General features: G+C 43.7%; 1 protein-coding gene and 1 long non-coding RNA gene across 3 annotated transcripts in view; both read right to left on the minus strand.

The window, feature by feature from the left end:
• Positions 1 to 31,485: 31,485 nt before the first annotated feature.
• Positions 31,486 to 39,679, minus strand: LOC112264623 (stathmin). Its single transcript, XM_024441357.2, has 5 exons — positions 39,578 to 39,679; positions 37,396 to 37,440; positions 36,023 to 36,195; positions 34,861 to 35,052; positions 31,486 to 32,549 (listed from the first exon to the last, which is right to left on the minus strand). The coding sequence occupies exons 2-5, from the start codon at positions 37,412 to 37,414 to the stop codon at positions 32,478 to 32,480; spliced, it is 456 nt and encodes a 151-aa protein (XP_024297125.1). The 5' UTR covers positions 37,415 to 37,440; positions 39,578 to 39,679; the 3' UTR covers positions 31,486 to 32,477.
• Positions 39,680 to 65,183: 25,504 nt separating this feature from the next.
• The window catches only part of LOC112264624, a 94,202-nt gene continuing 87,296 nt past the window's right edge, over positions 65,184 to 72,089 (minus strand). For both annotated transcript variants that reach the window (XR_002955661.2, XR_006078593.1), the window contains exons 2-3: positions 67,994 to 68,170; positions 65,184 to 67,797 (exon numbers count right to left, since the gene is read on the minus strand). This is a non-coding gene — a long non-coding RNA (uncharacterized LOC112264624). The remainder of the gene's footprint in view (positions 67,798 to 67,993; positions 68,171 to 72,089) is intronic.

Here is a 72,089-nt window from a genome sequence, read left to right on the forward strand (position 1 = left end):
AATGGATTCTATGATTATCTGATAGCTGTTGGACCTCATCTTCCCTTGAGAGCAGACACCGTCTTGAACTGGCTGACTTCCAGAGTTGACAACAGTTGATTTTCTATATAGTAGCCTATAGCTGTTGTATTTGTGTGCTACTACCGCCCTCTTGTGTTTACAGTGATAATAAACCCTTTCTAGAAAACACACTGCAATGATGTTGGAAAGACCCTGAACCGGGGGTCTTTACAACATCATTGTTGTAGCATTCAGAGTAAAGTTCCTTCCATATGACATGGCTCAATCTAGAAAGAAAAACCCTGTAGCGATCCTCTAATATAGAAAAGATAACAGCGCTTGAATGGGTCAAGCAATTGTAACAGGTGTTTAAATATGGAAGTATCACCCTGTCACTGAGGAATATATAAACTGCATCCATTGTTCCCAACGTAATCTACTCACGCTCGCATACGCCGTTCCGTGGTCACTGCCATCTGCTTTACAGAGCCGATAACGCCTGCGCGCTAGTACTCAGTGCTCTCTGGAGCAAGCCTGAGCAGCAACACAGATAGAACAAGGAGCCAGATGTTTCACCGGATCTATCAATGGAACTGGTCCAAAATTCTGCTGATTTTCTCATAGATGAAACATTTGATCTCAATCTTGGGTTAGCTATAAATATCTTTGGCGATGACGTCATCACGTCATTCAGAGGCATGGCAGACGTTGGATGACTATAAAATGTTAATACCTTCGGCTGTGAGAGTTGGGGAAAAAATTAGCCTCAAAGACAATTACTGGAAAAATTATATGGATATTTTAATGTTAGAATTGTCTGTTTATAAGAATTGCCCGTTTGGGCTCGACTTCAGTTAAACTGCTGTACCGAAAGTGCCCTCTGAGCACAGTGGAAACTGTGCTTCCTGATCGGAACCCTGGCCCCTATACTCTATGCATAGGCTTTACCAAAGTTCACATTTGGGGTTTTTAATTATAGCAACCCATTACAAAAGCAGAAAACCACAACTCTGCATTGGTAAGTGAACATCATCCCCATCTAAAGGTGTACATTGTCTCAGGTGAGACGAGAGCAATAATAGTCCACATTTCAGAGCTGTTACATCTAAAATGTCAAATTAAAAACCCACAGGGGGCGTTTTGTTGGATGTTTTAATCAAATGCCACTGCAAAAGACCATCATAGCATGGCATTTCTCCAGGTATGTCTATTTTTAAAATAAATAATTCATCTATCTAATGATTTCTCCAACGGTTCCCTGCCTTCTGGCCTACAGTGAGAGAAGTTAAGGAAGCAGTAAAACTTTTGAAAGTCAGTTGTGAGTCGTAGAAGTTCAAATGAGCATGGCGCGGTCAAACAGAATGAGCTATCTGGCATCTGGCCTCTAGACGCAGACTACTATTTTCTATAGCCACTTTTCTTCTATAACAGATTCCAATTACGTTGGCATGGAAACCTACCCAGGAAATCAAAACAAAATAAAGACCACTCCGAGGTCCGGAGGGTTGGATTGTAATGGCCATTTTGTTTTGATTTGCTTTTCTTTGACACCTGAGTCAGCGACTGTCTCTGCTTATCTTGTTTTGGGCTCAGTAGAATACATCTCAGGGTAATTTAATTGAAATAGTGTGACAGGGAGAGGGCCAACTGGCAGCTGTGGGCAATCAAAACAAACAACAATAGCTACAGAATACATAGACACATATTAGGATCAAAATAAATTCCTTGGTATGACATGTACTTAACTTGAATTTTACACAAATCTTTATTTGACATCATCTCAAGGTAGAATCTGGCCCATAGCTAAGGCTTCGAACAGACAATACTCTGTCTGCATTCAAGTACGACTTGTATAGAAATATATTGAGATCGGGTATGACTTGTAGAGAAATATATTGAGATCGGGTATGACTTGTATAGAAATATATTGAGATCGGGTATGACTTGTAGAGAAATATATTGAGATCGGGAATGACTTGTATAGAAATATATTGAGATCGGGTATGACTTGTAGAGAAATATATTGAGATCGGGAATGACTTGTACAGAAAAGAAATATATTGAGATCAGGTATGACTTGTAGAGAAATATATTGAGATCGGGAATGACTTGTATCGAAATATATTGAGATCAGGTATGACTTGTAGAGAAATATATTGAGATCGGGAATGACTTGTATCGAAATATATTGAGATCAGGTATGACTTGTAGAGAAATATATTGAGATCAGGTATGACTTGTAGAGAAATATATTGAGATCAGGTATGACTTGTATCAGAAATATATTGAGATCAGGTATGACTTGTAGAGAAATATATTGAGATCAGGTATGACTTGTATCGAAATATATTGAGATCAGGTATGACTTGTAGAGAAATATATTGTGATCAGGTATGACTTGTATCGAAATATATTGAGATCAGATATGACTTGTATAGACATTTATTGGGATCAGGTATGACTTGTATAAACATTTATTGGGATCAGGTATGACTTGCATAGACATTTATTGGGATCAGGTATGACTTGTATAGACATTTATTGGGATCAGGTACAACTTGCATTTTCTAGAAATGTCCTGGGATGAAGATGAATCCTTTGTGACATGCTTAGAGATATGAGTGGTGTCTAATTTGTACAATTAGAAATACTGTCTGTGTCTGAGAAAGTCAGTCTATTATGTACCCTCTCCATCCCCCCTCTCTCTCTCTAACCCACGTTCTCGCACACTCTCTGTCTAATTCTTCTCTCTCTGTCTCTTTCTCTCCCTCCCTCTCTCACTCACTCACTATCTCTAATCAAAAGTTATCCTTTAGTCTGCTTCAGGTACAACTTAATAACTTACATAAACTCTTTCCCATGTTTTAGTATTACTTTCCCTGAAAACATAATTATTCATAGGACCTACTCTGAATGTTGTTTGGGTGCTAAGATAGTCTGTGAAGTGCATTCCTTTTTAGTGCACATTACACACACACACACACACACACACACACACACACACACACACACACACACACACACACACACACACACACACACACACACACACACACACACACACACACACACAGTTTGTTGGTTGTGCTACAGTATTACATTCCATTCGAATTCTAATTTCCTACAGATTGGCTGCTTGTTCAATGGTCCTCATTGAGATGGATGTGCAGGTTTATAATAAGCAGGGAACATCACTATGCAAATGAAGGAAATATTACATCCCGTGAAGTCGTAAAAACGTCTTGGATGTTGTGTGTTGGGGGTGGTGTAGATGAGATAAATGTCTGTGAACAACACCTTTCATTGCAACAAAGTAAATGTCATTATTGTCAGATTAGAAGACATGCAAGGAGAGGACAGTCTGTATTGGGACGGCAGCGTGAAAGTCCCTGGTTAGACTGGATATATTTGGTATTTTTTGTATTTTATTAGGATCCCATTTAGCTGTTGCAAAAGCAGCAGCTACTCTTCCTGGGGTCCACAAAAAAACATGAAATATAATACAGAATGACATTATACAGAACACACACACACTCCCCATCATGTGTATATGGTTGAATCATCAGCATACATTGACATTATTCTACTATTATTCTAACATTTCACATTCTTAAAATAAAGTGGTGATCCTAACTGACCAAAGACAGGGACATTTTACTAGGAGTAAATGTCAGGAATTGTGAAAAACGGAGTTAAAATATCTTTGGCTGAGGTGTATGTAAACTTCAACTGTAGCTCTGAATCCACAATATGGTAGAGGTTGAAAAGCCATAACACATACATTTTTTCAACAACAGGTTATGGTCAATAATATCAAAGACTGCACTGAAATCTAACAGTACAGCTCCCACAATCTTCTTATTATCAATTTCCTTCAACCAATCATCAGTCATTTGTGTCAGTGCTGTACATATTGAGTGTCCTTCTCTATAAGCAAGCTGAAAGTCTCTTTTTAATTTGCTTACAGAGAAATAGCATTGTATTTGATCAAAAACAATTTTTTCCAACAGTTTGCAAAGAGCTGGCAGCAAGCTTATACAGTAGGTCTGCTGTCAGAACCAGTAAAGGCCGCTTTACCACTCTTGAGTAGTGGAATTACTTTGGCTTGAGGACAAAGACTTTCCTCTAGGCTCAGATTAAAAATATGCCAGATAGGAGTCGCTATAGAGTCAGCTAACATCCTCAGTAGCTTTCCATCTAAGTTGCCCAAGCCAGGAGATTTGTCATTATTAATCGATAACAATAATTTTTCCACCTCTCCCACACTAACTTTACAAAATTCTAACTTGCAATGCTTTTCTTTCATTATTAGTTTTTTTTTATTGAGAATGATGCATGAATACAATTGCTCACTGTTCGTTGTTGGCATTTCCAGCCTAGGTTTGCCCCGCTTTGCCAATGAAATAATCATTAAAATAATTGGCAACATCAAATGGTTTCGTGATGAATAAGCCATCTGATTCGAGGAAAGATGGACTTGAATTTGTCTTTCAGCCCATAATTTTATTTAAAGTACTCCAAAGTTTTTTTCCATCATTCTTTATATCATTGATCTTTGCTTCATAATACAGTTTCTTCTTCTTTGTGTTGAGTTTAGTCACATCATTTCTCAATTTGCAGTAAGTCAGCCAGTCAGATGTGCAGCCAGACTTATTAGCCACTCCTTTTGCCCCATCTCTTTCAACTATACAGTTTTTCAATTCCTCATCAATCCATGGAGCCTTAACAGTTCTAACAGTCAGTTTCTTAACAGGTGCATGTTTACCAATAATTGGAAGAAGCAATTTCATACATTCATCAAGTGCAGCATCTGGATGACCCTCATTAATCACATCAGACCAACAAATATATTGCTGTGGCATTGGGGAGTTCCGGGGAGTGCAGTATGGCGTTTGCGCGTGTGAGTGAGAATGTTGATGTCCACAGAAGATGAACAGGGCTTTTAATAATCAGATTTACAGAGCATAAAGCAGACCTAATTGGTTCAAAATGTACCCTAATTGGCATTTATGGTGCACAGTGCCGCTTGGGCTCTTAGTACATTAGAGTGTGTGTGCATGTGTGCGTGGGAGACAGTCTTGTATTAAGGCTGGTTACAGCAGAAATCACATTGTCACTCCCAGCTCTCACCTCCCCCTATAAACTACTACAGAATTGTGAGGTAATTGAACATGCTCAACATGCAGGGGAGAGAAACACAGACAGGGGCCAGTTAATACATGGACCCGAGTTACTGTTCAAACAGAATAGTGCACATTAAGGTTAATCTCTCTCTCTGTTATCGGCAGAAAGGTTTGGAACACTCTTTCTTATTGGTCTATTAACTAATTTACCAGGCAGGACAAAACTCCATCCCACTAAAACTGTAACGGTCGTCATATGAAGGAGAAGAGGAGGAAGAGAGGTCGGACCAATTTCCAGCGTGGAATGTGTCCATATCTTTTAATAAAGAACTTGAACACTGAACAAAAACAATAAACAGACAACCGAAAACAGTTCTGGCTGGTGCAGACACACAACAGAAAACAGAAAACAATCACCCACGAAACACAATAGAAAACAGGCTACCTAAATATGGTTCTCAATCAGGGACAACGATTGACAGCTGCCTCTGATTGAGAACCATACCAGGCCAAACACAGAAATACCAAATCATAGAAAAACTAACATAGACAACCTGGCAGCTCCCACCCAACTCACGCCCTGACCATACTAAAACAAAGACATAACAAAAAAACTAAGGTCAGAACGTGACAAAACAGGCTTAAATTTCAGGCATGGGCTCACATATTAGGAGTTGACATGATTTTTGAATGACTACTCCTTCCTCTGTCCGCCATACATAAAACATGTGTAAGGTCCCTCAGTCAAACACTGAAAATCAAGCACAGATTCAACTACAAAGGCCAGGGAGCTTTTCGAAAGCCCCATAAAGAAGGGTAGATGGGTAATAATAACAAATCAGACATTGAATATATATCTAAGAATGATCAAGTTAATAATTATGATGTGGATGATGTATTACAACACCCAGACATATCAAAGATGCAGTCATCCTTCTGAACTGAGTTGCAGGACAGGAAGGAAACTGCTTAGGGAAGTCACCATGAGACCATTGGTGATTTTAAAACAGCTACAGTTCAATGGCTGTGATGGGATAAAACTGTGGACTGATCAACAACATTGTAGTGACTCTACAATAATGACCTAAATGACAGAGTGAAAAGAATAATGCAAATATTCAGAATATACAAATATCCAAAACATACATGTATGTATGCCACAAGGCACTAAAGTAATACTGAAGAAATAAATACATGGCAAAGGAATACACTTTTGGCCTAAATGAAAAGCCTTCTGTTTGGGGCGAATCCAACACAACACATCACTGAGTAATTGCATGCCTCCTTGTTTTCAAGCATGGTAGTGGCTGCATCATAGAGCTAAGCACAGGCAAAATCCTAAACGAAAACCTGCTTCAGTCTTCTTCCCACCAGACACTGGGAGAGGAATTCAACTTTCAGCACGACAATAACCTAAAACACAAGGCCAAATCTACACTGGAGTTGGTTACCAAAAAGACAGTGAATGTTCCTGAGTGGCCAAGTTAAGTTTTGAAAATCTATGGCAAGACTTTAAAATGTCTGTCTAGCCATTGTTGTGTCTTTGGCTATGCTGGATTAAGTGATATGACATGCAATTCTATAACATAATTTCTCCGTAATTAATATTACCTGATTGACCTAATCATGTAAATGTAATTAACTAGAGAGTCGGGCACCACAAAATAATATTTATAGAGCTGTTATCTTCCGAATAAACTCTTAAAGACCTAGAAATATTTTACATCAATAGCAGTCAATATTAATCGTCATCTTAATTCAGTCTCATCTGAAAGTTGTAAATTCTTGGTTATCTGCACGAATCCTGGCAAACAAGTTGAATCAGCAATACAAAATTGGGTTTAATTATTTATTTACTAAGTACCTAACTAATTATACAGAATTACACATACACATATTTAAATCATAACTTGATTACAAATTCCGTCATAAAGGAAAACGTCCCTAGCGGGCGGAACAGATATGACAGCTGGTTACGCAAAAGAAAAGGGGTTGGGTTTGAGTGAAAGAGCGGGAAGACTGAGGAACAAAGGGTGAGGCTGTGCTATCATAAATACAGTATTTTTTGCATTCTAAATTACCGCCCATTTGGAAAAGGAAAATGCAATAAATATTTACTCTGATCTACGCTTTGGTAGGTTGGTGGTAGATGGAAGGCCTTGTTGCCCAACCGAGTCCTTCGTCCTTTGAAGAATGTCTCTGCTGGTAAATTGAATATGTTGTAGTAACGTTGTTGTGTGGTAGACGGCATACTCTGTCTGTTCCTTCCTAAACCTTGTTTGCAGCGACTGTTGCTAACTCAACGGCTAGGAGGTATCACTTCTGTAGTGAATAAGAGTTCAAAATTCATACCATTTGCAACCAAAGCTCACGCTGATGTTGGCTTCGTTCTGTAGTTATTATCTGAACCATTCTGACATCGGACCGTCGTCCTCACGTCCTCGGAACAGGAGGTTATATTGTCATCAAAGGCTTATATAGGAAGGGAGAGGAGGGCGTGTTTGAAAAGTTTTATAGCCCATGTCCCTTCACAGGGGCGGGCCACTGATTGAGCAGAGCCCTATCTTATGAAACCCCAAATCTCACATTTTAGAAGCTAAAATCACATTTCATCCCATCACGAATAATTTCATATTCAAACATTTAAATTGAACAACAATTCCATGTGAATCCGATAACTCTGATGTGTAGACTTTCCACTGTGGAGTTTATGTCATCTTATCATTGATGAGAATGTCTCAGATGACAACCGAACTGACATCATATTCAATAAGTACCACCGCATATGTTCAATTGGTCGGATTACCAGAACATAGTTCATTTCCCCCCCCTCTATGTTAACCAAGGGTTTTGCAAATGTAACATCAGTAGGGTAGAGAGAGGAAAAAGGGGGAAATAGGTATTTATGACTGTCATAAACCTACCCCCCAGGCTAACATCATGACATCATGACACCATCCCCAACACCTTGACATAGTTTGAAGAATTTTTAAAATAATAATGGGCATATTTTGCACAATACAAATGTGCCAAGCTCTAATGAGACTTACACCAAGAAGACTCAGTGTTTATAATATCTATTGACTTAGGGAGCTGAATACTTAACTAATCAACATGTTTTAGTGTATTATTTTTTATGAATAAGTATTAATACTTCCACTTTGACATTGCAAAGTATTTTGAGTAGAAAAAATTACTATTAAATACATTTTAATCCCACTTTGTAACGCAATAAAATGTCAAGAAATCCAAGGGTGATGTAGACTTTCTATAAGCACTGCAGATGCATTTATCATATTGTCACTGCTTGTCCTTGAATTCATTACTCTTCATAGTTCACAGTATTTGTCCTACCATTAGCATTGCATGTGTATGAATACGAGTTCCAGCACGTAGAGTAATTATACACCTTCTTTGGTGCTTGGAAATCCTTGGCCTCCCAACAACAAATCAGGGTCACTCACATAAAAATTGAAATACCAATGTGCTCCCCATCCTCACAATTATACAAAATATTGATGTTGGGCACCCACAAGAGACCCCTCCCACACACACAATGCGTGCAATGTGAACCCTGCATGTAATCAGTGCACAGGCCTTGGGCCCCAGTGGTGATGCTGCGTGTATAATATGACTGCTAGAGGCCTGCACTGCTCTCTCTCTCTTTCTCTCTCACATACGTGCACGCAGGCACACACAGACACACACCACACACACACACACACACACACATCCACCTTAGCACCACAGCCAGCTGATGGATGGGTAACAAGTATGCTAATGCCTTATTGGTTTAAAGCCTCTCTCTCTCCTAGCTGCTCTAACTTATAGCATTATGAAAACCTTCACTGCAATCTCCCCCATTTGTCATGCTGCCGCCACGAAATTTCGGCGTCAGAAATAAAACCGGGGAAATGGAGAAGGAGCTGGGAAGTGATTTACTGTAAAGTTGAACGTGATAGTCTATAAGGTTGTAGGGAAAAGGTGAAATTGGTTTTGTTTATGTTTGCCTGCCATATGTTCCCTTGGCATGACTTTCTATGGTGATTTACACAGGGAAATGGATGCTTGGATGTTTGTTGATTGCGTATAAAAAATAAATAAAACATATAGTAGCTCATAAAACGACTGTCATGTCTGGTTGGGTGGGAAGTCAATTAATGCCTGCAACCAACCTGTGACCACCTCAACCAACCAACTTGTGACCACCACAACCAACCAACCTGTGACCACCTCAACCAACCAACCTGTGACCACCACAACCAACCAACCTGTGACCACCTCAACCAACCAACCTGTGACCACCTCAACCAACCAACCTGTGGTCAGCAAAGCATAATTGGATTTACTTCAGAAGTAATTATATGGCTATGCTATACATATAGGCTGTGTTTGTATGGTACAGCCGATATAGTAGCAACAAGTTGAGAAGATGAATTTCCCCTTTGGACTCCGGCCAAGGCACAGAGGGTGTGTGTGTGTGTGTGTGTGTGTGTGTGTGTATGTGTGTGTGTGTGTGTGTGTGTGTGTGTGTGTGTGTGTGTGTGTGTGTGTGTGTGTGTGTGCGCGCGTGCGTGTGCGTGTGCGTGTGTGTGTGTGTGTGTGTGTGTGTGTGTGTGTGTGTGTGTGTGTGTGGAATGAGGCACATTACCAAGAGGAAGTGTGTGTCAAAGCTGTCCTTCATAGTTCTATATATACAATTTGACTGCATCCCAAATGGCACCCTATTACCTACAGTTGAATTCAGAAGTTTACATACACCTTAGCCAAAGACATTTAAACTCAGTTTTTCACAATTCCTGACATTTAATCAGAGTAAAAATTCCCTGTCTTAAGTCAGTTAGGATCACCACTTTGTTTTAAGAATGTGAAATGTCAGAAGAGAATGATTTATTTCAGCTTTAATTTCCTTCATCACATTCCCAGTGGGTCAGAAGTTTACATACATTCAATTAGTATTTGGTAGCATTGCCTTTAAATTGCTTAACTTGGGTCAAACGTTTCAGGTAGCCTTCCACAAGCTTCCCACAATAAGTTGGGTGAATTTGTCCCATTCCTCCTGACAAAGCTGTTGTAACTGAGTCAGGTTTGTAGGCCTCCTTGCTCGCACACGCTTTTTGAGTTTTTCCCACAATTTTCTATGAGATTGAGGTCAGGGCTTTGTGATGGCCCTTCCAATACCTTGACTTGGTTGTCATTGAGCCAGTTTGCCACAACTTTGGAAGTATGCTTGGGTTCATTGTCCTTTGGGAAGACCCATTTGCGACCAAGCTTTGACTTCTGACAAATGTCTTGAGATGTTGCTTCAATATTTCCACATCATTTTCCTCCCTCATGATGCCATCTATTTTGTGAAGTGCACCAGTCCCTCCTGCAACAAAGCACACCCACAACATGATGCTGCCACCCCCGTGCTTCATGGTTGGGATGGTGTTCTTCGGCTTGCAAGCCTCCCCCTTTTTCCTCCAAAACACAACGATGGTCATTATGGCCAAACAGTTCTATTTTTGTTTCATCAGACCAGAGGACATTTCTCCAAAAAGTATGATCTTTGTCCCCTTCTGCAGTTACAAACCGTAGTATGGCTTTTTTATGGCGATTTTGGAGCTGTGGCTGCTGCCTTGCCGAGCGGCCTTTCAGGTTATGTCGATATAGGACTCGTTTTACTGTGGATATAGATACTTTTGTACCTGTTTCTTCCAGCATCTTCACAAGGTCCTTTGCTGTTGTTCTGGGATTGATTTGCACTTTTCGCACCAAAGTACATTCTTCTCTAGGAGACAGATCGAGTCTCCTTCCTGAGCGGTAGGAGAGCTGCGTGGTCCCATGGTGTTTATACTTGTGTACTATTGTTTGTACAGATGAATGTGGTACCTTCAGGCGTTTGGAAATTGCTCCCAAGGATGAACCAGACTTGTGTTGGTCTACAATTTTTTTCTGAGGTCTTGGCTGATTTCTTTTGATTTTCCCATGATGTCAAGCAAAAAGGCACTGAGTTTGGATGTAGGCCTTGAAATACATCCACAGGTACACCTCCAAGTGACTCAAATGATGTCAATCAGAAGCTTCTAAAGCCATGACATCATTTTATAGAATTTTCCATAGTCAACTTAGTGTTTGTAAACCTCTGACCCACTGGAATTGTGATACAGTGAATTATAAGTGAAATAGTCTGTCTGTAAACAATTGTTGGAAAAATTACTTGTGTCATGCACAAAGTAGATGTCCTAACCGACTTGCCAAAACTATAGTTTGTTAACAAGAAATTTGTGAAGTGGTTGAAAAACAAGTTTTAATGACTCCAACCTAAGTGTATGTAAACTTCCGACTTCAACTGTAGTGCACAACTGTTGACCAGGGCCTCAAAGTAGTGCACTACAGTATATAAGGATTAGGATGCGGATGTGACAACAGACCACTTCTCAGTTCCTATGCTTCCTGGCTGATGTTTTGGTCACTTTTGAATGCTGGCGGTGCTTTCACTCTAGTGGTAGCATGAGACGGAGTCTACAACCCACACAAGTGGCTCAGGTAGTGCAGCTCACCCAGGATGGCACATCAATGCGAGCTGTGTCTGTCAGTGTAGTGTCCAGAGCATGGAGGCGCTACCAGGAGACAGGCCAGTACATCAGGAGACGTGGAGGAGGCCGTAGGAGGGCAACAACCCAGCAGCAGGACCGCTACCTCCGCCTTTGTGCAAGGAGGAGCACTGCCAGAGCGGTCAGAAACAGACTCCATGAGGGTGGTATGAGGGCCCGACGTCCACAGGTGGGGATTGTGCTTACAGCCCAACACCGTGCAGGACGTTTGGCATTTGCCAGAGAACACCAACATCTCTCTCTCTCTCTCTCTCTCTCTCTCTCTCTCTCTCTCACACACACACACACACACACACACACACACACACACACACACACACACACACACACACACACACACACACACACACACACACACACACACACACACACACACACACACACACACACACACACACACACACACATTTCCGGTTGGCCGTCCCTCCTCCCTAATGGAGTACATCTACTCCATTACTGAGAGTTATCAGCTTTGCCACCCTGCCTTGCCCCCTGTTTCATCTGATGCTGCCACACTGACTGAGAGAGAGCGAGAGCACTTTTTTCCAGAGGGAGGAAACGTTACTGTCCTGACCTCAGAAAATCAGTTGGCATTGTGGGTGAGTGTTCTAAGTTAGAATGTTTTATATGAGAATAACATAAGGTAAATGTAAAAAGAAAAATGAAATGACTGCTCGACCTCTCATTCCTTTCACTTGAATCTCCTCTTTGTCTGGCAGTCTTTTTCAACCTTTTTATATTTTATATATTTTTTTACATGAAAAGAGCAAAAAACCTTTACAACACCTTTTTACCAAAGTAAAAGTAAGAATGTTCAAACTTAGCCTACTTTCTCCAACTCCACTCCAGTTTTAAGGCTTCCACTGTGACTGTCTGAACAGTATGATCTGTTCACAGTCACAATCAGTACATAGACAGTAGCAAGAAAAGGTCTGTGAACCCTTTGAATTTCTGCATAACTTGGTCTTCAAATTTGATTTGATCTTCATCTAAGTCACAACAATAGACAAACATAGTGTGTTTAAACTATTAACAAAAAAAAACATTTAGAATAGAATACATCATTTAAACATTCAAAGTGTAGGTTGGGGAAAAGTATGTGAACCCCTAGGCTAATGAGTTCTCCAAAAGCTAATTGGAGTTGGGAGTCAGCTAACATGGAGTCCAATCAATGAGATGGATTGGAGATGTTGGTTAGAGCTGCCCTATAAAAAAACACTCACAAAATCTGAGTTTCCTATTCACAAGAAGCATTGCCTGATGTGAACCATGCCTCGAACAAAAGAGATCTCAGAAGACCTACGATTAAGCATTTTTGACTTGCATAAAGCTGGAAAGGGTTACAAAAGGATCTCTAAAAGCCTTGATGTTCATCAGTCCACGGCAAGACAAATGTATTTACTTGGAGAAAATTCAGTACTGTTGCTACTCTTCTAGGAATGGCCATCCTGCCAAGACGACTGCAAGAGCACAGCTCAGAATGATCAATGAGGTTAAAAAGAATCTTTGAGTGTCAGCTAAAGACTTACAGAAATCTCGGGAACATGCTAACATCTCTGTTGACGAGTCTACGATACGTAACACACTAAACAATAATGGTGTTTATGGGAGGGCACCACGGAAGAAGCCACTGCTGTCCAAAAAAAGTTTGCAAAAGTGCACATGGATGTTCCAAAGCGCTACAGACAAAATATTATGTGGACAGATGAAACTACAGTTGAGTTGTTTGGAACAACACTATGTGTGGAGAGAAAAAGGCACATCACACCACATCAAAACCTCATCCCAACTGTAAAGTGTGGTGGAGGGAGCATCAAGGTTTGGGGCTGCATTGCTGCCTCAGGGCCTGGACACCTTGATATCAACGACAGAAAAATGAATTCCCAAGTTTATCAAGACATTTTGCAGGAGAATATATTATCTGTAAACCAATTGAAGCTCAACAGAAGTTGGGTGATGCAACAGGACAAAGGCCCAAAACACAGAATTAAACAACAGAACAACAGAATGGCTTGAACAGAAGAAAATACGCCTTCTGGAGTGGCCCAGTCAGAGTCTTGACCTTCTGGAGTGGCCCAGTCAGAGTCCTGACCTTCTGGAGTGGCCCAGTCAGAGTCCTGACCTTCTGGAGTGGCCCAGTCAGAGTCTTGACCTTCTGGAGTGGCCCAGTCAGAGTCCTGACCTTCTGGAGTGGCCCAGTCAGAGTCTTGACCTTCTGGAGTGGCCCAGTCAGAGTCTTGACCTTCTGGAGTGGCCCAGTCAGAGTCCTGACCTTCTGGAGTGGCCCAGTCAGAGTCTTGACCTTCTGGAGTGGCCCAGTCAGAGTCCTGACCTTCTGGAGTGGCCCAGTCAGAGTCCTGACCTCAACCCGATTAAGATGCTGTGGCATGACCTCAAGAGAGCAGTTCACACCAGACATTCCAAGAATATTGCTGAACTGAAACAGTTTTGTAAATAACAATGGTCCAAAATTCCTCCTGACCATTGTGCGGGTCTGATCCGCAACTACAGAAAACGTTTGGTTGAGGTTATTGCTGCCAAAAGAGGGTCAACCAGTTATTAAATTCAAGGGTTCACATACTTTTCCCACCCTGCACTGTGAATGTTTACATGGTGTGTTCAATAAAGACATGAAAATGTATCATTGTTTGTGTGCTATTCGTTTATGCAGACCGTGTTTGTCTATTGTTGTGACCTAGATGAAGATCAGATCAACATTTATGCAAAACTCCAGGTATTTCCAAAGGGTTAAACATACATTTTTCTTGCCACTGTACATCACAATCACTGTTTGCTTTGATGCCCTCAGTCTGGTACAGCACAGTCTCCTCAGTTTTATTCTCCCCTCTATCCCTGCCTGCCTAGACCTGCTGGTTCAAAAGGTAACACTGTTGGAGTACAAATCCTTGAGAGGGTAGAAATGAAGTGAATGTCCACCTGTACTGAATCATTACCCAGTAGCACATGGCAGCTGAGGCCACTACCCCATATAACCCCCATGTAATAAAACCTGGTCCAAGCTGCTTGATTAGCTGGCATGGGTTTTACCGGTGCTTCTGAGTCTATCACAACAGGGGGTAAAATGACTGGGGATGAGAGGGGCCTAGCCAGCACACCGTGGATGATGATAATAATACCCATATCACCCTCTCTATCTGAAGAGGACAGTGTTAGGTTATTCCAGGGTTGAGGGACAAAACGTGTGAGTTCTTGACCCGTTCTGATGGACTTGCTCTGCTATTATCAGTCTCTATATTCATTCCTGCGGAAATAAATGGATAAATGTATTTTATTCCCCGCAGAAGCAGCTTTGGGACAAAAACACACACACAGTGGGAGGATTGTGCAGAGCGAGACAGAGGTTATAAAAGCTGAACAATACTCACCACCTCGACCAATTAACTGCTCTGATGTGTGCTTGATGCTCCTTGTAATGCAATAAGTAAGCCAACATGGATGGATGTGTTTAACTATGACATCAAATGGAGATCATTCGGCTCCAATCTGAATGTGTATTTATTAATGTAGTAAAACTGTAGTTGAGTAGTCTTTAGATGGTACTCCAAATGGCACCCTTCCTTAACGTTAACGTTCCTTAACGTTAACTTCCTTAACGTTATATAGTATATGCTTTTTGACAAGCCCAAAAGTGGTGCATTCTGGGTAATGCCATAAGGAAGTTGTCAAGGGTAACTGTGCATCATAGTACTGTACCGTACCTATGTGGCTCAGTTGGTAATAGTAAGACACTAGCATTGCCGTAGTTATGGGTTCAACACCCACAGGGAGTACTTAACATACTACACATGTATGCATTCACTCTGGTAAGTGTTATTTATTATTAGCGTTATTACTCCTAACTCATCCCCTGTGTTCTGGTGTAATATGAAAGCTAAAACGCTACTCAGGCTGTTAGTAACTCAGACACGTACTAAGACACAAAGCAGAAACACAGGCCATTAGAAAGAGTATAAAACATCCCCCCCACAGTCTTAATTGCACCCATTGTGTAACATCTACCAAGAACATAATTTCATCATGCAGCAGGGACAGATTCTGGGCTGATTTAATTCCCTTTTGTGATGTCCAAATACAATAATTTGTCATTGGAGCCGTTTAAATGTTTTTAGAGAAATACAAAGTAGAAAATGTGTGCATGCACACATCCACAATGCACTGCTTATCTCCTAGTTAGGTGTGCTTGTTGAAGCACAGCACCACTTTGGAAACAGTACACACTTATTATTATAATTCCACCGGGATTAGCGCCAAAACCGTTCAAACTACCAACACCAAAACAACTTTCAAATGTGCCGACTAGCACTATCAAACGTTTTGATTCTGCTTATGCTTTTCACACTCCAATTTATTTGCATAAATCCCAATTAATTGAATGGGAAATATTCTGAACGCAACTATACTCTTCAACCGTTTAAGCTTGAAACGCCATTCAAACTCTAAGACATGCAGACCGGTCTGGAATAGCTTGAATACAGCTTTTTGATACCATTTAGAACTTTTTGAACTATAACCGTTATAAATGTGCATAAAGGCGCCATAGGCTTGAATGGGATGTATTTGGATTCGCCACTGAACCGTTAAATGTGGACACCAAACCAATGGCGACATGTACAGACTGACTCAACTTAGATGTCTTGTTCAAAAATTGTTGATGCTATTTGTACTTCTTGATCTATAACCGTTTTAAATTTTGCATGAAAGCTCCAGACTTCAAAGGCAAACATTTGATTGACCACTGCTCTTAAACACCAACCCCACATTGACTTGTGCAGACTGACTCAACATTGATCACTTTATTACAGATTTTTGCTACCATCGTGAACAATAAAGCTTGTTGTGTCCTCCTTCATTTCAATGGCAGAACGCAGGCTTCAGCATTATAAACTGAAATCACCGCCATAACACTGTCAGTATGTTCAACCTAAAACATTTTGATAGCTTAAAAACACATTCTATGGATTATGATGAAATAGAATTCACTCTAGCCTACTACTAGCACACTATAATACCTCCACACCTACAAACCACCCCAAAATAGGTCACTATAACTAACACAAAGCCTATGAAAACCATTTTACTACTACCATCACTACCACTACTATTTCACAACCATAAGTACTTCAAGACTAGAAAGCACACATTTACTGAAGTAAATGTAATTTTCTAGTTTTCTGTATAAATTCAAAGTGAAGGGACCAAAACCAATTGCAGAAAGCAGGAAGGGTACCGCACCATTTTGATTCCATTTATTCTAAGTCAAAAAGACCCAGTCCCTTTCCTCCATTTTTGGCCAGGCATGTTCCTGTGTGGCTCAGTTGGTAGAGCATGGTGCTTTTAATGCCAAACATTGTGAGTTTGATTGCTGCCGGGCCCATCAATATAAATAAAAAAAATATGCACAAATGACAAGTCAAATGGTAAGTCGCTTTGGATAAAATCAACCGCTAAATGGTATGTATTTATTATTATATATTCTAACTTTTATCATTATTTCATGACCCGTACAGTGACATACTGCACCTTGATTGTACAGAACTGCTTTTAATAGTCCCTTTTGTGACAGCCATAACACTTTAGTCAAAAGACGAATGTGGACATTTGGCCTTGGACATATCAGGTGAATGTATTACAATGATGGGGCAGAGACTATTGGTGAAGGAGGTATATGATACACATCATATCTCAACTCCAGCTGAGGACACGGATCCTCTGTATGACAAGGCATTGCCTATCTACGCAGGAAGAAACAACAAACATCTTTCACATACCTGATAGAGTATATTCAGACAGTGCATGAAAGAGTTGGAGCTTATCTTTTGTTTAGCTGTGCAGTCACAGTGTCAATCCTTCACTGGAGATCGATTTAATATGCTATAATGGACTAGCTTCAACTTGGCGACATATAAACACACACAAATACAAACAGACAAATGTGAAACACTGCACTTGCATTTATATCAGAGTAGCTTTGCATAAACAAGCGTGAGTTGAGATGATTTGGAAGAAGGCCAGCTAGAGGTTAAGTACCAGAGCGCTCCAACAGACAATATCACATCTACAGTTAGTGTGAACTTTTGAACATGTTTAGATAGAAAACACATGGCATTAAAGTCATATTTCAATTTGTGCCCTGTGTCGTGGGAGCAGAACAAACACATTTCTGATTCACCATCTTACCGTCTGAACTAAGAAACTAGGAAAAGTACATTCTAATGCTAAAAAGTTCTATTCGAGACCAACAATGTCTCCAAAACTAACAGCAAAAATTGTCGTCGTCACACAATTTAAATATTAGTAGGAGGAAGACAGTGGGAAGACATCACTGTTCTGGTATGACTATGGATGAGGCCACACACAAACCTGGAGGCTACTGTAGGCTACCTACCTACCTTGGTTTAGGACACTGAATCCCAACGTCATCACTACGCTCCCACACCTGCTGTTGTACTGTTAGGCTCTTCAGCTCCACTCTTTGATGGAAGAACCACACACTGTGATCCACTGTTTAAATGCAATGACGTACGTAGAACCCACATATGCATAGATGTGTGTTTTTAATGTAGCGAAAAGTGCAAACCCTACAGCAGTGTTGATGGGCGTCAGTGAGTATGTTTACATGCACGCTAATAATTCAATATTAAACTTATTATGGTAGTAGGCCGAGTATGGCATTAGCCATGTAAACACTTTACGCTGCTTTTCTTAATCGGCGTCAGGTCATAATCGAAGTAAGCATACACTGATTAAAACACTTGGTTTTCTGCGATATCTTCCAATTCATTAGGACATGTAAACAGTTGAATCGGCGTTCCAGCAGTGTATTTGATCTGCGCATGTGCCAGCCCCGGTACCGCAAGCTTCCCTCTTATGCTTGAGTGAAGTGAGCTTGGTAAAACTGAAAGTGTGCATCTTCGAAATATTTTTCACATACAAACTTTATATGTCCGAACTTGGAATCAAATAGGCTTCACAAAAATAACATGGTCGCTGTGGTAGAATTCCAATTTTCTGCATACATTTAAGTCCCACCAGGAAGTCTGATCTCAGATGTGTCCATGTAAACAGGATTGTTAGGGAAATCATTCTTCTTGCAAAGCATGTCAACGTTTTAAGCAAACAATTCGAATCTGACTATCAAGAATAATCGCATTATTTTGTGCATGTATCCATACTCAGTGAAGTGACTGGGTGTAGGCAGAGGTTAGATGATTCTGGAAATACACTGAGAGGGTTTGAGGGTTGAAGAGGCGAAACAGAGGGGTTGAGAGTGAAGAGGATGAGGAGGTTTAGAACAGTGGTGTTATATTAGATTGGTAGTGGGCGTCGTTTCCAGAAGTGGAGAATCTGTAGATTTGAACACTACCCCCATACATCATTCCACTAAATCGCCCACAGCATCTATCAATCGCCCATAGCACTTTCCCTCAATCCCTCAGTGTCCGCTGCCTCTTATACTTACTATTCATTGGGAACATTGTCAACGTCACCCTATCTCCTAGCATCGCCTGTTCACCCCCTATTTCTGGTCAACAATATACCCTCAACCTCCTTATATCCTTGGAAGTATTGTTTAACTGACCCCTCTCAGCAGCACTCTCTTCATCACCCCCTTACCTCACGTTTGTCTCTTGCGAGAGTAGCAGGAGATTTGGTTCTGGGTGCTGAAATGACCTCACCCTGTCCCCAGCGGGTGTATCGCCCCAGTCTCAGCCTCAAACCCAACCCGAGTCTCGTCCTATCTGTTGTGTTCCCTCCTCAGACACTTCCATTAAGATAGTGTCAGGATAAACTCAACTTTATCCTGCATTTCTGTTTACTAAAGGAGATACTGGGCTGGTTGTCTGTCTGTGTCTCATTTCCCCCTGTTTTCCCATGGGTTAGCTTGATAAAGAAATACAAAGGGGATATGGGGAGATAGGGAGGGTATATTGCAGAGTGGTGATTTGTATTGTTCTGTAAAATGACAGGCTCGTCTTTCAGCTTTATTTCTCAAAAATGGATTTAGTTGCCTCTAAGACTGAGACACAGTGAAGATATGAGGAGGTACTAGATTGCTTGCTTTAGTTTCAGAGTTACATCAGCTTTACCCCTCATGAAGTTATTAGCTTTGTATAACCTAAGCCCACCAGTGAGTTATAAAAAGGATATTGCCATTCCATTTTACCCCACTAGAGCACCAATTACAGACCACAAAGTTATTTACATTATGACATAATATGGTGAAGTGAACATTCAGTACAAGGACAAAAAAATCCAAAGACATAAAGCACAGTTAATTACTGTTAAAAAAATCTCCATGTTCTTTATTCTCTCTCTCTAGGGTCAATATGACAAAACACAGAAAAGGTTATGATTCTGGCCGAGCCAGATGAATTTGATTAAGATAATTACTCTTTCAGCTGGTCTATTATACAGTAGGGGTTCTCTTCAATCACATTTTCCATGAAACCACAAAGCACCTACTAGGAAATCAGCAGGTACAGGTGGGTTAGAATATTTGCGTTATTCAAGTCAGAAGAATGTAGTTCCATCAGAAAGTACTAAATTACTTTTAATTGTTGTGTTTTTGTGTTCGACTGAACGACCAGCGCAGGACGCCATTATACTATATTTTCCCGAAAACCACATAAAGTTGCTTCGAAGAAACCAACCGGTACATACTACATTTGTTGTATTCAGAAGACTTACGTGAGTCATTGGTAGAACATGGATCACCTCGTACGCACACATACTTCCATCTCATCCCCCTGGAGGACTAAAAGTCAGTGGTAATCACATCACCACAGCCCCCCGTGTAGGTGTAGTAATAAGTGTCTTTGGTTTATTAGAAACAGTAGTAACCTCCCATTAATCACCAGTGTCTGACGCTAACGGGCATCTAGGCTGGGGGAGTAGAACAGAACACATCAAACTGAACCAGACAAAACATTTCACTCATTATGGATGACTAGTCTTGTTCTCCATTGTTCAAGTTCTGTCTTTTCTCTCACTCTTTTGTCTAAAAGAACATGTAAAATTACAGTGCTCTGACAAATGGATTTTTGTAAAAGCATTTTCAGCACACTGTAATAAAGCTATGACTTAATTAAGAGCGAACACTAAAGCTAAAATTCTAACCTCACATCACCTACACTACAGTTCCTCTTCTCATATGCCAAAATGCGTCCGAGTTTAAGAGTTTTTAAGGTGTTCCTTTGAAAACATTACAGCATTAAATGCATTAAACAGTGCCTTCGGAAAGTATTCACACCCCTTCACTTTTCCCACATTTTGTTGCTTTTCAGCCTGAATTTATAATGTATTAAATTTAGATTGTTTTGTCACTGGCCTACCCCATACCCCATAATGTCAAAGTGGAATTGTTTTGAAAAGTTTACACGTTAATTAAAAATGAAAAGCTGAAATGTCTTGAGACAATAAGTATTCAACCACCTTGATATGGCAAACCTAAATAAGTTCAGGAGTAAAAATGTGCTTAACAAGTCACATAATAAGTTGCATGGACTCACTCTGTGTGCAATTATAGTGTTTAACATCTACAGGATCAGTGTCCCGACCTCGGGACAGTTGAGCTAACGTAGGCTAATGTGATTAGTATGAGGTTGTAAGTAACAAGAATATTTCCCAGGACATAGACATATCTGACATTGGCAGAAAGCTTAAATTCTTGTTAATCTAACTGCACTGTCCAATTTACAGGAGCTATTACAGTGAAAGAATACCATTTTATTGTTTGAGGCGAGTGCACATTTATGAATTTGAAATTGTATAAATAAACCAATTAGGCACATTTGGGCAGTCTTGATAACATTTTGAACAGAAATGCAGAAATCAGTCTAAAACTTTGCACATACACTGCTGCCATCTAGTGGCCCCACATCTAAATTGTGCCTGGGCTGGAATAATACGTTATGGCCTTTCTCTTGCATTTCAAAGATAGTACAAAACAAATTTTAAAAAACACATGTTTTTTTTTGTATTATCTTTTACCACATCTAATGTGTTATATTCTCCTACATTCATTTCACATTTCAACAAACTTTTGTTTCCTTTCAAATGGTATCAAGAATATGCATATCCTTGCTTCAGGTCCTGAGCTACAGGCAGTTAAATTTGGGTATGTCATTTTACTATCTCTTCTCTGTACCCCCCAATTATCTGCAAGGTCCCTCAGTCGAGCAGTAAATGGATTCAAACACAAAAACAAGGGAATTTTCCAATGCCCCGCAATGAAGAGAACCTAATGGTATATGGATTTTTTAAAATGAAATAACAAAAGAAAATACATTTAAAATCCCTTTGAGCATGGTGAAGTTATTAATTACACTTTGGATGGTGTATCAATACACCCAGTCACTACAAAGATACAGGTGTCCTTCCTAGTGCAGTTGCCAGAGAGGAAGGAAACCGCTCAGGGATTTCACCATGAGGCCAACGGTGACTTCAAAACAGTTACAGAGTGTAATGACTGTGGCTTTAATCGTTAAGGACTGGGAAGTTTTTCAGGATAAAAAAGAAACAGAATGGAGCTAAGCACAGGCAAATGCTAAAGGAAAACCTGGTTCAGTCTGCTTTCCACCAGCCACTGGGAGATGAATTCACCTTTCAGCAGGACAATATCCTAAAACACAAGGCCAAATCAACACTGGAGTTGCTTATCAAGAAGAGAGTGAATGTTCCTGAGTGGCCGAGTTACAGTTTTGACTTAAATCTGCTTGAAAATCTATGGCAAGAACTGAAAATGGTTGTCTAGCAATGATCAACAACCAATATTAGTGTTTTACAAACTTTAACATTACAGAGGTTTTTGTGTAGATCGTTGACAAAAAATGTAAAAATCTATTTTAATCCCACTTTGTAACACAACAAAATGTTGAAAAAGTCAAGGGGTGTGAATCATTTGTTAAGATATGTAAATAACATGAAGAGTGCCTGGGTTCTCCTTGTTTTTCTCTGACTAGTAATTTTATTTTTTTATTTTTTATTTCACCTTTATTTAACCAGGTAGGCCAGTTGAGAACAAGTTCTCATTTGCAACTGCGACCTGGCCAAGATAAAGCATAGCAGTGTGAGCAGACAACACAGAGTTACACATGGAATAAACAATTAACAAGTCAATAACACAGTAGAAAACAAAGGGGGAGTCTATATACAATGTGTGCAAAAGGCATGAGGAGGTAGGTGAATAATTACAATTTTGCAGATTAACACTGGAGTGATAAATGATCAGATGGTCATGTACAGGTAGAGATATTGGTGTGCAAAAGAGCAAGTAAATAAATAAAAACAGTATGGGGATGAGGTAGGTGAAAATGGGTGGGCTATTTACCAATAGACTATGTACAGCAGCAGCGATCGGTTAGCTGCTCAGATAGCTGATGTTTGAAGTTGGTGAGGAGATAAAAGTCTCCAACTTCAGCGATTTTTGCAATTCGTTCCAGTCACAGGCAGCAGAGTACTGGAACGAAAGGCGGCCAAATGAGGTGTTGGCTTTAGGGATGATCAGTGAGATACACCTGCTGGAGCGCGTGCTACGGATGGGTGTTGCCATCGTGACCAGTGAACTGAGATAAGGCGGAGCTTTACCTAGCATGGACTTGTAGATGACCTGGAGCCAGTGGGTCTGGCGACGAATATGTAATGAGGGCCAGCCGACTAGAGCATACAGGTCGCAGTGGTGGGTGGTATAAGGTGCTTTAGTGACAAAACGGATGGCACTGTGATAGACTGCATCCAGTTTGCTGAGTAGAGTGTTGGAAGCCATTTTGTAGATGACATCGCCGAAGTCGAGGATCGGAAGGATAGTCAGTTTTACTAGTGTAAGCTTGGCGGCGTTAGTGAAGGAGGCTTTGTTACGGAATAGAAAGCCGACTCTTGATTTGATTTTCGATTGGAGATGTTTGATATGAGTCTGGAAGGAGAGTTTGCAGTCTAGCCAGACACCTAGGTACTTATAGATGTCCACATATTCAAGGTCGGAACCATCCAGGGTGGTGATGCTAGTCGGGCATGCGGGTGCAGGCAGCGATCGGTTGAAAAGCATGCATTTGGTTTTACTAGCGTTTAAGAGCAGTTGGAGGCCACGGAAGGAGTGTTGTATGGCATTGAAGCTTGTTTGGAGGTTGGATAGCACAGTGTCCAATGACGGGCCGAAAGTATATAGAATGGTGTCGTCTGCGTAGAGGTGGATCAGGGAATCGCCCGCAGCAAGAGCAACGTCATTGATATATACAGAGAAAAGAGTCGGCCCGAGAATTGAACCCTGTGGCACCCCCATAGAGACTGCCAGAGGACCGGACAGCATGCCCTCCGATTTGACACACTGAACTCTGTCTGCAAAGTAATTGGTGAACCAGGCAAGGCAGTCATCCGAAAACCGAGGCTACTGAGTCTGCCGATAAGAATATGGTGATTGACAGAGTCGAAAGCCTTGGCAAGGTCAATGAAGACGGCTGCACAGTACTGTCTTTTATCGATGGCGGTTATGATATCGTTTAGTACCTTGAGTGTTGCTGAGGTGCACCCGTGACCGGCTCGGAAACCAGATTGCACAGCGGAGAAGGTACGGTGGGATTCGAGATGGTCAGTGACCTGTTTGTTGACTTGGCTTTCGAAGACCTTAGATAGGCAGGGCAGGATGGATATAGGTCTGTAACAGTTTGGGTCCAGGGTGTCTCCCCCTTTGAAGAGGGGGATGACTGCGGCAGCTTTCAATCCTTGGGGATCTCAGACGATATGAAAGAGAGGTTGAACAGGCTGGTAATAGGGGTTGCGACAATGGCGGCGGAAAGTTTCAGAAATAGGGGGTCCAGATTGTCAAGCCCAGCTGATTTGTACGGGTCCAGGTTTTGCAGCTCTTTCAGAACATCTGCTATCTGGATTTGGGTAAAGGAGAACCTGGAGAGGCTTGGGCGAGGAGCTGCCGGGGGCAGAGCTGTTGGCCGAGGTTGGAGTAGCCAGGCGGAAGGCATGGCCAGCCGTTGAGAAATGCTTATTGAAGTTTTCGATAATCATGGATTTATCGGTGGTGACCGTGTTACCTAGCCTCAGTGCAGTGGGCAGCTGGGAGGAGGTGCTCTTGTTCTCCATGGACTTCACAGTGTCCCAGAACTTTTTGGAGTTGGAGCTACATGATGCAAACTTCTGCCTGAAGAAGCTGGCCTTAGCTTTCCTGACTGACTGCGTGTATTGGTTACGGACTTCCCTGAACAGTTGCATATCCCGGGGACTATTCGATGCTATTGCAGTCCGCCACAGGATGTTTTTGTGCTGGTCGAGGGCAGTCAGGTCTGGGGTGAACCAAGGACTGTATCTGTTCTTAGTTCTGCATTTTTTGAACGGAGCATGCTTATCTAAAATGGTGAGGAAGTTACTTTTAAAGAATGACCAGGCATCCTCAACTGACGGGATGAGGTCAATGTCCTTCCAGGATACCCGGGCCAGGTCGATTAGAAAGGCCTGCTCACAGAAGTGTTTTAGGGAGCGTTTGACAGTGATGAGGGGTGGTCGTTTGACTGCGGCTCCGTAGCGGATACAGGCAATGAGGCAGTGATCGCTGAGATCCTGGTTGAAGACAGCGGAGGTGTATTTGGAGGGCCAGTTGGTCAGGATGACGTCTATGAGGGTGCCCTTGTTTACAGAGTTAGGGTTGTACCTGGTGGGTTCCTTGATGATTTGTGTGAGATTGAGGGCATCTAGCTTAGATTGTAGGACTGGCGGGGTGTTAAGCATATCCCAGTTTAGGTCACCAAACAGAACAAACTCTGAGGCTAGATGGGGGGGCGATCAATTCACAAATGGTGTCCAGGGCACAGCTGGGGGCTGAGGGGGGGTCGGTAGCAGGCGGCAACAGTGAGAGACTTATTTCTGGAGAGAGTAATTTTCAAAATTAGTAGTTCGAACTGTTTGGGTATGGACCTGGAAAGTATGACATTACTTTGCAGGCTATCTCTGCAGTAGACTGCAACTCCTCCCCCTTTAGCAGTTCTATCTTGACGGAAGATGTTATAGTTGGGTATGGAAATCTCTGAATTTTTGGTGGCCTTCCTGAGCCAGGATTCAGACACAGCAAGGACATCAGGGTTAGCAGAGTGTGCTAGAGCAGTGAGTAAAACAAACTTAGGGAGGAGGCTTCTGATGTTGACATGCATGAAACCAAGGCTTTTTCGATCACAGAAGTCAACAAATGAGGGTGCCTGGGGACATGCAGGGCCTGGGTTTACCTCCACATCACCCGCGGAACAGAGAAGGAGTAGTATGAGGGTGCGGCTAAAGGCTATCAAAACTGGTCGCCTAGAGCGTTGGGGACAGAGAATAAGAGGAGCAGGTTTCTGGGCATGGTAGAATATATTCAGGGCATAATGCGCAGACAGGGGTATGGTGGGGTGCGGGTACAGCGGGGGTAAGCCCAGGCACTGGGTGATGATGAGAGAGGTTGTGTCTCTGGACATGCTGGTTGTAATGGGTGAGGTCACCGCATGTGTGGGAGGTGGGACAAAGGAGTTATCAGGGGTATGAAGAGTAGAACTAGGGGCTCCATTGTGAACTAGAACAATGATAACTAACCTGAGCAACAGTATACAAGGCATATTGACATTTGAGAGAGACATACAGTGAGGCATACAGTAATCACAGGTGTTGAATTGGGAAAGCTAGCTTAAACAGTAGGTGAGACAACAGCTAATCAGCTAGCACAACAACAGCAGGTAAAATGGCGTTGACTAGGCAACGGGGCCGACAGATAAAACATAAACAAGCAGAATGGAGTACCGTGATTAATGGACAGTCCAGAGTGCATCAGCTATGTAGCCAAGAGATCAGTGTCCAGGGAGCGGTGGATGGGGCAGGGAAGCTGGACTGGCGAGTGTTATCCAGGTTGAAAAAAAGTTAACAATGACTAAATAGCTTGTAGCTAGTTAGCTGGTTAGCTTCTGGAGGTTCTTGAGTGTGTTCTAAAAATTAAAAATAATAGCGATTCCGTATCACATTGGGTGAGCCAGGTTTCCGGAAAGGTATAAACAGATTAAAAATCAAGAAGAGATAGAAAGTAAATATGGGTCCGGTGAGTGTTTGGGACGCGGCGATTCAGATGGTTAGCAGGCCTGTGCTAACAAGCTAACAGTTCGTAGGCCCGGGCTAGACAAGCTAGCAGTTAGCAGGCCTGTGCTAACAAGCTAACAGTAAACCTCTACCCTTACCCAACAGCACCTCCAATCCTACTTAATGATATTCTATCTATAGTGTATGCACATACCTCTCCCAAACCTTTTTTTTTACCTTCTTTTTCCTCCACCCACAGGGTGTTATCTGAATTTAGCTCCGTGCCTTACATAAAGATGTCTCCACAGCACCAGCTTCTACCTGACCTATGGAGAGAATCAATATTACAGCTTTTTCTACATGATCTGAGTGACGTTTCGGCACAGCTTTAAATACATGACTTCTCCATCTGGGTATACGGCCAACTAACCTCTGGACCAGGTGACCTTTGCTTTGAGTTAACAACCGCAGGGGTCGAACGGAACATGAACTTCTTGGAACTTATTGGAAACACCAACACATAGGACCACCAGGTTCACATAGCCCATAGCTATTAGATTAATATTGCCTACAATCTTCCAGTTTACCATGGGGTTGAAACGAAAAAGCATGGGTGGAATAAATTCCTATAGAAACACCTACACATAAGGCCTCATCAAGTCATATTATTGATATTAGATCAATATTAGCTAGAATCTTGTCAGCCATCCAGGGATTAATTATATTTTCCATTTCACTTCATGAAAGTTCTCATAAATAGTGGGTAACCGTTTTTTCCAACGGTGCCTTCAGAAAGTATTCATACCTCTCGATTTAGTCCACATATTGCTGTCTTACAGCCTGCATTCAAAATTTATTAAATTGTTTTTTTTCTCGCCCACCTACACACAATACTCCATGAAGTGAAAACAGGTTTTTTTGAAATTTATGCAAATCTTTGAAAATGAAATACATAAATATCTAATTTACATAAATATTCAAGCCCCTGAGTCAATACTTTGTAGAAGTACCTTTGGCAGTGATTACAGCTGTGAGTCTTTCTAAGTACACAAAAGTTTTAGAACACCTACTCATTCAAGTGTTTTTATTTTTTACTATTTTCTACATTGTAGAATAATAGTGAAGACATCAAAACTATGAAATAACACATATGGAATTTTGTAGTAACCAAAAAAGTGTTAAACAAATCAAAATATATTTTACATTTGAAGTTCTTCAAATAGCCACCCTTTGCCTTGATGACAGCTTTGCACACTCAAATCAAATCGTATTTGTCACATACACATGGTTAGCAGATGTTAATGCAAGAGTAGCGAAATGATTGTGCTTCTAGTTCCGACAATGCAATGCAGTAATAACCAACGAGTTCTCTAACCTAACAATTTCACAACATCTACCTTATACACACAAGTGTAAAGGGATGAAGAATATGTACATAAAAACATATGAATGAGTGATGGTACAGAACGGAATAGGCAAGATGCAGTAGATAGTATCGAGTACAGTATATACATATGAGATGTGTAATGTAGGGTATGTAAACATATAAAAGTGGCATTGTTTAAAGTGGCTAGTGATACATGTATTACATAAAGATGGCAAGATGCAGTAGATGGTATAGAGTACAGTATATACATATGAGATGAGTAATGTAGGGTATGTAAACATTATATTAAGTGGCATTGTTTAAAGTGGCTAGTGATACATTTTTTACATCACGTTTTCCATTATTAAAGTGGCTGGAGTTGAGTCAGTGTGTTGGCAGCAGCCACTCAATGTTAGTGGTGGCTGTTCAACAGACTGATGGCCTTGAGATAGAAGCTGTTTTTCAGTCTCTCGGTCCCTACTTTGATGCACCTGTACTGACCTCTTGGCATTCTCTCAACCAGCTTCATCTGGAATGCTTTTCCAACAGTCTTAAAGGAGTTCCCACATATGCTGAGCACTTGTTGGCTGCTTTTCCTTCACTCTGCGGTCCAACTCATCCCTAACCATCTCAATTTGGTTGAGGTCGGGGGATTGTGGAGGCCATGTCATCTGATGCAGCACTCCATCACTCTCCTTCTTGGTAAAATAGCCCTTACACAGCCTGGAGGTGTGTTGGGTCATTGTCCTGTTGAAAAACAAATGATAGTCCCACTAAGCCCAAACTAGATGGGATGGTGTATTGCTGCAGAATGCTGTGGTAGCCATGCTGGTAAAGTGTGCCTTGAATTCTAAGTAAATCACAGTGTCACAAGCAAAGCACACCCACACCATTACACCTCCTCCTCCATGCTTTACGGTGGGAAATACACGTGGAGATCATCCGTTCCACCACACCGTGTCTCACAATGATATCGCGTTTGGAACCAAAAATATCCAATTTGGGCCGGTCTAATGTCCATTACTTGTGTTTCGGCCCAAACAAGTCTCTTCTTCCTGGTTTCCTTTAGTAGTGGTTTCTTTGCAGCAATTTCACCATGAAGGCCTGATTCACACAGTCTCCTCTGAACTGTTGATATTGAGATGTGTCTGTTACTTGAACTCTGTGACGCATTTATTGGGCTGCAGTTTCTGAGGCTGGCAACTCTAGGTCTTCCATTCCTTTGGCGGTCCTCATGAGAGCCAGTTTCATCATTGCCCTTAATGGTTTTTGCGACTGCACTTGAAGAATAGAATTTTCCAGATTGACTGACCAGGTCTTAAAGTAATGATGGACTGTCGTTTCTCTTTGCTTATTTGAGCTGTTCTTGCCTTAATATGGACTTTCACCAAATAGGACTTAAACACATTAAAGAAATTCCACAAAGTAACTTTTAATAAGGCAAACCTGTTAATTGAAATGCATTCCAGGTGACTACCTCATGAAGTTGATTGAGAGAATGCCAAGAGTGTGCAAAGCTGTCTTTATAATGACTGGGTGTATTGATACACCATCCAAAGCGTGTTTTACCCATCTACCAATAGGTTCTATCTTTGTGAGGCATTGGAAAACCTCCCTCATCTTTGTGGTTGAATCGGTTTTTGAAATCCACTGCTTGACAGAGGGACCTTACGGATAATTGCATGGGTGGGGTACAGAGATGAGGTAGTCATTCAAAAAATCATGTTAAACACCATTATTGCACACAGAGTGCAACATGTGACGTGTTAGGCCAATTGGAACCTATTTAGGCTAGGCATGACAAAAGGGTTTAATACAGACTCAAGACATTTCAGCTTTCCATTTTTAAATAATCAAAAAACATCCACTTTGATAGTATGGGGTATTGTCTGTAGGCCAGTGACAAATCTCAATTTAATACATTTTAAATTCAGGCTGTAACAAAATATGGAAAAAGGCAAGGGGTATTAATACTTTTTCATGGCACTATCTACCAGACCTCTTAATATAGCCTTTGACAAAATTATTGTTAAGGGGAGATGGATGTCTAAGTAAAAATTAGATTAATATGAAAGGTGAATATTTTAGATATCCTGACAGAATGGAGTGAGAAAAAGATGACTAACCATAGCTGTTTCTTGAATTAAAGTGCAACATTGCCACCTAGTGGTCTTACTATCATAATTCCATGCTCAATATTCAAATAAAATTGTCTTTGTCACATACACCTGGTGTATTCGGCGTACACCTTACAGTGAAATGCTTACCTACAAGCCCTTAAACAATGCAGTTAAGAAAAAATAGTTAAGGAAAAAAATAGTGTAAGAGCAGCAGTAAAATAACAGTAGCGAGGGTTACTGGTACAGTCAATGTGTGGGGACACAGATTAGTCAAGGTAATTGAGGTAGTATGTACGTGTAGGTAGAGTTAAAGTGGCTATGCATAGATAGAGTAGCAGCAGTGTAACAGGTGGGTGGGGGGGTGCGACCACTTGCAGTGCAGTAGCAGAGAGAACAGTCTGACTAAGGTGGCTGGAGTCTGACAATTTTTAGGGCCTTCCTTGGACACCGCCTGGTATACAGGTCCTAGATAGCAGGAAGCTTGGCCAGTGATGTACCGAGCTGTACACTACCCTCTGTTGTGCCATACCGGGCAGTGATGCAACCGATAGTACAGCTGTAGAACTTGAGGATCCATGCCAAATCATTTTAACTATTTTGCAGCTCACTGTGTTTAGTCTGCCCTCTCACCATGACAGCCTCCAGACAACTTGTGTGACTTGATGCATGCTTATGTCTGCCATCCTAGCAGAAGGTGAAAAATGACTGAAGGGGAAACAGTCAGATGAAGCCAGGGCCGGATGCATTTCAGTTTGATCCCACTCACAGCAAATGTTTTAAATCTATCAAAACCTTTTTCCCCCCCACCCTTCAGTCTGAACCAGACTAAAAACAGTAGTTTGAATACTGTCCCTGATCAGCACTTCTGTCCCAAACCCCACTAGATGGCACCAGGAGTTGAAAACCCTAACCCATTGGGAAGACGTCACAAGCTTTCCAAGTGAAGCATAATGCTAGGCTCATTGGTTAGTCCCAGTGTAACATTATGTTCATTTACAATGTGCAAGATTAAGCCCAACATACTCTCAACCTTTGGGGGATGGGAAAATACTGGCTGCTAAATCTTAGAATGGAATCCAAAACAAAACTGAGCATTGGTTTGGATTTCAGGCTAACTCACTCACATCTTTAACCTGTTCTAGCTAGGTGTTAAAGGATAGTCTTCAAAGAATTGCAGAAAACTGAAGCGTCAAAGGAATCAATAAAGTACAAATGAATGGCATTTAACAATTTTATTTTAGTACAACAGTTAAGTCAACTAGTAACATCTATTAAGAATCCGTGTGTTCCTCTTTTGCATTCCATGTGTAGACCCACTTCCAGTAACATCCTAGATGATTCAAAAGTCTGGCAAAGTTACTTCATTGCCCTACAACAGCACTAAGTCAGGTGCTTTGAGACAAAACTCCACTTTACAAATGCATAAAATCTGCAGTGGCACAAAGATTAGATTTAGGGTGTCTGAAATGGCACCCTATTCCATATAGTGCACTACTTTTGGGTAGTGTAATAGGATCAGGATTCCATATCAGCCCTAGCTCTTTAAAGAACAAGACTAGCAGATCTCTGAACAGCAAAAGCTGCAATACGACACCTGATGCTGTGAAAAAGGTGAAACCAATCAATATGTTAACAAACAGTGATCAATAAGTGCTATGAACAGTCAGGTGTGAGATACACAGGGACACTGTTCCAAAGCGGCACTATGGAATAGACAGATCATGTCGAGGGCCTATGCACAGCACATGCTTCCTTAAAAGGACAACTACATACACTGCTATTTTTCATTAGGTCAGAAGCTGCAATGACAAAAGCTACATATCCAAAGAAATGGGCTGTGTATGAAATAGTTACTAGAGGTCAAATCCTTGCTTCCTCTTTTCATTAATCTCTCAAAGCTCCATTGGTGGTATAAGGATATTACCTTGGATCCTATCCTCCAATGCCATTTGAAAGGAATTGAGGATTTGAAGGCTAGTAACATTTAAACAGCTGTGGAATAGAAGCAAGAAGGAGACCAATATCCACATGTAAAACTATAGCAAGTACACTTATAGCAGAGAAGCTAAATTCACAAACGGGGAGAACTTAATTTCCTTCATAAAGTGGGTGGCAGTGAACAAAAATACTGGCCATCAACTAAATATAAATCAATCTTTGGATACGTAAAAAACCCTATAGTATACAATTCCCCCATAGACTGAACTGTTCAGTTTTCTGATGTCTCGGCACCGCCCTCTTTGGTTTCCTTCTTAGCACGCACCTCTTCCAGTTTCTTGTCCTGGGAAGAAAGAGAAGTGACCTTGAAATTCTTAACAGACAATTTGTCACAAGCTTGACCAGTGATAGTGTTGACCATTGATGTGAAGTCAATTAAAAAAATCATAAAACACTTTCCTGCAAGTCTCCCAAATTCATGTACAAATTACCTCAAACTAGTCTATCCCTGCACACTGACATACACATATATTAGCCTAGTTATTCTTAGTGTTACTTTTATTTTAGCCTACTTGGTAAATACTTTCTTCTTGAACTGCAGTTGGTTAAGGGCTTGTAAGTAAGCATTTCACGGTAAAGTCTACACTTGTTGTAGTCGGCACACGTGGCAAAAAAGTTTAATTTGATCCAAACAAACTGAACTAATTTGCAGAGATACGTGATCAAGTCATTGGATACACCCACTGGGGTGGTGGTCTCCTTTAGGAATGGTTATTCGAATAGCCAAATGGATGTTGGTATTCAACTACTGGAGTTGTAGACATTGGACGGGGAGAACAGCAAAATGGCCTTAATTACCCTTGTTACTTTAGCTTGTTAGCTTTTTATAACAATTTGATGCAGTCTAGACAGCCACTACCAGATGGTACAGTCGGGCCTTAATGGCCATGTACTCTTATAATCTCCACAAGCAGAAGAGGGAGGACTGGCCACCCCTCAGGGCCTGATTCCTCTAGGTTTCTTCGTAGGGAGTTTTTCCCAACGAACGTGCTTCTGCATCTGATGTGCTTGCAGTTTGGGGTTTTAGGCTGGGATTCTGAATAAGCACTATGACTAGAGGTCGACCAATTAAATCGGAATGGCCGATTAATTAGGGCCGATTTCAAGTTCACATAACAATAGGATATCAGTATTTTGCACCCTTAGTTAACTAGTCCAACGTAATAACGACCTGCCTCTCTCATTGCACTCCACAAGGAGACTGCCTGTTACGCGAATGCAGTAAGACAAGGTTAGTTGCTAGCTAGCATTAAACTTATAAATAACAAAATCATAATCACTAGTTAACTACACATGGTTGATGACATTACTAGATATTATCTACCGTGTCCTGCGTTGCATATAATCTGACTGAGCATACAAGCATCTAAGTACCTGACTGAGCGGTGGTAGGCAGAAACAGGCGCGTAAACAATCATTCAAATAGCACATTCATGCGTTTTGCCAGCAGTTCTTCGTTGTGCGTCAAGCACTGCGCTGTTTATGACTTCAAGCCTATCAACTCCCGAGATGAGGCTGGTGTAACCGAAGTGAAATGGCTAGCTAGTTAGCGAGCGCTAATAGAGTTTCAAACCTCACTCGCTCTGAGACTTGGAGTAGTTGTTCCACTTGCTCTGCATGGGTAACGCTGCGTCGAGGGTGGCTATTGTCGTTGTGTTCCTGGTTCGAGCCCAGGTAGGAGCGAGGAGAGGGACGGAAGCTATACTGTTACACTGGCAATACTAAAGTGCCTATAAAAACAGGGAAGGGAAATAGTCCTATAATAACTACCTAAAACTTCTTACCTGGGAATATTGAAGACTCATGTTGAAAGGAACCACCAGCTTTCATATGTTCTGAGCAAGGAACTGAAACATTAGCTTTCTTACATAGCACATATTGCACTTTTACTTTCTTCTCCAACACTTTGTTTTTGCATTATTTAAACCAAATTGAACACGTTTCATTATTTGAGGCTAAATTGATTTTATTGATGTATTATATTAAGTGAAAATAAGTGTTCATTTAGTTTTGTCATTATTACAAATAAATAGGCCGAGTAATCAGCTTTTTTGGTCCTCTAATAATCTGTATCGGCGTTAAACATAATCGGTCGACCTCTAACTATGACATCTGCCAATGTAAAAAGGGCTTTATAAATACATTTGATAACCTATGGCAGCAATAAGTTTAACTAGCGCAAAAATATTATTCTAATAACGAAATCCCTAATGTCCTACAAACAGCATGAATAACAGCAGTTGTTTTTAGCCAAGGTCAAAAGCTCGCTAGCAAGAACCGCACCCTCCTAAATGGGTGTCAGCCGTGTCGAAATTTGTACAAACTTTGGAAATGTTACTGTGGTCGCTATCTAGGCGCAGGCCATTAAGTCACTGATCATGTTCCAGAGAGTCAACACCATGATGCATCATGGGTAAATTGTGACTGATCTACAAATAGTCATTATTTATGATGCAAGGTGATTTGGAGTCAGCAGTCACCTGCAATATTGAACAACCCCACAGTCTTGTCCTTCATTGAAAATGACTGGTAGCTGAGTCAGATGATCACAGCAAGAAAGATCTGCAGGTAAAAAAAAAGTTAGTCCAACATACCTTCTCCTTGAACTTCTCACTCATGGCTGCCTGAAGGGCCTCCTTGTTTTCTTTGTTAGCCTCCATCTTCTGGTTAAGCTTCTCCTCCGCTATCTTGCTGAAGTTGTTGTTCTCCTCCATGGCTTTCCTTTGCACCTCCTTCTCATGCTCCCGCTTCTCAGCGAGGTGTTTCAGAACCTCAGCTTCATGGGACTGGAGGATGACACAAAAGAAGAGTGTGATTCAGACATCCAACTACAAAACATTTTAATACAGAGCAGAGTTCCCCAACTGGCTGCAGCCACAGGTGATTTGCCCACACCAAGTTCTGGAGGGCAGGACATCAGACCACCAGCGCCAAGGAGTTTAAACATTTAGCAAATCTGTCCCGAAGTATTCCCACACAGAGATACACAAATGTAAGCAATTAATGAAAGGATTAGGTTTCAGTCAATCACAGCCATTTGAGCTTCTATCAATTTCCAGCCTATCAAAACAAAATAAACACTGAATCTAGTTGATCCCTATCATAGAGGCTTGTCAGGGCAACAAGGCAAAATATTTGAATTAATACTTGTGATGGTGGGAAGAATTTTTTTTTAAATCTAGTTACGTCAGGATATTGTAGTCGTATTTGTGATCCTGCATCTTTGGGGGTCCAAAAAGGATAAAATTGATAAAGCAATTAAGTAACACTACTCATAATTTGACGATAAAGCATATCGTAGACAATGCAATATTTTTGCACTAGCTGGCTGTAACAAAACACCAGTATTTTTTATTCATAGTGTCCTCTTTAAAATAGGGAGGCATTTGTTGCACTTTTACTTCCCTGGCTGATCAAAACCCATTATCAAAGCTCAGTCTTGTCCCTCTGCAGAAATGTTTAGATCAAATTCTAAGAGTGGCAATAAGTATTGTATCAGCATCTAAGCAGGGTGGGAAATTAACTTTGGTTTTTCCATCTACCTGCCACTGGCATAAATGTTTCACCCAAGTTCTGTGATAACCTTTTGTTTTTACCTAACAATATACACTACTATTCATGGGTGAGGGTAGATGACCCTTTGTCAAAAAAGGTCATTTCTGGACAATATATTTCCCTTTAGGGGACCCCTTTTGGCTCAAGAGCATCTCCATAGGCATAGAGTTCAGTGTAGCATCTAACTGGAGCACAACCTACCTTCCTCCTCTCCTCTGCAGCCTCTAGTTTCCTCTGGATCTCCTCCAGGGACAGGTCCTTCTTCTTGGGGGGAGAAAGGGGGAACTCTCCCTTGGCGTCTGGAGCTGGAGCTCCTAGGATCACCTCGAACGCCTGGCCAGACGCACGTTTGTCAATCTCCTTAACCAGAATATCTGGATGGGACAAATGATGCATTTCAGTTAATGAAACAAGTACACCAACATGGCAGTTTCTATGGTAATGGGGAACTTGTCTGTGTGCAAACATAAATACTAAGCCTTCCAAACAAGGGAAGAGGACTCAGGACAGGGATACGAACAATTCAGAGAAGGGGGGGGTACAGACTAGAGGTCGACCGATGAATCAGAATGGCCGATTATAAGTTTTCATAACAATCGGAAATTGGTATTTTTGGACACCGATTTTGGCGATTTTTTAATATACATTTTTACACACCTTTATTTAACTAGGCAAGTCAGTTAAGAACACATTTTGCCAGCAGCTCTTCGTTGTGCGTCAGAGCATTGCGCTGTATATGACTTGAAGCCTATCAACTCCCGAGATGAGGCTGGTGTAACCGAAGTGAAATGGCTAGCTAGTTAGTGCACGGTAATAGCGTTTCAAACGTCACTCGCTCTGAGCCTTCTAGTAGTTGTTCCCCTTGCTCTGCATGTGTAACGCTGCTTCAATGGTGGCTGTTGTCGTTGTGTTCCTGGTTCGAGCCCAGGGAGGAGCGAGAGGGACGGAAGCTATACTGTTACACTGGCAAAACTAAAGTGCCTATAAGTCAATAGTCAAAGGTTGAAATACAAATGGTAGAGGGAAATAGTCCTATAATAAACTACCTAAAAGTTCTTACCTGTGAATATTGAAGACTCATGTTAAAAGGAACCACCAGCTTTCATATGTTCTCATGTTCTGAGCAAGGAACTGAAACGTTAGCACATATTGCACGCCCAAAACTTTGTTTTTGCATGATTTAAACTAAATTGAACACGTTTCATTTATTTGAGGCTAAATTGATTTTATTGATGTATTATATTAAGTTCAAATAAGTGTTCATTCAGTATTGTTCTAATTGTCATTACAACTAAATACATTTTTAAAAATTGTCCAATTAATCAGCATCTGCTTTTTTGGTCCTGCAATAATTGTTGAAAAATCATAATCGGTTGACCTCTAGTAGAGACAGAATTGGGCCGCTAGACATTTAATTAAGGCTCCCTGTAAAATATATATATATTCTCTCATCTGGACTGATGGGAAGACATGACTGGTGAAAACCATATGGTGGAAGCTCATTAGACTGGCTTCCACCTGGTCACTTTAAGATAAGAGTGGACCAATTATTTTCAGCTTTTATCACAACTTGCCTCCGCAGGAAGAGGCCATTTCAGCAGTGGACAGAGTCAATGTACCTGTAAGGAAGAAAATGTATCAATTAGTATCACATTTATTTAATAAAGCCCTTTTGAAATCAGTTGTCAGAGTGCTTTTACAGTAACCCGGCCTAGACACCAACAAGCACACGTAATAAACCTTTAAAAATGCATTAGTATGTCCTTGAACATGAAGAACCAGCTACACCCACTCCCTGCAGACTGGATGAAATCTCCATCTTAACAAGGTGCCTGAAACAGAGCACTAGCACCCTCTAGTGTCATAGTGTTCCACCTGAACACAGCGCGGTCTCTAACTAAACAGAGCTGCGAAAAACAAAACATGACCCACTCAGTGGGGACATCCTTCGGTCATGTTCAACACTGCAACCAACCACCGCCCTACTAAAAAAAACCTGTGTGGCATTCACAGCTAACTATATGGCACATTGAAATAGTAGTAGGGCCAGGACGATACCAGTATCAATATTCATTAGTATCGTGGCAAGGAAATGAAACAAGGAATCAAACATTATGTTGTCATCCAGACATTTATTTTCCCAACTGAAGCACAATATTTTACATGTTTTTTATTAAAGTTAGACTTCCCGCTCTTATTTTTGCCATGAAAACAATACGGGTATTTTGCCGGCACTACCGTCTAGCATGTACACTAGATTTAACGAAATCAAGAATAACCTACGGTAGATGGGCGAGGCCCTTTCAATGCCAGGCTATAGCCTCAGTTGCAGGGATACATGTTGATGAATAAACAGGTGTGTCTCAGAACAAAAGGCTAAAGCTTACCAACATTTCAGGGGGTTGAAAATGTAATTGGGGAGCTACAAAAGATATTTGGCAGCTATAATATACAACGGAAGCCAACAAGACTAATCTCTGAATATAGACGCAGTCAGCAGAACACAAGCTGCAAAAACGGTGCACCTGTTTGTGCGTGTAGTTCACTAGCTAAAAACCACAAGGGGGGGCAAAGTTCGAGCGCACGTAGATATAATACTTGAACCATTCAAAAGCAAAAATAATCATAATCACCGTTATTCGCTAAATACATGAGCATGTACTGGAATTTGACTGGTAAAGTGGTGCTGCCCAAGGCAGACAAGAGCGCAATGATAAATATCAACTTACGTAAGAACGTATAAAGTGTTCCCATGTAGCTAGCTCATTATGCACTTTAAAAAAATCCAATATAATGAATTTGGGTTAAGGGGGGCACCTGCGGCAATCAAAATATGACAAAGTCTAAATACAGAGACTAGATAACGTTTCAGGGTCACAAAACTTGTTTTGGTTCCAAAATATTAGGTAACGGCACAAGAAAGCCGCTTTTGTTTGGTTGCAAATGAACGTCAACGTGAGCAGCTGCAAACAAAGAGGGGCGCGTGCTCCAACAAGCTCAGCCCGCTTTGCGACTTGCACGATGCCCCTCTTATCAAGTTCAACGTGTTTGAACGACTTGTAAACTGATTTTTAACCTGAACCTTCAGCGAACAATCATTGAAACGTCAATAACCTTAAACATTGTTAGTGGCGACGGAAAACTTCAAATATGGATGGCAACAGCGTTTGTTTTTCAAATACCATGCAAACAAAATGCTTACATCGAAATGCATCAATGAATGGCTCAAAGTAAGCCAAATTAGCTCGTTTAACATCAATGAACTGTGCATATTATAGTAAATGCAGAATGACTTGTTACTAGCTAGTTACGTCGTGTAATCAATATAAAGTCATTTGCGCCACGCACTATCAAGTGTGCATCCCTACCCAATAAGTAATGTCAAGAATGTCACTGTCTGAAGGCAACAGAACAATCAAAAGATGACTAACGTTACAGTACCACGGCACTACAGCAGCTAACCAACCATACATCCACTTTTTTGTTACAATTACATTCCATTTTCACTAGAGCAGTCAAACCATTTTGAAAGACATGAAATTAGCTAGGTTGGTTGTTAGTACAAAAAAAACCGAGGACAACCGTGGCGTTTAGCCAATATTGAAGCTGAGAGGTAACCCATTTTATCACCACTCTACCAACTCATTTTTAAAAAAACAAACACATATCCGGCAAGATTAGCTAGAACATTCCAATCTTTAAATCATATTTTGTAGGGATAACGTTAACTACGCAACAGAGTAACGTGCCACCCACCTTCACAAACAGTGAAACCAACTCCACCTCAGCAGCCAGACTTTAGCCGCGAATTTTCTGCTCGAGCATGGCCAGTTCGCGCATAAAAAGCCCCAAATGTGTCGTCAATGCCAATTCTGCAATTCTATTGGGTGTTTACTCCTCTCTCCGCACTCTTGGTAGTTGTAGTTTTTGGGATTTCTAGACATCAGCACAGACAAGATGAGCGTCTCCATAACATTTAATTACTTTGGTCATGAATAATGAACGTGGAATATATACATTTATTGTTTCCATTTTATTCATCGAAAATATGTGTATTTTGGGGATGAAATGTCAAACGTGTGTCCTTGACCTGCATTTAAGGGCTTTACAGCCCTTGAATAAAGTGTGATGATTACATAAGTCTTCAATGTATGCTCCAACTAACCAGATGCACGTTCTTGACCGTGAACTATCGAGGACTGCCTTTGCCTTCATCTGTGTATTGGCCATAGTAGACTGACTGAAGGGTAGCTATACGATTTATTGGATGAAATAGCGTTTTTATCATGTTGTCTGTGCTATTTAGGCTCCCGAGTGGCACAGGAGTCTAAGGCACTGCATCTCAATGCTAGAGGCGGCACTACAGACCTGGTTCGATTCCAGGCTGTATCACAACCGGCCGTGATTGGGAGTCACATAGGGCGCCGCACAATTGGCCCAGGGTTGTCCGGGTTAAGGTTTGGCCGGGGTATTTGTTCTTAACTGACTTGCCTAGTTAAATAAAGAATACATGAATACATTTTTAAAAATCGAATATATATATATTTTTTTAATCACACAGAGAGCCATGACTGCAGAGGATCCATGGAATGACCCATGTTTCCTCCAGAGCCAGAAAGCTGCAGTTATACATCATTTATCAACATAATTTATTGTATTGTTATTAGAGGACTTGAGAGGGCTACATCCCCAATCCTGAAGGAAGTCAGCTTCTGCCTGTCTATTTGTTAGGTAATGTCACACCCCAGGACACCAACACTGAGACTATAAGAAATCTCTCAAGGCTTTATGTTTGTTCTCTATAACTAGGCTAGCGCACCATAGACTTCACAGTCTACAAACTCTTATCTCTTAAGAAAAGTGTTTTTTCAGGAAGAGAGGGAGACAAGGGGAGGCAGAAGATGGAGAAGGACAGAGAAAGGGAAGATAAAGAGAGGAAGAAAATAGCTGTCACATGATAAGTCCTGTGCTGAAAAAAGATTGAAACTAAATAAAAGGTAGCACATTGGAGCTGCATAGCCTATAACCTACATTGTAGGTTTTCTTTCTTTACTGTCACATAAGTCTCTTACTTATCCCATATTCTGTAGTTGGAGGATTTACTACAGTCTCATTTCTGCTTGGCACCATGTTTGCCATCCTTTCATGTCACCATATGGTGGTCCACTTCAGGCAAGATGAGTTACATCCCCCTTCCTCATTGTCTACCCACAGCTACCATCATCCATCATCAAATCAAATCACATTTTATTGGTCACATACAAATATTTAGCAGATGTTCTTGAGGGTGTAGAAAAATGCTTGTGTTCCTAACTCCAGCAGTGCAGTAGTAACTAACAATTCACAACAATACACACAAATCTAAAAGTAAAATAATGGAATTAAGAAATACATAAATATTAGGACGAGCGATGTCTGAGTGGCATTGACTAAAATACAGTAGAATACAGTACTGTATATACATATGAAATGAGTACACCAGTATGTAAACATTATTAAAAGTGACAAGTGTTCCATGTAAAGTGACTAGTGATTCCATGTCTATGTACATAGGGCAGCAGCCTCGAAGGTGCAGGGTTCAGTAACCCTGTGGTAGATGGCTATTGATGGCTATTTAACATTCTGATGGCCTTGAGATAGAAGCTGTTTTTCAGTCTCTCAGTCCCAGCTTTGATGCAACTCGGGTGGTTGATATCCTTGATGATTTGGCCTTCCTGTGACATCGGATGTTGTAGGTGTCCTGTAGGGCAGGCAGTGTGTCCCCGGTGATGTGTTGGGCAGACCGCACCATCCTCTGGAGAGCTGTGCGGTTGCGGGCGGTGCAGTTGCCATACCAGGCGGTGATACAGCCCGACAGGATACTTTCAATTGTACATCTGTAAAAGTTTGTGAGGGTCTTAGGGGCCCAGCCAAATTTCTTCAGCCTCCTGAGGTTGAAGAGGTGCAGTTGCGCCTTCTTAACCACACTGGCTGTGTGGGTGGACCATTTCAAATTGTCAGTGATGTGTACACAGAGGAACTTGAAGCTTTTCACCTTCTCCACTGCGGTCCCGTCGATGTGAATAGGGGCGTGCTCTCTCTGCCTCTTGAATTCCACGATCAGCTCCTTCGTTTAGTTGACATTGAGGGAGGGGTTATTTTCCTGGCACCACTCCGTCAGGGGCCCTTACCTCCTTCCTGTAGTCTGTCTCGTCATGGTTGGTAATCAGGCCTACTACTGTTGTGTCGTCTGCAAACCTGATGATTGATTTGGAGGCGTGCTTGGTCACACAGTCGTGGGTGAACAGGGAGTACAGGAGGGGACAAAGCATGCACCCTTGTGAGGCCCCTGTGTTGAGGATCAGTGTAGTGGAGGTGCTGTTTCCTACGGGGGGGCATCAGGAAGTCCAGGACCCAGTTGCACAGGGCGGGGTTCAGATCCAGGGCCCCAAGCTTAATGATGAGCTTGGAGGGTGAGATGCTGTTGAAGGCTGAGCTATAGTCAATGAACATCATTCTTACATAGGTATTCCTCTTGTCCAGATGCGATAGGGAAGTGTGGTGTGCAATGGCGATTGCATCATCTGTGGATCTACTGGGGCGGTATGCAAATTGAAGAGGGTCTGGGGTGTCAGGTAAGGTAGAGGTGATATGATCCTTAACTAGCCTCTCAAAACCCTTCATGATGACAGAAGTGAGTGCTACGGGGCGATAGTCATTTAGTTCAGTTACCTTTGCTTTCTTGGGTATAGGAACAATGATGGACATCTTGAAGCACGTGGGGACAGCAGATTGGGATAGGGACAGATTGAATATTTCTGTAAACACTCCAGCCAGCTGGTCTGCGCATGTTCTGAGGACGCTGCTACGTATGTGCCCTGTGGACGCGGCTAGGTGCAAACATGCTTGAGTTCATTAGGATTGAACGATGGGGACTAATTATTAATAATGGTGGTCAGTGGAACAATGTCTTCTGTCTCCCATTATGTCAGTTGTCCGTTTAGTATGTATCTGACCTCTGCAGAAATTGAAACTATGACCTTGCCATTGGCAGCACCATGCATGCTCTTACTAACTAAGCCACATAGAGCATCAGTCTTTGGACAGTCCTTCCTACATGCACCAGTAGCTAGCTCTACAATTCATGGGAAAGATCTACTCGATTCCCCTGTACTTGACATACAGAAGGGGGTTATGTAAACGCTAGTGTTGGGATTGAGGAAAAATGTAACTTCAATCAATGTGAAATGACAAACCATGTCATTTCATGGTATTTTTAGCTTGATTCTCTCCTGATGGCAAAGAAAAACAATAGCACAGACATTAAAGAGGCATTGCTTTTGTTCAGGCTGTGTGATATCGAGCTCTCTGACTATTTTAAACTTTCCTTGGTTTATATTTAGTTTGCTTTTTCTTCGTTTGTGTCACTTCGGTTCTAGCTCACAATTTAACCAATTAAGTTCTATATCATTTTTACATACTTTAGTTGAATGCACTGATTGTAATTTGGTCAGGATAAAATGAACTATAGATATAACAACAAAAAATAACTAAAACATACATCAATTAGGCATTTTTAACACAAAGCTTTTGTTATTGTCGTAGCACTGTGTGAAATGTTTCCAGAGTTTGTGGGACTGTACAGAGATTATGGATCCTGCTCTCCCTTTCCAGGCCAGTGAAGTCAGTGTTCATTGATTGCTGTAGTTCAGCCTGCTACCCATTTATATTGTCTATCTATAATCGCTGAGTCACCTAAACCTCTCTGATATGCCCTCATCATTTGAACTGGATATACCCATGGATAATGTATATTTGTCCCCTGTCTGTGACAATGCAAGAGCTTACATTTTCAGGCACAATCTGTTGATCGATTTCACATTGCCATCCATCAAAACAAATCACCATGCCATGTTATTTGTAAAATTAACAAGCATAGTATGAGAATAGATGAGTCTATTTTGCACCTCAATCAACAAGAGATTTCAATCACAATGTGAGTTCCCTGGTTTAATAAAGCATACATAAAATAATTAAGGACCTGCTGCATTGTGCTCCTGTTGATATGGTTTAGGATTGGGGTGCCTCATCTGTGCCCTGGAGAACAGAATGAGCAGATGGTGCAGACCGCCTGCCTGCCTGCGATTCTCCCCCTCCCAACCAGCCAGCTCTGGTCTCCCCCACTGATTGGTCTGGTCCTCTATTCCGCCACAGGACAAAGACAGACCAAGTCACATCAGTGTCTAGCTGACATCAGTATGTGCAGATGTGACAGGGGATTTGGGGACTGGATGAGGCAGTGAGTCTCTCTCTCTCCATAAAGCCCCATGTGTTTTTTGAGGGGTCAAGTGTTTACCAGATTAAAGCAGTTTATGGTTGTTGCTCATCTACGTACCAAAACAACAAAAATGTAACTTTGTGGGTCAACCCAAAATATCAGATTAATCCATGTTTCAAATAATCCCAATAATCTATGTTAGATGCCCAATTCTTTTTACAAATACGATAAAAACATTATGCTTACCATGGAAATTCTTTCACTAGGATAGGTCCACTATGCAGACGGTAATTTGCTAAACAAATTCTGTACAACAGGACTTTGTTGCTGTCTGGCAACATAAGGGTTCCTCTAGTCTCCTCGACAGTGTGAGTGCTGGTAATTTTTCATGAGCTGAAATTAAAGTTCCCAGAAATGTTCCATGTGCACAAAAAGCTTATTTCTCAAAAATGTTGTGCACAAATTTGTTCACATCCCTGTGAGTGAGAATTTCTCCTTTTCCAAGATAATAGCAACTGCTCAGCCTCCGACCGCAAGGCACTACAAGGGGTAGTGTGGACAGCCCAGTACATCACTGGGGCCAAGCTTCCTGCCATCCAGGACCTCTATATCAAGCGGTGTCAGAGGAAGGCCCTAAAAATTGTCAAAGACTCCAGCCACGCTAGCCATGGACTGTTCTCACTGCTACCACACGGTAAGCGGTACCGGAGCGCCAAGTCTAGGTCCAAGATGCTTCTACCCCCAAGCCATAAGACTCTTGAACATCCAATCAAATGGCTACCCAGACAATTTGCATTGCCCCCCCTCCCCCTCTTCACACCACTGCTACTCTCTGTTGTCATCTATGCATAGTCACTTCAATAACTCTACCTACATGTACATACTTCCTCAACTAACCATGCCCCCGCATTGACTCTGTATCGGTACCCCCCTGTATATAGTCTCGCTATTGTTATTTTACTGCTGCTCTAGAATTACTTGTCACTTTTATCTCTTATTCTTATTTTTTTCAAACTGCATTGTTGGTTAGGGGCTCATAAGTAAGCATTTCACTGTAAGGTATTATTGTATTCGGCGAATCTGATGAATAAAATTTGATTTGATTTGACCTGATATAGGTATGGCATATCAAGAAGCTATGGGCAATAAAAGGCCACTGGAAAATGTGCAGTTTTGTCACACAACACAATGCCACAGATGTCTCAAGTTTTGAGGGCGTGTGCAATTGGCATTCTGACTGCAGGAATGTCCACCAGAGCTGTTGCCAGAGAATTTAATGTTAATTTCGCTACCTTCAGCTGCCTCAAACATCATTTAAGAGAATTTGGCAGTACATCCAAGTGGCGTCACAACCACAGACCATGTGTAACCATGCCAGTCAAGGACTTCCTCATCCGGCTACTTCACCTGCGGGATCGTCTGTGGAGGGGGAGGGGGTTGCTGAGGAGTCTGTCTGTAATAAAGCCCTTTTGTGGGGAAAAGCTCATTCTGATTGGCTGGGGCTGGCTCACCAGTGGGTGGATCTGGCTCCCAAGTGGATGGGCCTATGCGCCCCTGCCCAGTCATGTGAAATTCATAGATTAGTGCCTAATAAATGTATTTCAATTGACTGATTTCCTTCTGTGAAGTGTAACTCTGTAAAATCTTTGAAATTGTTGCATGTTGCATTTATACTGTTGTTCAGTATAAATCCCATTGGCACAATAAAATGGAGGTTATCTGACTTCATGTTCTGAGACACTAAATGCATGGTGGCTCTGTAGCCTAGAGATGAAACAGAGGCACACACACGCACGCACACACACACACACACACACACACACACACACACACACACACACACACACACACACACACACACACACACACACACACACACACACACACACACACACACACACACACACACACACACAATAAGGGTTAACTGCATGGTGGCTCTGGGGTTCTCCTATGGGGATGGCCAAATAACCCTTATTTCTAAGCGTGTATAGTGATAAACAGAGGCCAACTGGTAGCATGAAGGAGAACACAAGGGGTGGTTATTGGTCTGTGGTTCCCCTGCAGGGCTACCACCGTGAAGAGGTATTCTCTAGTATCACTACACAGGCAAGAACACACACACAGCAGCTGATCTACAAGAAGCATATCCCTGCGAGACGAGAGAGAAAGATTCCCCTTTCAGGATCACTCAAGCATGGCTATATGTGCTGTGGCTGGAGATGACCCATTTTCATTGGCTCTTCACACACGCGCACACAGCATGGTTTGTCAGAGTCAGTAGGACCAAGTAAAATGTCCCACTGCCTCTAAGGACTGAGGATGAGGTAGTCCCAGTTCCCAGTTTGTCCAAATATTGGCTAAAGGTGTGGTAAAGGACCACGGCTGACATGATGTTTGGCTCAGTGCTTAGAGAGAGGTGGCTATGACATGTGTAGGTAGCTTGAAACATCTATGAACTCAGTTGTTGCCTATTGGATTTCTGTGACTGCAGTGACGTTGTATTTATTTACACAGCATAACAATTGCATTTTTGTAAATATTGTTTGAAGAGGATAGAGGCACAGTACAACTATGTCATGACGCTAGCCCTCTAGCAGAGATGTGAATCCCCCCCCCAGGAGGGGGCAGTTTTATGACTTTAACAACCTGTCATCAATTCTGTGCAGACTCCTCTCTCCCTGGCCATGCAGTATGGGAGAGAGAGGGTCACAGTAGAACAAAGGAACTCCCCCGCCAAATCCTCCTACCTCCCCGAATTGGGGAATTAAACATTGTTCCTAATTTAGAGAATTTGTAAACGGTAGGTGGAGAAGCCAGATACGACCCGGTCCATTTTGTTTCATGTTTGTGACCTCATGAAAGACAATACAGCCACATTACCATAACTCTGTTTATACAGGTTCCTCAGTTATGAGCCTTGCATTTGAATGTGGGATAAAATGTCTAACGAAGTATAAGAATACTTTTGAAAAGATAACAATCGTTGTCTCTGATTGGGGATCATATATAAGTTGTCATTTTCCGTTTGGGTTTTGTGGGGTGTTGTTTTCCGTTTAGTATCTGTGTCTGACGAAACTGTTCGCTTTCGTTTTTGTATTCGTTATTTTTGTTTGAATGATTCTTGACAATAAAGATCATGAACACTTTCCACGCTGCGCTTTGGTCCACTCTTCCTTACGATGACGAGCGTTACAGTGAGAGCTTGCTCCACACGTGAAATGGTGTGAACTATTGATCACCTAAGGAAGAAATGCATACTAAACTAGCATATATCAGACTGCAGCTGAATATATGCGCAAATCTAGTATGAGAACACTGACCGATGAGGAAGCAGTGTGAGGAGTGAGGTGAACCTCTCAGACCACGTGAACCTCTCACACGATGACCTGAAAGATTCCACAAAGGATGATGGCGACATCGACTGGGCAAACCAGAGCCTCACATCACCAGCTCAACTATCGAAGCCAGCTTCACGAAAATACAATGCACTGCTTTTCTGAATGAGCGTTCGTTAGCAGCATATATATTTATGTGAGAATAGTTTCCCAGGTCCGATAGAGACCCATGTTCCTTAGTCTTCCTTCCAAAACCCCCTTCTCTTCTCCCTGAATCTATTGTGTAATAACCAAACTGTTTTTGTTTAGTCCACTAGGGACGGTATTTACTCTATAATGTTATTATGTATTCGTTATTCTGTAATTGTTTAATTAGTTAGTAAATAAATATTTGAGCCAATATGTGTATGGATGATTCAAAGTAAAGGCTGGGTTTGTGCAGACTAGGATTTTACAACTTTTCAGAATGAGACTGATATTAGGTAAAGAATAATTCATGATTGACTGCTATTGATATAAAAGATCTTCAGATCTTTAAGAGTGGATTTGGGAGATAGCGCTCTATATAATCTAACTCTTCCGTGGTGCCCCAGGTTATTAATGGTATATTTGTTGCATGGTTTAATTCAATCACGTAATCAATTAAACGTTAGGTAATCAAATTGAAACTAGCATGTCATCTCATCTCATAACCATAATAGAGACACAACATCTATATGATCATATTTCTCCAGTGCTAGCCTCTCTACACTGGCTTCCACCTCACTTGGGCGGACAGACGGCTCCTGGTCAGATCTGTTTGGGGGCTGGCTAGGGAGGCAATGTGAGGAATAAATCTCCGGTAGTAACTAATCAACACCACAAACGTGCATACCTGCTTCTTGGTGAGGGGGCGGGCCAGTCCGAATCACCTCAACTTTCCTCACCTGGGTTTTTGACACATCCCCTCCCGATCGTATACCCCAGGTACTCAGCCTTCCGCAGGCTGGAGCCGACATTTCCTTGGGTTAGCTGTTAGCCCCGCCCCCCACAAGGTCTGCAATACCGCGCTCACCGGGTTTAGATGTGTCTCCCACAGATCACAATATCATCGAGGTAGGACGCCTTGTAAAATACAGTCCATCAACCTCTGGAAGGTGGCCAGGGCCCCATGCAACCCAAAGGGCAGCTTCTTGTAGTGGTACAGCCTGTCAGGGGTGGCAAAAGCAGTATTCTCCCTTCGCCGCATGAGCTAAGGGCACCTGCCAATGACCCTTCGTCAGGTCGAGAAATCATTACAGAAGCAAATGGTGCCGTCCGGCACCAATACTATGGGGCTGCAACACTCACCATTCAACTCTTTGATAATATCAGCTCCCAACATCATATTTACCTCGGTCCTGACGGCCTCTCTCTTTGCTTCTGCTTCTGGTTTTCACGGGTTCTGTGATGATGCTGTGCTGTACCAGATCGGTGTGTTCTGGTTCACTGGAGAACACATCCTGGTTCCGGCCAACCAACTCCGTCAGCTCCTGCTTCTGTGCTTGACTCAGCTGCTCCCACAGCGGCACCTCCGCCGGCTTGGTCTCTGTGGTAGCCTTCTTCGGGGAAATAGAATATAGTACATCATGCTCATTACATTTCTTTAACATATTCACATGGTAAATCTGGGTCAGATGCCTACGTCCCGGCTATCTGACCATATAGTTAACTTCACCCACCTTCTCAATGACTTCGTATGACCCGTTCCATCGAGCCAAAAACGAACATTCTGAGGAAGGGACAAACACCAACACTTTGTCTCCTGGCTGGAAGTCTCTTCATTGTGCCCCTTTGTTGTACACCCGCGTTTGAGTCTCCTGGGCCTCCAGCATGTGCTCCCGTACCAGGGTCCACAGGGTTGCCATCCGGTCTCTCATGTCTTCCATGTGTTCCATCATGGTTCGATGGGGCAACGGTTGCTGTTCCCAGGCTTCTTTAGCCACGTCCACCAGTCCTCAGGGTTGTCTCCCATATAGGAGTTCAAAGGGAGAGAACCCTGTTGAAGCTTGGGGCACTTCTCACATCGAAAACATCAGGTAGGGTAGCAGCTGGTCCCAATTCTTTCTGTTCGCCTCCATCACACTCTTTAGCATCTGCTTCAGGGTTTGATTTAATCTTTCCACCAACCCATCGGTCTGAGGGTGATACACTGAGGTGTACAACTAGGTTATTTTAATTACTTTGCAGAGATCCTTCATTATTCACGACATGAATGAGGTTCCCTGGTCGGTTAATATCTCGTCGGGAATGCCCACTCGGGATAACAGCATGTGCGATTCCCTTGGTGGCCATGGTGCGCGGGGGAATGGCTTCCGGGTACCTGGTGGCATAGTCTAGAATCAACTGAATCTATTGGTGCCATCAGTTGCTCTTGGGTAGAGGTCCTACCAGGTCCATTGCGAGCCTGCTGAAAGGGACTGAAATAATTGGAAGGGAATTAAGGGGCTGCGAAAGTGTTTTGGCACCACCTGCTGGTACTACGGGGAACTGCAACAGTAATCCTCCACTGCTCTCTTCACACTCGGCCAGGAAAATCGTGCCTTGATCCGGTCTAAGGTCTTCTCCCCCCCTAGGTGAGCCCCAAGAAGGAGGGAGTGCGCCAACTGCAGGACAGGTTGTTCAAAGGGACGGGACACCAACAACAACTCCATACATTCGTCATTCGTCTTTATAGAAAAATGGGGGTTGGTGATATGACTTACTCCCTCTATGGGCTTTCCATCCACCAAGGTCACCTGCTGGAGAGCGCTAGCCAGGCTGAGATCCTTCAATTGGGACGTGCCGAACTGGCCCGCTAGAGAGGTCGGTTCTGGCGCCACCTCATGGTTCATCGGGAACATGTCTTCCAGACTCGCCACACCTTCCTCCAGTCTTGCTTCACCCGAGTCACCCTCCGAGAGGGGTTCGGGCATCCCTTCTTCCGGCGTCTCTCCCACCTCTCTGGCTTACTCCACCCTTCTGGTTCCCTTGGTTCCCCACATCTCCGGACATACTGGTCCACAGTTGGTGGAACATCGGGAAATCACTCCCAATAAGGACCGGCACAACCAGTTTCGGGACAACTCCCACAGGCCCCGTGTGTTGTCCCTTTGTGGTCTGTAGGTGAAGGAGTGTGGTAGGATAGTCCTTGGTCTCACTGTGTATGCATGTGATGGCCATGGTGTTAGTCAGGATCAGGGAGTGGGCGAAGTCAGGTCAGATCTGGGTCACCATTTTCCCGGAGTCCAAAAGTGTCGTGGTGTTCTTTCCATTGGCTCTTACCGGGTGACAGGGGAAGGACCACTCTCCTCAGCCCAGCATGCCATCAGCAAGCCGCAGGGATGACCTCACTGGCATTATTTTGAGGAGTGACTGTTGTCACCCTATGCCCTCAGGTTCTTGAGGATGAGGCCAAAGCTTCCCTCAAGCCCATCACCCTCCTGCCCTATCAGAGCCCCAGATTAGTGGTGTGACCTCTTGATGACTCAGGGCAGGCGATAACCAGCCAGGAGCATCACCCTGGTGTTCCTGTCCCATTAGCTCAATATTACCCCCCCCCCCTTTCTATGACATGGCAGGGCTGATGGTCTCTGTGTGGAGTAGGGTGGTGATAACCAACTGTAGTGTTTTTCCATTGAGAGGGCTATTCCTAAACCACATTGTGTTCCTGAATTATGTCTACCTCCACCTTCTAGGAGATTAGACTTTAAAGAATAAGTAAACACATCTATTGATCAGAGGTTAATCGCTTAAATGAGTTTATGAATAATTTAATACGCAAAGCAGTAATGATAATTGCATTGGACATAGACATTGAAATATCTACTGTGCTCCATCAGCATTTCTATATATGCATAAGGCCTTGGCAGGCTATATTTCTTCTTTTAAGTATCACCATTTTACAACCTACCTGAATAACAGTCTGACCTGTGTCTCTGTTATTGTAGATGTAGCAGGATGTTAAGCTATGTTGTGCATCTTGCTCTTTGATGATGTTTGGCATTGTGCAATAAAGTCGAAAAATGCAACTCTAGAAATGCCTAGCATTTAACTGAGGTAATCAAAACCATTTAAAAAATGTGGATAGTGCTCAAATGATACACAACATGGATACATATTCATTTTAGTACACTGCAGTACACTGCAGCATTAGTACCAAACATACATCAGTGAAATGAGAGCCTGGCCCACTTGGGAAACGCTTGTTTTCAGATTCATGTTGGGAGCAGTCTGAGCCCTGGAGCCAGCTGGAGGCAGGGGAGCTTTCAGCAGAGAGAGAGCAGGGGGGGTAGAAAGGTAGAAGGAAGAAAAATAAAGAAAGAAAAGAGGGAGGGAGGGAGGGGGAGCAGTTGGAACTTGTAAGGCTGGCACTGGGGCCATGGAGAGAGAGAAGCTGACTCAATGGAGGGGTGGGCAGGGGTACAGGGTGCAGAGAGGGAGACAAAGAGAAAGAAAGAACACTCGAGGGAGAGAGAGGCTGACTAAATGATAGTGCAGAAGGGGTGGGGTGGGGTTGGAGTCGTGTTGCTGAATCAAGGCTCGTTACCATCACAGCGTTCCTCTGGGACCATGATGTCAGGGCAGAGATGGGGGGACGTGGATAGAGGAGGGAACCAAAGGGAGGTAAAGTTATGATGAGGGAGGAGGTAGACGGCAATGAGAGGTGAATTAAGGAGGAGGAGGAGGGAGGAGCAAAGGAGGTGGTAACAACAAGGGTATTGACAGAGGAGAGTACAGGGGGTGATATAAAGTACAGATAGATGGCTGTAATGCTACAGGCTAACAACCACTAAAGTATTTAGTGGTGAATGGAGACTCATGGCAGAGAGCCTCTATGATATCACTTTTATCTTTGGATATTACTCCCAGAATGACTTTAGCTTATATCAGTATCTGATAAAGAAATAGTTTGGTCGTATCAGTTTAATCAGTTTTACACAGGGTTGTAGAGATAAAAAAATACAATGTCCATTTGTTTAGCCACCAACATTGGGCGGTTGAAATCGTAATTCCAATCTGGACGCTTTACTCTGATCCTGACTTTATTACACCAACATCCACTTTAATATTACAGCAAGAGACAAGTCAGCTGCCATTTTGAACTTCTGGCATGGTGAGGTCCAGATGCCATGTTAACTCCTGGCAGTGTGGGCTCTAATCTGAACACATCACCAGGGCTTTTGGGTGGCACTAAATTCAGCTCAATCACAACATGACAGGTCTCTATAGTGGTCCGGAATAGAATCTGCATTTAATAGCAGGTACATTATCTGAAAGGAATGTCTCTCAACTGTTACAACCCAAAGGAAGAGACAAACACAGTGATTGCAGGGATTTAGGAACACATTTGTACCCCACCTGTCCCCTGTCGTTGATTAGCTCATGATTTTATTAGTCCGAGCAGTCTCTCCCCACCCCGAAAGACTGCCAGGAACTCTCCCTTCCTCCTCCCTACTCTTTCTCATTCACGAGAGTCATTGAATGCAGGTCTGGTGGTAGCAGGGAGGAACTGTGTTTACATAGGGAAGGAACCATTGTGCTCTGGGTCATTCATTCCAATTCTCAAATGGGGGACAGCTGTTAACGTTGCACAAAGCATGAATGGAGTCAATCAATATTCTAGAGCTACAAATGGTCACCATGTAGACCAGCAGGACAGTCACAATGGAAGAGCATAATCACCATGGCAGCAGGTGTTTATCCCCTCTAGAGCAGGCTAAGTGGTATAGAGTAGCAGGACTCTGTCAGTCTCAATAATCTAAGGTAAGTACCGGAGCGGTACTGGAGCAAGCGGTACCGGAGCGGTACTGGAGCAACCGGTACTGGAGCAAGCGGTACCGGAGCAGTACTGGAGCTAGCAGTACCGGAACAAGCGGTACCGGAGCGGTACTGGAGCAAGCGGTACTGGAGCAAGCAGTACTGGAGCAAGCGCTACTGGAACAAGCGGTACCGGAGCGGTACTGGAGCAAGCGCTACTGGAACAAGCGGTACCGGAGCGGTACTGGAGCAAGCGGTACCGGAACAAGCGTACCGGAGCAGTACTGGAGCAAGCAGTAACGGAGTGGTACTGGAGCAAGCGGTACTGGAGCAAGCGGTACCGGAACAAGCGGTACCGGAGCAGTACTGGAGCAAGCGGTACCGGAACAAGCGGTACTGGAGCAAGCAGTACCGGAACAAGCGGTACTGGAGCAAGCGGTACCGGAACAAGCATACCGGAGCAGTACTGGAGCAAGCAGTAACGGAGTGGTACTGGAGCAAGCGGTACTGGAGCAAGCGGTACCGGAACAAGCGGTACTGGAGCAAGCGGTACTGGAACAAGCGGTACCGGAGCGGTACTAGAACAAGAGGTACCGGAGCAAGCGGTACCGGAACAAGCGGTACCAGAACAAGAGGTACCGGAGCGGTACTGGAGCAAGCGGTACTGGAGCAAGCGGTACCAGAACAAGCGGTACTGGAGCAAGAGGTACCGGAACAAGCGGTACTGGAGCAAGACGTACCGGAGCGGTACCGGAACAAGCGGCACTGGAGCAAGCAGTACCGGAGCGGTACTGGAGCAAGCGGTACCGGAACTAGCGGTACCGGAGCGGTACTGGAGCAAGCGGTACCGGAACAAGCGTACCGGAGCAGTACTGGAGCAAGTAGTAACGGAGTGGTACTGGAGCAAGTGGTACTGGAGCAAGCGGTACCGGAACAAGCGGTACCGGAACAAGCGGTACTGGAGCAAGCGGTACCGGAACAAGCGGTACTGGAGCAAGCGGTACCGGAACAAGCGTACCGGAGCAGTACTGGAGCAAGCAGTAACGGAGTGGTACTGGAGCAAGCGGTACTGGAGCAAGCGGTACCGGAACAAGCGGTACTGGAGCAAGCGGTACCGGAACAAGCGGTACCGGAGCGGTACTGGAGCAAGTGGTACTGGAACAAGCGGTACCGGAGCGGTACTAGAACAAGAGGTACCGGAGCAAGCGGTACCGGAACAAGCGGTACCGGAACAAGAGGTACCGGAGCGGTACTGGAGCAAGCGGTACCAGAACAAGCGGTACTGGAGCAAGAGGTACCGGAACAAGCGGTACTGGAGCAAGAGGTACCGGAGCGGTACCGGAACAAGCGGCACTGGAGCAAGCGGTACCGGAGCGGTACTGGAGCAAGCGGTACCGGAACTAGCGGTACCGGAGCGGTACTGGAGCAAGCGGTACCGGAACAAGCGGTACCGGAGCAGTACTGGAGCAAGTAGTAACGGAGTGGTACTGGAGCAAGCTGTACCAGAACAAGCGGTACCAGAACAAGCGGTACTGGAGCAAGCGGTACCGGAGCAAGCGGTACCGGAGCAGTACTGGAGCAAGCTGTACCGGAGCAAGCTGTATTGGAGCAAGCGGTACCGGAGCAAGCGGTACCGGAGCAGTACTGGAGCAAGCGGTACCGGAACAAGCGGTACTGGAGCAAGCGGTACCGGAGCAAGCGGTACCGGAGCGGTACTGGAGCAAGCGGTACTGGAACAAGCGGTAACGGAGCGGTACTGGAGCAAGCAGTACCGGAACAAGCGGTACCGGAGCAGTACTGGAGCAAGCGGTACCAGAGCAAGTGGTACCGGAGCGGTACTGGAGCAAGCGGTACTGGAACAAGCGGTACTGGAACAAGCGGTACCGGAGCAAGCGGTACTGGAGCAAGCGGTACTGGAGCAAGCGGTACCGGAGCAAGCGGTACTGGAGCAAGCGGTACCGGAGCGGTACTGGAGCAAGTGGTACCGGAGCAAGCGGTACTGGAACAAGCGGTACTGGATAAAGCTGTACTGGAGCAAGCAGTACTGGAGCAAGCGGTACTGGAACAAGCGGTACCGGAGCAAGCGGTACTGGAGCAAGTGGTACCGGAGCAAGCGGTACTGGAACAAGCGGTACTGGATAAAGCGGTACTGGAGCAAGCGGTACTGGAACAAGCGGTACTGGAGCAAGCGGTACTGGAGCAAGCGGTACTGGAACAAGCGGTACCGGAGCAAGCGGTACTGGAGCAAGCGGTACTGGAGCAAGCGGTACCGGAGCAAGCGGTACTGGAACAAGCTGTACCGGAGCGGTACTGGAGCAAGCGGTACCGGAGCGGTACTGGAGCAAGTGGTACCGGAGCAAGCGGTACTGGAACAAGCAGTACTGGATAAAGCGGTACTGGAGCAAGCGGTACTGGAACAAGCGGTACTGGAGCAAGCGGTACTGGAGCAAGCGGTACTGGAACAAGCGGTACCGGAGCAAGCGGTACTGGAGCAAGCGGTACTGGAGCAAGCGGTACCGGAGCAAGCGGTACTGGAGCAAGCTGTACTGGAACAAGCGGTACCGGAGCGGTACTGGAACAAGCGGTACTGGAGCAAGCGGTACTGGAACAAGCGGTACTGGAGCAAGCGGTACCGGAACAAGCGTACCGGAGCAGTACTGGAGCAAGCAGTACCGGAGTGGTACTGGAGCAAGCGGTACTGGAACAAGCGGTACCGGAGCGGTACTGGAGCAAGCGGTACCGGAACAAGCGTACCGGAGCAGTACTGGAGCAAGAAGTACCGGAGTGGTACTGGAGCAAGCAGTACCGGAGTGGTACTGGAGCAAGCGGTACCGGAACAAGCGGTACTGGAGCAAGCGGTCCCGGAGCAAGCGGTACCGGAGCGGAACTGGAACAAGTGGTACCGAAGCGGTACTGGAGCAAGAAGTACCGGAGTGGTACTGAGACAAGCAGTACCGGAGTGGTACTGGAGCAAGCGGTACCGGAACAAGCGTTACTGGAGCAAGCGGTACCGGAGCAAGCGGTACTGGAGCAAGCGGTACGGAGCAAGCGGTACCGGAGCGGTACTGGAGCAAGCGGTACCGGAGGAAGCGGTACTGGAACAAGCGGTACTGGAACAAGCGGTACCGGAGCGGTACTGGAGCAAGCGGTACTGGAGCAAGCGGTACTGGAACAAGCGGTACTGGAGCAAGCGGTACTGGAGTAAGCGGTACTGGAACAAGCGGTACCGGGCAAGCGGTACCGGAGCAAGCGGTACTGGAGCAAGCGGTACCGGAGCAAGCGGTACTGGAACAAGCGGTACTGGAACAAGCGGTACTGGAGCAAGCAGTACTGGAACAAGCGGTACCGGAGCGGTACTGGAGCAAGCGGTACCGGAGCAAGCGGTACTGGAACAAGCGGTACTGGAACAAGCGGTACTGGAACAAGCGGTACCGGAGCGGTACTGGAGCAAGCAGTACTGGAGCAAGCGGTACTGGAACAAGCGGTACTGGAGCAAGCGGTACTGGAGCAAGCGGTACTGGAACGAGCGGTACCGGAGCAAGCGGTACTGGAGCAAGCGGTACTGGAGCAAGCGGTACCGGAGCAAGCGGTACTGGAGCAAGCGGTACTGGAACAAGCGGTACCGGAGCGGTACTGGAACAAGCGGTACTGGAGCAAGCGGTACTGGAACAAGCGGTACCGGAGCGGTACTGGAGCAAGCGGTACCGGAACAAGCGTACCGGAGCAGTACTGGAGCAAGCAGTACCGGAGTGGTACTGGAGCAAGCGGTACTGGAACAAGCGGTACCGGAGCGGTACTGGAGCAAGCGGTACCGGAACAAGCGTACCGGAGCAGTACTGGAGCAAGAAGTACCGGAGTGGTACTGGAGCAAGCAGTACCGGAGTGGTACTGGAGCAAGCAGTACCGGAACAAGCGGTACTGGAGCAAGCGGTACCGGAGCAAGCGGTACCGGAGCGGAACTGGAACAAGTGGTACCGAAGCGGTACTGGAGCAAGCGGTACCGGAACAAGCGGTACCGGAGCGGAACTGGAACAAGTGGTACCGAAGCGGTACTGGAGCAAGCGGTACCGGAGCAAGCGGTACTGGAGCAAGCGGTACTGGAGCAAGCGGTACCGGAGCGGTACTGGAGCAAGCGGAACTGGAACAAGTGGTACCGAAGCGGTACTGGAGCAAGCGGTACCGGAGCAAGCAGTACCGGAGCGCCACGTCTAGGTCCAAGAAGCTTTTAAACAGCTTCTATCCCCAAGCCATAAGAGTCCTGAACATCTAATCAAATGGATACCCAGACTATTTGCATTGTCCCCCCTCTTTTACACTGCTGCTACTCTCTGTTATTATCTATGCATATTCACTTTAATAACTCTACCTACATGTACATATTACCTCTATTACCTCGACACCGGTGCCCCCGCACATTGACTCTGTATATAGCCTCCACATTGACTCTGTATATAACCTCCACATTGACTCTGTATATAGCCTCCACATTGACTCTGTATATAACCTCCACATTGACTCTGTATATAACCTCCACATTGACTGTATATAGCCTCCACATTGACTCTGTATATAGCCTCCACATTGACTCTGTATATAGCCTCCACATTGACTCTGTATATAACCTCCACATTGACTCTGTATATAACCTCCACATTGACTCTGTATATAGCCTCCACATTGACTCTGTATATAACCTCCACATTGACTCTGTATATAACCTCCACATTGTCTCTGTATATAGCCTCCACATTGACTCTGTATATAACCTCCACATTGACTCTGTATATAACCTCCACATTGACTCTGTATATAACCTCCACATTGACTCTGTATATAACCTCCACATTGACTCTGTATATAACCTCCACATAGACTCTGTATATAACCTCCACATTGACTCTGTATATAGCCTCCACATTGACTCTGTATATAACCTCCACATTGACTCTGTATATAGCCTCCACATTGACTCTGTATATAGCCTCCACATTGACTCTGTATATAACCTCCACATTGACTCTGTATATAGCCTCCACATTGACTCTGTATATAACCTCCACATTGACTCTGTATATAACCTCCACATTGACTCGGTATATAACCTCCACATTGACTCTGTATATAACCTCCACATTGACTCTGTATATAGCCTCCACATTGACTCTGTATATAACCTCCACATTGACTCTGTATATAACCTCCACATTGACTCTGTATATAACCTCCACATTGACTCTGTATATAACCTCCACATTGACTCTGTATATAGCCTCCACATTGACTCTGTATATAACCTCCACATTGACTCTGTATATAACCTCCACATTGACTCTGTATATAACCTCCACATTGACTCTGTATATAGCCTCCACATTGACTCTGTATATAACCTCCACATTGACTCTGTATATAACCTCCACATTGACTCTGTATATAACCTCCACATTGACTCTGTATATAGCCTCCACATTGACTCTGTATATAACCTCCACATTGACTCTGTATATAACCTCCACATTGACTCTGTATATAGCCTCCACATTGACTCTGTATATAACCTCCACATTGACTCTGTATATAACCTCCACATTGACTCTGTATATAACCTCCACATTGACTCTTTGTATAGCCTCCACATTGACTCTGTATATAGCCTCCACATTGACTCTGTATATAGCCTCCACATTGACTCTGTATATAACCTCCACATTGACTCTGTATATAGCCTCCACATTGACTCTGTATATAACCTCCACATTGACTCTGTATATAACCTCCACATTGACTCTGTATATAGCCTCCACATTGACTCTGTATATAACCTCCACATTGACTCTGTATATAACCTCCACATTGACTCTGTATATAACCTCCACATTGACTCTGTATATAACCTCCACATTGACTCTGTATATAACCTCCACATTGACTCTGTATATAGCCTCCACATTGACTCTGTATATAACCTCCACATTGACTCTGTATATAACCTCCACATTGACTCTGTATATAGCCTCCACATTGACTCTGTATATAACCTCCACATTGACTCTGTATATAGCCTCCACATTGACTCTGTATATAACCTCCACATTGACTCTGTATATAACCTCCACATTGACTCTGTATATAACCTCCACATTGACTCTGTATATAACCTCCACATTGACTCTGTATATAACCTCCACATTGACTCTGTATATAGCCTCCACATTGACTCTGTATATAACCTCCACATTGACTCTGTATATAACCTCCACATTGACTCTGTATATAACCTCCACATTGACTCTGTATATAACCTCCACATTGACTCTGTATATAGACCCGCTATTGTTATTTTCTGCTGCTCTTTAATGATTTGTTATCCTTATCTCTTACTTTTTTAGGTATTTTCTTAAAACTGCAATGTTGGTTAAGGGCTTGTAAGTAAGCATTTCACTGTAAGGTACCTGTTGTATTCAGGCGCATGTGACAAATAACATTTGAGTTGATTTAATAATTTAATGTATCGATGTAACTTGGATCAAGATGTTGTTATTGGTAGACCCTTCATTTCATTCATGTCAGAGACAATTCCCAATGTTTTTACTAAGATTTGTGCCAGACATTGATAATTGGCATCTCACGCAAATGGCATGTTAAATATTTGAGCAAATAATGATTTGAGGCCATGTGAAAATAGTCTCTGGAGCCTGACTGCTTACTTCCTCCCTGCTTCATAGGCTTTACGTTTCTCCAAGATGACCTGTATTTTGTATTGCTGTGTGAGAGTGAGGCTGTCTGACACAAAGCTTATGTGGAGTGAGCGACACACACACACACACACACACACACACACACACACACACACACACACACACACACACACACACACACACACACACACACACACACACACACACACACACACACACACACACACAGTGTGATGCCAAGCTGACGCTGCCAGTCTCCGCCCCATCAGTGGAGGAATGATGTCATTTGTCTGCCTCCTCGGTTCTGTGTGTTTGTGCGTGTGTGTGTGTATGTGTGTGTGGATGCGGGCCGTGTTCACAGCCTTGTGATTTGTCTCTGGACAAAGGATGAAGTCACTTTCAAGCATGGCTCTGGTGGAGAAGAGGAGGAGGAAGAGGGGAGGACGGGTGGAGGAGGACGGGGAGGAGGAGGAAGAGAGGGGAGGAGGGGAGCGCAAATAATCAAACCTGCAGATATTTCATGAATGCCTTTTTGATAAGAATAGCTTCCCCTGCTGAGCCTCCTTTTCAGGAGGCTCAGCAGGAAAACACATCCTAACAACAACCTTGTTTTTAGTGGTATGATCCTGTTTTTAACTTGTCTTGTACCCACCCCCCCTAATATCTTCCCAGTTGGAATCTTCCAGACACTTGTATGAGAGGATTAGGGCCTACGCATCAGCCATCATTCAGAACTATGTTTTGGTGACGCTCACCCAAACACAGGATTGGCTGAGGAGTGAGCAACAGTCTCTAATTTGTTTTGAAAAGGGCACCGAATACAAGTCTGACCAATAAATATGGCTGTCAGTTACTAGGTGGACTCTATGAGAGGTTACATGGACATCCCATCCACTGGTGTTCTGGTGCATGAAGTGATCAATTGCCTGTGTCTCTAGTATCAACTGTGAATAGTCCTGCTACTGGACTATTCACGTCATATTCACAAAATGTAACCATAAAGAAACCTCTCTCTCTCTCTCTCTCAATTCAATTCAATTCAAGGGCTTTATCTCTCTCTCTCTCTGTCTCGGTCTTCGGCTGCTTCCCTTTACCTTCTCTATCCTCTCTATGTTCCCCTCTCTCTCTCTCTCTCTCTCTCTCTCGGTCTTCTGCTGCTTCCCTTTACCTTCTCTATCCTCTCTATGTTCCCCTCTCTCTCTCTCTCTCTCTCTCTCGGTCTTCTGCTGCTTCCCTTTACCTTCTCTATCCTCTCTATGTTCCCCTCTCTCTCTCTCTCTCTCTCTCTCGGTCTTCTGCTGCCCCCTTTACCTTCTCTATCCTCTCTATGTTCCTCTCCCTCTCTCTCTCTCTCTCTCTCTCTCTCTGTCTTCTGCTGCTTCCCTTTACCTTCTCTATCCTCTCTATGTTCCTCTCTCTCTTGCTCTCTCTCTCTCTCTCGGTCTTCTGCTGCTTCCCTTTACCTTCTCTATCCTCTCTATGTTCCTCTCTCTCTTGCTCTCTCTCTCGGTCTTCTGCTGCTTCCCTTTACCTTCTCTATCCTCTCTATGTTCCTCTCTCTCTCTCGGTCTTCTGCTGCTGCCCTTTACCTTCTCTATCCTCTCTATGTTCCTCTCTCTCTCTTGCTCTCTCTCTCGGTCTTCTGCTGCTTCCCTTTACCTTCTCTATCCTCTCTATGTTCCTCTCTCTCTCTCCCTCTCTCTCTCCTGTTGCTGCCCTTTACCTTCTCTATCCTCTCTATGTTCCCCTCTCTCTCTCTCTCTCGGTCTTCTGCTGCTTCCCTTTACCTTCTCTATCCTCTCTATGTTCCTCTCTCTCTCCCCTCTCTCTCTCCTGTTGCTGCCCTTTACCTTCTCTATCCTCTCTATGTTCCCCTCTCTCTCTCTCTCTCTCGGTCTTCTGCTGCTTCCCTTTACCTTCTCTATCCTCTCTATGTCTCTCTCTCTCTCTCTCTCTCTCTCGGTCTTCTGCTGCTTCCCTTTACCTTCTCTATCCTCTCTATGTTCCTCTCTCTCTCTCTCTCTCTCTCTCTCTCTCTCTCTCTCTCAGTCTTCTGCTGCTTCCCTTTACCTTCTCTATCCTCTCTATGTTCCTCTCTCTCTCTCTCTCTCTGTCTTCTGCTGCTTCCCTTTACCTTCTCTATCCTCTCCATGTTCCTCTCCCTCTCTCTCTCTCTCTCTCTCTCTCTCTCTCTCTCTCTCTCTCTCTCTCTCTCTCTCTCAATTCAATTCAATTCAAGGGCTTTATCTCTCTCTCTCTCTGTCTCGGTCTTCGGCTGCTTCCCTTTACCTTCTCTATCCTCTCTATGTTCCCCCTCTCTCTCTCTCTCTCTCTCGGTCTTCTGCTGCTTCCCTTTACCTTCTCTATCCTCTCTATGTTCCCCTCTCTCTCTCTCTCTCTCTCTCTCTCTCTCGGTCTTCTGCTGCCCCCTTTACCTTCTCTATCCTCTCTATGTTCCTCTCCCTCTCTCTCTCTCTCTCTCTCTCTCTCGGTCTTCTGCTGCTTCCCTTTACCTTCTCTATCCTCTCTATGTTCCTCTCTCTCTTGCTCTCTCTCTCGGTCTTCTGCTGCTTCCCTTTACCTTCTCTATCCTCTCTATGTTCCTTCTCTCTCTCTCTCCCTCTCTCTCTCCTGTTGCTGCCCTTTACCTTCTCTATCCTCTCTATGTTCCCCTCTCTCTCTCTCTCTCTCGGTCTTCTGCTGCTTCCCTTTACCTTCTCTATCCTCTCTATGTTCCTCTCTCTCTCTCTCTCTCTCTCTCTCTCAGTCTTCTGCTGCTTCCCTTTACCTTCTCTATCCTCTCTATGTTCCTCTCTCTCTCTCTCTCTCTCTCTCTGTCTTCTGCTGCTTCCCTTTACCTTCTCTATCCTCTCCATGTTCCTCTCCCTCTCTCTCTCTCTCTCTCTCTCGCTCTGTCTCTCTCTCTCTCCTCCATCTCTCTCTCTCTCTCTCTCTCTCTCTCGGTTTCCTGCTGCTTCCCTTTACCTTCTCTATCCTCTCTATGTTCCCCCTCTCTCTCTCTCTCTCCCTCTCTATCGCCCTCTCTGTCTCTCTCTCGGACTTCTGCTGCTTCCCTTTACCTTCTCTATCCTCTATGTTTTTCTCTCTCTCTCCCTTTCTCTCCCTCCCCCACCCTCTCTCTCTCTCTCGGTCTTCTGCTGCTTCCCTTTACCTTCTCTATCCTCTCTATGTTCCTCTCTCTCTCTCTCTCTCTCTCTCTCTCGGTCTTCTGCTGCTTCCCTTTACCTTCTCTATCCTCTCTATGTTCCTCTCCCTCTCTCTCTCTCTCTCGCTCTGTCTCTCTCTCTCTCCTCCCTCTCTCTCTCTCTCTCTCGGTCTCCTGCTGCTTCCCTTTACCTTCTCTATCCTCTCTATGTTCCCCTCTCTCTCTCTCTCCCTCTCTCTCTCCCTCTCTGTCTCTGTCTCTCTCTCTCTCTGACTTCTGCTGCTTCCCTTTACCTTCTCTATCCTCTATGTTTTTCTCTCTCTCTCTCCATTTCTCTCCCTCCCCCACCCTCTCTCTCTCTCCCCCTCTCTCTCCCTCCCTCTCTTTTTCCTTCTTCCTCCCGAGGCAGTGCTGGGTATGGATGGCACGTTGAGCTACACGTGATAAGGTGCTCCACTCTACTTTGCTCTGAACAGGCTGGCATACACACACTCTCTGACCTTCTCATCGTCTCCATGGCCCCAGTGCCAGCCTGATCAACTGTTCTAGATCTCCTTCTTTCTCTCACTCTCTCTCTCTGCCTGTCTGTCTGTGTCTCTCTCCGTCGCCATCTCGCTTAGCCCCTCTGTCTGAATTCTAGATCATCCTCTCATACAATCTTATCAGACATGCCCTGGTAATGCAGAGTGGTGATGCAGCAATCCTGGTTCTACACCATAGACTTAGGGATGGGAGGGAGGGAGGGATGGGAGGGGAAAACATTGAGTTTATATCAAATAGTATTGGAAAGCTTGACTAAAATCTGTTAGTTACATTACTGTAATCTGATAGTAATTGAACCACAATGCATTTCAGAAAATCCATTAGTCAATTTCCTCAATCTGCCTCTGTATTTGTTTATGGTTTAATCACATCTATTAGTTCCATTACTGCAACTTAATGTAGACAGAGTGCCTTCTCTTCTCTCTTCTCATGTTGCGTGTAGACTGGCCGACATTTTCTATGATGTAGTCGTTTCGAGTTAGCGCTGGTGCAGTCTTAGATTCTTGGACATCTGATAACTGATCAACTCTTATTTGGAGAAGTGTCAGTGCCCTAGTAATCGTACACTTACATGACCATTACATCTCTCCTCTACACAGCATATCTATCATGCCCATTCCTTCCCTTCCTCCCTCAGTCTTAGTACTGATAGTCTCCATCCCAGGCTGTTTATCTTGGGACAATGGGACAATGCTTTGCTCCACTCTTTACTGCAGAAAGACACAGGCAACTCCTCAAATATGAATGTGTCCCTTTGGCTTGGGAGGATCAATACAATACACTGGGGCAAGGCTTCACCCTGGTTACTTAGCAACAAGTTACATGGCAACGGCACAGGCGAGGGACTTAGGTGGTGTGGCAGAGAGAGGAGGAGGACCTAGCTTGGCACTAGCTGTTATTATAGGTGATAGATGGGTGATGTTTTAATTGTTGTCTGTATTTTGTAAGGCTGTGTCGGCTGATGTGATGTCAGGCAGGCAGGCGGGCGGGCGGGCGGGCGGGCAGGCAGGCAGGCAGGCGAGCGGGCGGGCGGGCAGGCAGGCAGGCAGGCAGGCAGGCAGGGTGTGACAACACAGGGTGTGTCAGCAACTCAACACTCAGCATCCAACCATTTTCATTGGTTGTGATGAAAAGGATATTTGATGGATTGGGGGCGAACCATGCATGTGCAGTAGTAGTCTAACATGCTCTAGGTCTTTGACAGTCAATGAGTTAAGACAGAAAATATTTGTGTTCGATCTGGTTACGCCTATTATTCCAGACAATGTCTCTTTGTGCCCCAGACATAACAAAGAGACTCTCACATCAAGCCGACATGCTGAAGTTTGGATGGTTAGTGAGGAAATGGTTCCCCCTGGTGGACATACAGTACTATATTATATTACACAACCACACAGCATCACTGACAAGCTGCTTGTAATGTCTTTGGAACCAGTTAGGTCCAGTGGGTGTTTTACTAAAATAATGACATTTTCCAACTAGGTATCTAGGTGATCCGATAAACCTTCCAATATGCTCAACAGAATGTTACTCCTGGGTTTGCAGCAGGACTGAAGTTGTAGAACCATCGCTGGCGTCGAAAAAAAACACCCATCACCAATAATCTAGGGAAAGCTTTGTGGATTTATTATGGCATGTTGCCTACCCACCTGACAGAATCGACATGTGGAATTATGCTAACGAAAATGTACTGCACATACCACCACTGAGAACAGATGACACTACGAGACACACCTCAGATTTTCCCTCCCCATAGAATAAACATTTACCTTGAGTTATCACACGAACGATTCCAGTAATCAGTGCAGTACATTACGAATTAGAGCCTCAGCTGCTTGCGTTTGAGACAAAACCACACATAGATACCCACAGCCCAAACATTTCATAGAAAGACGATTGATAATACAGAATGTTCAGTCTCTTGTGTTGTATAGTGAATGTTTATTCACTATACGAATATGTACATATAGTAAATAAACTCTGCCATGTGTAATAGCACAATATATACAACAGCAGTGTAATAACTGGTATTATGTACTGTGTTAAACAGTATATATATATATATATATTGGCATTACTAAGTACTGTATATGTCGGTCCTTCTGTTCACCGTGCATCTGGTCCTCAGTGTTCATATTCAAACTGTATCATCAGTCAGTTGCGATCATGCATTTCTAGCTCTATTGTTTTGATGAGTAAGAGATAGAAGTCCTCTCAGGCCGGCAGCGTAGTGCAGGCACGGACTGGCCATAGGGCAGTTCGGGAAAATGCCAGATGGTCCATCTTTAGCCAAGTGGGCTTGTCTACATTTTTTATATTTTTTTTACACAGAATGACCATTATTTGGCTAACAATAGGGGCCTCCAGGGAAAAAAAGGGCCTGTGTGTTACAAATGCCGGGGCTGATTTATGGTCCCAGTCCGTCCGTGGCTGAGTGGAGCAGAAGGAGGCAGAAAGGATGCTGCCATCTCTAGACGTGATGCAACACTTTGGTGGCGGTGTTGCTTGGTGCTTGCTCCCATGCCCAGACCACAGGCATATGCCGACCACACTGGGAAACATGTGCACAGGCGTTCCATCTCCAAGGCCTTGCTGTGGGCGTGGGTGGTATTCGTCTTTGAGCGTATACAATCGGTAACATTTAGTAGTGTTCTGGTTATAAATGTGACATTTCTCTGTGCTGTACACAGAAACAAAAAAAGGTGTTTACATGTATGTGTCAATGGCCCAAATACTGTTGAACAACACTTCACACAGAGCTATAGAACACAACAAAACAGGTTTCCATGTCAACTGCTACCAGGCACATTTCAGAGGAGTCTGGGAAAACAGAACGCTTTTTAACGAAAGACAGCCTTGAGCTGAATAGATTAACACAACAGCAGTTGTCACATGCTGTTTTTTTCCAACCATGACACCAATGTTACAAGAGTGTATACACCCTTATGTTATTCTAGCCAGTGTGCTTCCATAGCTATTGCGCTGACACTGAGGACTTGTGAAGAGCAGAATTCAACAACCGCTGCACAATCCAAACAGCAGCTTTGTGAGAAGGTGTTAACGTTCACAGTGAGCCATTGTTATGTAAATGCCATCTGAGAAGTACCAGCGGCCTGGCTCCGGCTCCAAGTGAGTGCAGGTCCACTGGAGCCATGGTCCAGTGAGACACGGGTGCCGGCCCACGTAGATGGAAACAGAAAAGTCTGAGCTGGGATGAATCCGGGATAAAAATACACCAACAGCAGAGGAGTGTTTTAACAGTACATGGTTGGCAGTGAGAAACCATTTTAGGTGGATGTCAGGAATGTTTAAAAGACAGGGATTGGATTGTCCAACCTACTCATAACATTAGCATCAGCTTCTAGCTAACCTTTGCAAACAAACACATCAACACTTCAGGTCACAAACACATCAGTCATTGTCTTCATCTCAACCCATTAGCATGATAGCCCCATTGGTTGTCATCAAAACCACTAACAACGTTTATAAACCCATATCTGCTGTACACACCACGCTCCCATCAGCATTAAAGTCTCAGATCGGAATTCATACTTACATCAAATGTCTGTGTGAAAGAGGAAGCCAGCTGCCCCTTGTTATACAGTTAACCCACTCGCCCCTCGTTCTTCAAACATTTCTAGTACATTATAATACATTATCCCCTTATATGTTCCAAAACAATCAGAAAGCTCAGAACCCCTAGAGGCCACTAGGATCCGCCCATCTTCCGACCTGTTATAGACGTCAGCAGGACATTTGACATTTTTTTCAATTGAGAGTTCTCCGTTTTGCACAGCAGTATATAATCAGCGTATGTCCTTTGTTTCTCATGGCACTGTGTGTAGGAGTAGAGGTGATCTGTCCACCCGCACACACACACCCACACACACCAACGCTCTTCTTAAGTCTTTTCAGATTGTGTGATAGAGACGGTTCTCTGTCCATCCTTCTAACCTTCTCTCCCACCCTTTCTCTGCTTATCACTGTCTGCAGCTCAGCTGCTGTTCAAACGGGCCCACCACTCCTTCATGGTTCCTTCTGTATCGTCCTACCCATCCATTCCTCTCCTACAGTTATCTCATCAGCCTCACAAGAGGTAAACATTGGGGCTAGTTTGACCCCCACCAGGCAGCCTTATGATCCCTCATTCCCCTCAGAGCTCTCTGGGGGGGGTGGGGCCTCCTCCGCCGTGGGAGACTGGGCTTCTCCCTGAACATCTAGACACAGAGAGATAGACACATAAGACTGCAGTTAGTTATCATTTTTCACCTCATTTCATCTTTATTTGACCAGGAAAGACCCGTGAGGTTAAAAGGCTCTTTGCGAAGACAGCCTGGAACCTGGCCACGAGACAGTGGTTGTGTGGTGGAGCTTCATGGATTTGAGTCAGGCTGTCAGGCTGAGCTAACCCACCTGTGAGGTTGAGCTCGGCCAGTTTGAGTGGAAGGTCAGTGGGGTTGACCCCAGCCGGTGACCCCAGGATGTCAGGTAGGGCGTTCCTTCTCCCCGAGCGACCCGAGGATGCAAAGTCCAGCTTGGGCTCTACCACTTCCGTCATCTCCTCAGGATCAGAGACCCTGCAACTGCTGCCTGGGAGAGGGGGAAGAGAGAGACAGTAAATCAATTATATATTCACACCCAAAAGTTCTACTGCTCAGATCACATGGTCAGGATCAACTATTTTCTAGTGCCGTTTTTGTCCACTGGAGGGAGTCCTTGTACTATCGTTACAACAGATTTCTCACTTGTTTATTTCTATTTGTGTCAACTAAAAACAGATAAAATCTCATAGGCTCATAGGCTTAATTTACTTTGTAATGTTCCACCTCAGAAAGCATAGGGCTGTTTTCATCAGACATCATGCAGTTCAGATGGCCCTGATCCGTTTGCTAGTTTCATCTGGAGCATGGCTGGACACAAGAATAGCTTTCTCTCTGTACATACTGGCTGCCTGTGTGTCTGTCTGTCTGTCTTTTGTCATGGTGACTGCTGTAGTTCTGTTTTGCATGCTCTGGACTACACAAGTGACAGGCAGAATTACATCCCATGTCTCACACTCTTATAGCACACAAGACACACCTGGGTTGGGTTCAATTCAGAATTTTGGAATTGACTCCCATTCAACTCATGAGTTGAAATTCAAATTAAATTGGCCACACCCCGCAGGATGCAGAATTTGAATATGAGTGGCCAGAATAATTATTTACTTCAGTGCAATTCAAATAAATTACACTCTGTCACATATACTCCCTCTCCGGCCTCTAGTTCAACAGGATGCTGAATATCCCACACACCTGTCACCATCGTCTCGCGCAGCTTTGACTCATGACACTCACCTGGACTCCATCACCTCCTTGATTATCTTCCCTACATCCGTCACTCCCCTTGGTTCTAACCTCAGGTGTTATTGACTCTGTTTTCATGTTGGTGCCTTGTTTGTGTTTCATGTTCATTGTATTTTATTTCTTAAAAACACTGAATTTGCTTCCTGACTCACGCGCGCGCGCGCGCGCGCACACACACACACACACACACACACACACACACACTCTTTTAACCTTAGAATAACTCATTATATTTCCACCAACCATTTAATTCGTTTGGCTTCTTTTTGAAGGCCTCAGCGTCAACTTCAAGATTAAACTAATGGGAAATGTAGTATTTTCCCCATATTGAACAAAATGTAAGTGATTCATGAAATATAATAACGTAGAATATTCGCATACAGGTTTTGTTTTCCTTGATCATTTATTTGAACAGTTTGACCTGAAAATCAACTGATTCAACACTATTGTATGTTCGTGTATACAACAACCTGTTTGATGTTTGATGTACAAGATTTATTAGGTACACCACCCCGTTCACGAAAATGGGTCACTCTTTTTAGCGATCCATTTCACGCTGTATAAAGCAGGCATCGAGTCATTCAGTTAATGTTTGACTGAACGTTAGAATGGGCCAAACAAGTGATCTAAGCGACTTTGAGCATGGTATGGTATGGTATGATATGGTATGGCATGGTATGATATGGTATGGTATGGTATGATATGGTATGGTATATGATATGGTATGGTATGATATGGCATGGTATGATATGGTATGATATGGTATGATATGGTATATGGTATGATATGGCATGGTATGATATGGTATGATATGGCATGGTATGATATGGTATGATATGGTATGGCATGGTATGATATGGTATGGCATGGTATATGATATGATATGGTATATGATGGTATGATATGGTATGGCATGGTATGATATGGCATGGTATGATATGGCATGGTATGATATGGCATGGTATGATATGGCATGGTATGATATGGTATGGCATGGTATATGGTATGGCATGGTATGATATGGTATGGCATGGTATGGTATGGTATGGTATGATCGTCGGTGCCAGGTGCGCCAGTTCCAGTATCTAGGGTTGATTGAGAATGGTGTGAGAAACAAAAACTTCCAGTCGGCGGCAGTCCTGTGGATGAAAACAACTCCTTGATGAGAGGTCAAAGGAGAATGGCAAAAAATCGTGCAAGCTAACAGGTGGGCCACAAACATGCAAATAACGGTGCAGTACAACAGTGGGTTGCAGAACGGCATCTCGGAACGCGTCGGTCCTTGTCACGGATGGGCTATGGCAGCAGACGACCACACCGTGTTCCACTCCTATCAGCTAAAAACAAGAAGAATCAGCTCCAGAGGGCACACCATCACCAACACTGGATAATAAGGAGAAGAAAAACATCCCCTGGTCTGACGAATCCCGGTTCCTGTTACGTCATGCTGATGGCAGAGTCAGGATTTGGCGTAAGCAGCATGAGCCCATGGCCCCATCCTGCCTGGTGTCAATGGTACAGGCTGGTGGCGGTGGTGTAACGGTGTGGGGAATGTTAAGTCCTTTGATACCAATTTAGCAACCTTTACATTCCCAAATAATTCAGGCTGTTCTGGAGGCAAAGGGGGGGTCTGACCCGGTACTAGACGGGTGTACCTAATAAACTGGCCACAGGGTGTATATATATATATTTGTATACAGTTGTGGCCAAAAGTTTTGAGAATGACACAAATATTAATTTTCACAAAGTCTGCTGTCTCAGTTTGTATGATGGCAATTTGCATATACTCCAGAATGTTATGAAGAGTGATCAGATGAATTGCAATTAATTGCAAAGTCCCTCTGCCATGCAAATGAACTGAATCCCCCAAAAACATTTCCACTGCATTTCAGCCCTGCCACAAATGGACCAGCTGACATCATGTAAGTGATTCTCTTGTTAACACAGGTGTAAATGTTGACGAGGTCCAAGCTGGAGGTCACTCTGTCATGCTGACTGAGTTCAAATAACAGACTGGAAGCTTCAAAAGGAGGGTGGTGCTTGGAATCATTGTTCTTCCTCTGTCAACCATGGTTACCTGCAAGGAAACACATGCCGTCATCATTGATTTGCACAAAAAAAGCTTCACAGGGAAGGATATTGTTGCCAGTAAGATTGCTCCTAAATCAACCATTTCTAGGATCATCAAGAACTTCAAGGAGAGCGGTTCAATTGTTGTGAAGAAGGCTTCAGGGCGCAGAAGAAAGTCCAGCAAGCGCCAGGGCCATCTACTAAAGTTGATTCAGCTGCGGGATCGGGGCACCACCAGTACAGAGCTTGCTTAGGAATGTCAGCAGGCAGGTGTGAGTGCACCTGCACACACAGTGAGGCGAAGACTTTTGGAGGATGGCCTGGTGCCAAGAAGGGCAGCAAAGAAGCCACTTATCTCCAGGAAAAACATCAGGGACAGACTGATATTCTGCAAAAGGTACAGGGATTGGACTGCTGAGGACTGGGGTAAAGTCTTTTTTTCTGATGAATCCCCTTTCCGATTGTTTGGGGCATCTGGAAAAAAGCTTGTCCGGAGAAGACAAGGTGAGCGCTACCATCAGTCCTGTGTCATGCCAACAGTAAAGCATCCTGAGACCATTCATGTGTGGGGTTGCTTCTCAGCCAAGGGAGTGGGCTCACTCACAATTTTGCCAAAGAACACAGGCATGAATAAAGAATGGTACCAACACATCCTCCGAGCGCAACTTCTCCCAACCATCCAGGAACAGTTTGGTGACGAACAATGCCTTTTCCAGCATGATGGAGCACCTTGTCATAAGGCAAAAGTGATAACTAAGTGGCTCGGGGAACATAACATCGATATTTTCGGTCCATGGCCAGGAAACTCTCCAGACCTTAATCCCATTGAGAACTTGTGGTCAATCCTCAAGAGGCGGGTGGACAAACAAAAACCCCCAAATTCTGACAAACTCCAAGCACTGATTATGAAAGAATGGGCTGCCATCAGTCAGGATGTGGCCCAGAAGTTAATTGACAGCATGCCAAGGCGGATTGCAGAGGACTTGAAAAAGAAGGGTCAACACAGCAAATATTGACTCTTTGCATCAACTTCATGTAATTGTCAATAAACGCCGTTGACACTTATGAAATGCTTGTAATTATAATTCAGTATT

The sequence above is a fragment of the Oncorhynchus tshawytscha genome, linkage group LG13, assembly GCF_018296145.1.
Source record: "Oncorhynchus tshawytscha isolate Ot180627B linkage group LG13, Otsh_v2.0, whole genome shotgun sequence".
In the NCBI taxonomy this organism is placed as follows: Eukaryota; Metazoa; Chordata; class Actinopteri; order Salmoniformes; family Salmonidae; genus Oncorhynchus; species Oncorhynchus tshawytscha.

Coding starts and splice junctions, on each gene's coding strand:
- LOC112264623 (XM_024441357.2), bottom strand. Junction 35,053..36,022: donor CTGCAGAGGAGAGGAGGAAG/GTAGGTTGTGCT, acceptor GTCATCCTCCAG/TCCCATGAAGCTGAGGTTCT. Junction 32,550..34,860: donor GTGAGAAGTTCAAGGAGAAG/GTATGTTGGACT, acceptor CTTTCTTCCCAG/GACAAGAAACTGGAAGAGGT.